We start from the raw sequence: 72,089 nt of genomic DNA on the forward strand, positions 1-72,089 counted from the left end.
CTTATCTCCCAAGGATTGAAACGCTCTCAGTTATGTCTCCATTGCTTTATTTTAGTTTTACATCCCCCCCAGCTTTATGGAGATACAATTGAAAAATAAAATTGTATATATTTAAGGGGTGCAATGTGATGATTTAATATGCATATACAGTGTGATTACCACTGGCCCTACACTTTAAATCTAGGCCTCCAGGTCTGTCTCAGTCTCAGAAAGAAGAAAAAACAAACAAAACAAAAACGAATATATATCCCCACCACCCCCACACAGAAGCAACCCTGAACTTAATGAAGACAATCTTTTATATTAGTATGTACATAAACATAGAAATTAGCTTTTCATTTTTCTCAACATCCCCGTTCCAAAAGCATACTGGTTCCAAAACCAGAGGACTCCAGCTTCCAATGGCAAATTCAAACTTACATCTCCAGCAGGAGAAAGAAACTACTGGCAACATCCAGCAATTTGTTACTTTCGCTCTTATAGGATTCTTTAATTAGTTCTGAAATTCACAAAATTCATCAGACAACTCATGAGTTAGAATCAGCTTTCATTTAATTTGATTTGCCTATACACTATCATAAAATTATTTCTCAAAGTTTCCTATAAATAATTCTTTTTCATCTGGGTTTCTGTCATTGATATTAGTTATTCATAAGTTTTATGATCTGTAGGTCCCTCATGGGAACTTTCAGGAGTGAAATTTAGACACATTGCTCATATATTCATCTTATTCAAAGGCTGAAGACTGTTTTATAAGAAATGGAAATAAGAACCTAATATTTTTTTAAAAATTATTAGACACAGCTAAAACTTTATTTAGAGGTAAATCCATACCTCTAAATATTTTCAGGGTTAAACAATAAATAAATAAATTATTAAGCCAAATAGTCTACTTAATTAATTAAGAAAAATGCAAAACAAACGAGTATAAAATAAATAAAAAACATATAACAAAAAATAAATGAATTCTAAAACAGAACTATAAATCATAGTTATAAAAATTTTGAAATTGAGAGTCAAACTGAAAAACCAACTTAAGAATCAGACCTCTGGAAAGCAAAAACAAAAGAAAGCAATAAAAAACAGGCAATTTCTCTCACAAATCTAATTTAAAAAAAAGAAAACAAACAGAAATTATAAGTGGCAAGGGCATATAAAATAGGTAAAAAGGTAATTAAAATTATAGAAATAGTTATATACAACTATGTATTAATTGAGTTGAAAATCTCAAAGACATGGTGTGGAGAAAAGAAAAAAAACCCACAATTTAAAAAAAAATTAATGAAAAGATGCTCAATATCACCCATCAACAGGAAAATACAAATCAAAACTACAATGAAATATCATTTCATGCCTTTTAGGATGGCTACTATCAAAAAAATAAACGATAACAAGTGTTGGTGAGGATGTGAAGAAATTGGAATGCTTAGACAATGCTCATTGGAATGTAAAATGGTACAGCCACTATGGAAAACAGTATAGAGGTTCCTTAAAAAATTAAAAATAAAACTGCCATATGATCCAGCAATTTCACCTCTGACTATATAATATATGAAATCAGGATCTTAAAGAGATATCTGCACTTCCCTATTCATTGTAGCATTATTCACAAGAGCCAAGATATGGAAACAACTCAAATGTGCATTGACAGATGAGTGGATAAAGAAAATGTCACACACACACACACACACACACACACACACACACACACACAATGGAGTACTATTCAGCCTTAAAAAAGAAGGAAATCCTTCCATTTGGGACAACATAGATGAAGCTGGGGACATGATGCTAGGTGAAATAAGCTAGTCTCAGAAAAACAAATATTGTATTATTACACTTACATAAAGAATCTAAAATAATTAAATAGAATGGTAGTAACCAGGGGTCGGACAGAAGGGAAAATGTTGTTAAACGGGTATAAAGCTTTGTTATGTAAGAGTAATAAGTTCTAGAAAACTACAAATTATTAAAATAGGTCTAAGATGTAGAAAAATTGATAGCAGCAAATCAAAGAAGAATTGATAAACAGATCACCTTAACACCAAACATGAAGAGTAAGGCCAGGTCAATTAAAAATCTAAATGTGAAATGTAAGTGTATCACATTAATAGAAGATAACAAGAAAGAATATTATTTCAGTATAGAGGCAGGGAAGTAGTTCTAAAATAAAATTCAGAAGAATAAGCTATTGTTCTCTTAAGCTATTAATTAAAAGTCATTAATTGGTTATATCAAAATTAAGGATTTCCGCTTGTAAAGATCATGTGCAAAATTAGACAGAGGTGACTCACTGGAAAGAATATAAGAAACAGAAAATACCAAAATAAGTTAGAAGTCATGGTGGGTAAGACCAAATGGTTTTACATATGATAATAAGAGTTGTAGAAGAAGAAAATGTAGGAGAGGCAATATTGACAGAGATATTGGCAAAGAGAGGTATAAGTCCTAATACTGAGGACATACAGTCATTACTAGGCCAGAATAATGGATAAAGGTGGTCAAGGTACAAACTTGCAGTTATAAGTCCTGGGAATGCAATGTACAGCATTAAGACAACACTTAACAATACTGTATTGTATATTTAAAAGATGCTAAGAGAGTAGATCATAAAAGTTCTCAGAATAAGAAAAAAAATCTAACTGCTTGTGATGCCAGATGTTAACTAAATTTATTGTGATGATCATTTCACAATATATCCATATATCAAATCACTATGTTGTACACCTAAAAATAATACAATGTTATATGTCAATCATATCTCAATTTAAAAATCTATTTTTAAAAAACCAACAGAAAACAAGACAACCCCCCACCCTCCAAATCTTCAGCTAGGCCCATTGTGGTGAAATTGCAGAATATCATATATAGAGAGAAAATCAGAAAAGACAAATTATCTTTCAAGGAGCAACAAGTAGACTAATAACAGACTTTTGGGGAGCAACAGTAGATCTCTGATGACAATGGAATAACATTTTCAAAGTGCAGAGAATACCTGTCAGATAAAGTATTCAAGAGCGAGGAAAGATGGATCTTTTTTCAAAAACTAAGAAACTTTGCCACTCATAAACATTAACTGCAGGAACTATATACAGATGTAATTTTAAGCCCGCCAAACGTTTGGGAGTAAAAGGAATAATAAACAGTTTATTCAGTAAATGTAGGAAATAAAAAATGTGGTAAATTGAAAATAAAATAGTGTGGTAGAAACAAGCACAGATGTATGTGTAAAATAAATGCACATGGAATAAACTAAAAGACAGCTCCTTAAGTTTAAGAAAAGCAAAACAAAATGTACGTATTTATTTTTAAGTGACACACTTAGATATTTGAATTCAATGTTGACTTTTTAAAAAAGTTGTAGAAAGAGCCACAGGTATAACATAGATAAATTTAAAATGCAAAGAAATATTATATATAGTTCACCTATCTATGCATATTTGCATATTTATATAGTAAATGAATAGATACATGGACTGAAGGCATATGCAACAAATTCATCATTGCTGTCTTTGAAGAGAGAGAATGGAGAATGGGCTTGGTTGAGGATCAAATGGAATTCAAATTTATTTTATTCAAATAGATTAATTAACTAAATAAAACACTGTTTTTATTTTATTTTTTAATGCAGTAAATAAAACAAATATTTTATGTTAATTCTGGGTGATGTGTATGTGTTTTGAAATATTACCCTTGATCTTTCATTAACATTTTACCAATTAAAAATAGAATATATGGATAATAAACAAAAACATTATTAGCAATGCTGTGGAGGGAGAATTTAGGGGATAATCTCTCAAGGTGACAAAAACTAAATATAATTTAAATATTTTGAATATTATTAAAGCTGAATATATTTATGTGCATATTATAGTATTCATGAAATATTTATTAAAATTGATAACAAAAGACGCAAATTGTGACTTAATTTATGTCCAAGGGGAAAAATTATACAGGTCACAGCCCCCTGACATCCATGGAATCAAATAGTAATTTAGTAAGAAGAGTTTAACCCAACATAACAAAAGAACATCAACAGAAAGAACTCTTTCACTTAAAAAATATTCAAATAATTTTGTATCACTGAGGAAATCCAAATTACATTAATAGATTTTTAAATATAAATGAAAACAGAAGAATCACCAGAGACTTGAGGAAAGCCTGCAGCCATGAGAGAAAAACTGAGAGAGTGAAATGGAAAAACTGTCTCTAGAGAAAACAGAAATAAATTAGGGAGAAGAAGAGAATTTCAAAAAAAGAAAACTCTAATTATTAATCTCAAGGAAATTTAAGACTAAATTGCATGCATAAAACTAGTATTGCCTTCTATGGGAAAGGCAAAGTCACACAAGATAAAACTCGCAAAAATTAAATATATGATTGCTATACTGAAAAAAACAACAATGTAAGATTTCAAAGTTAAAGAACTTACACAGAATGTGGAATAAAATGAACCATAAAAGATATATGGAAAAGAATAAGAGACATAAGGCTTCAGTTCTAGTAGTCCAATATCCAATTACTAAACCATCAAAAAAGATAGCCAGAGAAGAACTGGAAAGAATGTTATTAAATTATAAGTATAAAAAGTTACAATTATAAAACTATAATTTCCTAAAACCTAAGGGAAAATGTTCAAGTGTTGTACAAGATGGATGAATAAAAAATTTAAAATTGACATGTGAAGTATTAGAAAATCAAGCATAAAGAGAATTTCCTAAAACTTCGAAAGAAAACAAAAGATGATCAATAAAACAATGAGAATCCAATTGAAATCATATTTCTCAGAAGTGCTGGGTGCTATGAGACAATGGAGCAAATGCCTTAAAATACCAGAGGAAAAGCAATTTTCAAACTAAACTCCTTTTCCCAGTCATATTATCAACAAGTTAAAACATATTTTAAAAGATGCAAGGACTCAGGTAGTCTCTTTTTCAGGATTTATTTTTTAAGAGGATGTATTCTGTTGACATAAGAGCATGGACTAAAATGGGAGGTCAGGGAACAATGAGGGGAAATGCAGTTGTATCTATGGATTAGAGGTGGAAGGACAAAGGGCTCTGGGGAAAAACAAATCAAAACAAAACTTAGTATGCGATAAAACATATACTATGATGGAGAGCTAGGGAATACTTTGAATGATACAAGCACACAGACAAATGCAATCAGCTTCCATAAAAGCAAAACAAACAAAAGAAAGGTGCACAAGAAAGGCTTGATCCAGAGGAAGCTGTCTAAATTGTGGCATGAGTTGGGTCTTGCAGTAGAGTAAACAAAAGGAATAAATTTGAACTTGGTCCAAGAATATTCTCCTTTGATGGCATAGGTGACCTGACATTAAAACAGTTAAAAAAAAAAGCCGAAAATTTTACCTACTCGTTTCCAATGTAGTCACTACTATTGGTTTTCAACTTGTAGGATCTTACAGGCAAATCGTGGAGGAACTAACATAACAGAAGAAAATAAAAATTATAAAAATGACAATGGAAAACTAAGTAAAGCCAACACCAGTTGAAATTTGGAAGGTCAAGGAGAAATGGATAATGATAATGTTGTTACACAAAGGGAGTAGTTAAACCTGTGCATATTGTTATTGAGAAAAGAAGTGGTGGTTTAAGAATGCTGCTGTAAATAGGAACTGAAAACAGTCACATAATTCTGGTGAGAAAATAGGGAGAGGGAAAGGAGAGGGAAAAAATGTGTTAAATATCTATCAAAACAAGAAGTCAATAGATGATATTTAAATTACATGATTCTTGAACTAGGCATTTAGTGATCCTATTTAGAGAGAAATAGATTATTACTGGAGGTATTAAAATTGGTTAAAATGGCTATCACTAGTCAGTGGCACTTCAGTGAGATGGATAGGACATAGTCAGTTAATTTTCTTTATAGTCCTTCAGAACGCTAATATTTAACCCTGTCTGTGCTTATGTTACTCTGAAAAAAAATTTGCGACTCGTAATATTTTAAAACTTTGTATGGTGACAGATGGTAACTAGAGTTATTGTGGAGATCATTTTGTAATATATATAAATATCATATCACTATGATGTACACCTGAAACAAATAGTATATTGCATGTCAATTATGTATCAAAAAATTTAATATAGTAAAAAAAAAAATACCCTGTAATTAAAAATTTACCCTGTAAAATAAAATGACAATGGGGAAAATTATGTAAGGAATGTATAGAATGTGGTCAAAATGAATTCAGAGATAAGTTAATAGTCTCAAAGACTATTATTGAATAGCAAATTAAAATAAATGAAATAAGAATTCAATACAAGTTAGAAAAACATGACTAAAGAGACCAGAAAGAAGGGCACAATAAGGATATAATAAAAATATTATAAATTAGAAAGAAAAATTATAATAGATGTAATGTATCCGACACTATTTTAAATGCCTTACATGCTTTAACTTCTTTACGCCTCATAACAAACTACTATTATTTGTTTGAGAGTCACTATTATTATTCTAATTTTCTGATGAGGAAATTGAGGTAGAAATAGATAACTTGCCCAGAGTCATCTAGTAAACAACAGAGCAAGGATTCAAACTAGTAGTGAGCTGGTAAATGCTTGGCAATGATTGACAAAGAGCTCTCCTCCCACTCTCGCTGTCCCCTCCTTCCAAAAAATCCTGATTTCTAGTGTTTGCAAGTACTTCCACCATGATAAATTATAAGCGACCAACAAATCCATACTGTGAGTGGAACTGGAAGGAGATGCACGCAATTTTCTCTTACAAGCCTGCTGGAACTGGCTTCAGCACACCACTGATTCAAATCCAGGTAATCTGGACCCAGAAGATTAAAGCAGAAACCAAGTGAGGACATCCTCAGGACATTTCTATCAATATTAATTCTAAGAGAAATATTCTGTTATTGTTAGATTGCCAACATTACTATCACAACACACTACTAACTAATGCGATAAAACAAGTAAACAAGTAACTACATAGCTAACAAAGTGATAAAAGTGGCATTTAATTCCAGCCAAATAAAGGAGGGATTTAGTTAATAAATGGCATTGGACAACTGGCAAAAAGTAGTCAAGTTAGGGCCCTACCTTATACTATAGGTTGGTGCAAAAGTAATCGCGATTTTTGCAATTATTTTTAACCTTTTAAACTGCAATTACTTTTGCACCAACCTAATAGATAAAAATAAACTATAGAGGAATTGAATAGCCAAATACTATTTTGAACTTTGAAAGTATTAGAACAAAATATGAAGAGAATATTTTTGTAGCTTTGATATAGGGAAACTTTTCTCAGCAACCACAAAGCAAAAGATTGTTAACATGTGTATGAATGTTTGAGTGAGTATATAAGAAAATGTATACAATGAGTAATGAATTAGCAACAAATGTGATTATTTCTGGGAGCTGGGATTGAATAAGTATCTATATCATCTATATCTATATCGTCTATATCTATATCATCTGTATGGATCGTCAGTGATTTTCACTTTGTTGTGTCTTTGATATTTTTCAAAGAAAATATAGCTTGTGATAGAGGAATACAACCTACAAATTTGGACTAAATGGATGATTTTTCTGGATGGCAAACAAATACAAATTGAATACGAGAAATAAGAAAATATGAAGAGAGCAAAAACCAGAGAAAATTAGAGGAACTCATAAAATTCCTCCTCTAATTCTTCCTGCCCCATGAAAAGTTTCAAATCAGTGTGTGTTGGAAATTGGTTATTTTAATTTTCAAGTTATTTACTTAGTTGTAACTCACATAAAAAAAAAAAAGGAAAATTTTCCAAGTCAATTTCTTCATTCATTTAACAAATATTTATTGGGTACCTGCTTTATTAGATTCTAGGGCTACAGTATTGAATGGCAGTTTTTTTCTGAATTTAAAGTCTAGAAAAATATGATAAAATCAAGTTATAATATTTACATGCATAATATTAAAATCTGGCAAAGATAAATACAAAACAAAACAAAAAACCTGGAATAATCTGAAGATGCAAAATAGAGAGGTGCAAAATAACCTATTAAATAATAGGTAATTAAATTTTGCAGTGTATTAGGAAACAATTATATCAAAGTCAATTAGATTTTATTTTAGACATAAGGATGATGCAACATTAAAAAGTATATTAATATTATGAGTGGGTAGTTCAAAGAAAAAATATTCAATGGTCTGTCCAATATCTGTTTCCTCATTGAATATTAGTTTATTTAACAAATATTTATTGAACACTAATTCCAGGTGTTCTACCAGTATTGGACATAAAATAGTGAAAAAGATGGGTACTGTCCCTTGTTTCAGGTAGTTTACATTATAGTGGGGAAAATGGAGTAGTAACCAAGTAATTGTAATACAGAGTGAAGAGGGCCATGTTAAGGAATTACAGGTGCTAACAGTGCCATATATAACCGGTATCTCTCCCCGCCTGGTGTGTCTGGGAAGGCCTGCTGAAGGAAAAATAGGAGTCAGCCAGCATATAAGGAAAAAAGGTGTTTGGGGCAGAAGAAATAATATGGACAAAGACTGCCAGTTGAGAGAAAATACAATATGGCTGGAGTGCAGAGGTAGATTTGGCTGATAGCTAGAGGTAAAGCTGGGGAGATAAGTAGGGTAAGACTATTCAGTTCCCTGTCAGTCATATTAAGCAGTTTGTATTTTATTATAAGAGCAACAGAGAGCCACTGAAAGACTTTAAGCAGGGGAGTGACATAAATAGTTTCACATTTCAGAACGTTCATTTTGAGCAGCAGTATGAGAATGAATTGGAGGGACTTAGTGTTGGTGGTAGATAGTTAAAAGTTCATTTAATAATAGGAGAGAAGGGATGGCATCAGGGACTAAGGTAGTGACAATAGAAGAGGAAAGGCAGGACAGATTTAAGAGATATTTTGGAGGTAGATTTGTGAAGTCTTGGTGATGACTGGACTTGGGAAAGAGGCAGGTCAAGAGCTGGTTGGATAGTGCTAGGAGGATTTGTTAAAAGCTTTCATTAATTGTGTTATCATGTTCTTAAACTGATAAGTTATTTCTTTGAAACTGACAAATTTATTCTTAATAAAACACCAGAAACATTCCTATGAAACTCTATAACAAGATAACAATGTATATTATTACCTACCATTATTAATACGTAGTATATTTCAAATGGTACTAGTGTAATAATATAGGAAAATTAAAAGTAATTTTTGGGTGCCAGACTACCATTGTCATTATTTGTACATGATATGAGTGTGTACCTAGTAAACCTAAGTGACCTGAGGAAACCTGTTAGAAAAAATTAGCAACCTATAAATTCAAATTATGAAATGAGTTTTTTTTTAAAAAATCAATAATTTCTCATTGTATCAGCAAAAACACGTTCGAAAATATAATTTAAAAACTTTCTTTTCAAAATTAAATGCAAACATGAAATCCTAAGAATAGATTTAAGAATCAGTATTGATATGAAATAAAATATAAAACTTTACTGAATAAATGGACTCATATGAAGTTCTTGAATGCGGAGACATTAATAGAAACAAATAAATTTTCTCAAATTGATTTATAAATTTGATACAATTTGATTTTAAAGTTAATCTAAAATGTATGAGAACAGCCAAGGACAATTTTGAAATTAAAAAAAAATAAAAGAAAGAATTATGATTAGGGATTATACTGCCAGATATGAAAATTCATTTTAAAGTCATTATAATTAGAAGCCTGGCACTCTTACATAATTAGATAGCACAGAATAGATTAGAATGCCTCAAAATATTACCAATTATGTGTCAATTTTAGTGTATGAGGAAAGCAGCATTTAAACCAGGGAGAAAAGGATGGGAGTATGACTGAGGAGATGAGTTTATCTCTTCTCCCTATATCTTCTCTAAAATATCAGGAAAAAGATTTTTAAAAAAGCATAGAACTACAAGTACACATGGATCAGGAGAGAAGACAAAAGCAGATGAGAGATGATAAGTTTTGGGAAGACTGAGAGAAAATGGAGGAACAGTAACAGACTCAGCAAGGGAAGGAAGTTATAACCTCATTGCTGGCAGAGAGAGACAATGAAATGAAGTCCAGACACAGCAGATGGTAGATAAAGTTGAAAAGAGAAGGATTGAGTGAAGTCTGTAACCTGAATCATGGGTCTCCTCCAATACTTTTCCCATAACAACAGCCATTCCTTTATCTACCCCAGGCTAATGAAAAGAGGATTATTTTCTTGGGAAATTGAGAAGGAGCCCCAATGTCAGTTACATTTGGACTCCACTATTAAAAAGCTGTCTTCCTTCTGGATCACTCTAAAATGAAACTTATCCATTTAAAAGAATACCATCCCCTACCCCTAGAAAAGCTCCAACCACATTTTTGAAACCTTTCTCTTAAATATGCATGGTACACCAAGAGTTCCTAGAAAATTAAGCAAAACATCCAACTTGAAATAGAGGCCAAAGGAAAAAGAAATTAAACAAAATTCTCAGAGGGAACAAAGGCAAAAAATTGAAAAGCCCCCATACTTTGTATCCTCATGAAGATATTGCATTCATAAAGTAATAACAGGATAATATATAAAAAGAACAACCAGTCTAAGAAAGAACTTTTAGAAATTATAAAATGAGAACCAGAAAACAACAAAACAATAAAAGGGTTAGAAGATAAAGTTAAGGAAGAATTACAAAAAATACAACAGTACCACACACACACACACACACACACACACCCAGAGATGGAATGGATAAAAATATTTAAAACAAATTTTTTTGAGGATCAATCCAGGAAGAAAAAACACGTAATCAACAAGTTCCAGAAAAAGACAACAGATATGGTAGGAAGGAGTAAATTAGCAAATACTGTATGAACGAAAATGCCTTAGTACTGAAGATCTAAATTTCCAGATTCAAAGGGCTCACGGGTTACCAGCAGTCTTCATCTGCTCTGCTCATTAACTGGCTAATGGCAGCCACTTGCCTCTATTACTTTGGGGAACCATCATCATCATGGCTGTTACAGTGTCCAACACTGATTTTTATTATTTATTTATTTATTTATTTATTTATTTATTTATTTATTTATTAATTACTGTCAGCACTGCCCTGCAGAGGACATTTACCATTGAGTCCTTAGTGATGCTGGTGGCCCTCTCAGTGGCAGATTCCTAATGGGCTTGGTGAATGGTGGGTCCTCAGCACCCTTCTTTAGAACATAGTCTGTTGTCTGTCTTCTGATCTTTTATATATATTGCAACATGCCCACTTCCTTTAGCCTCTTTATTCCTTTTTCTGTCACTAGCCAGGACAACTTTGGCATTTTGGTGTCACTGGACACTGGCCATTGCTTTTTCCAGATGTCTAACGGCTACCCTTGCTGTGAGCTTGCTGTGTTTCCTGTGGTCCTTGCCAACATGATTCAGCCCACGTCCAAGGAAAGTTCCTCAAAGCCAGTGAATTGTTGCAACAGCATCCCTCTCCCAAGACATTTTACCAAGCTACCACTAGCAAAATATTTATCAATTGAGCTGTCATCTTCTGCTAGAGGTTATCCATGAGGATGCATGCATGCACTTACTGAATAGGATGTTGTTCTCGATGCCCATTAGTTACTGAGGGAACCAGTACCAAATCCCCATCTGTTTTCTTGGACCACTCTCGGTACAACTTCTGAGAAATAGGTGCTAAGACAAGTCAGACATGCAAGACATTTACTGGGGAAATGCCTATGAGGGATAATAGGGAGGGATTTGAGGAGGCTAAGAGAGTCATCAGACCATGAAGCAGATATGATTTCTTTAAAGGAGACAGGGAAGGAAGGAAGGAAATTCTCAGACTGGAGCACAATTCTAAGACAGTTTGGCAGGGCTGATGGGGAGTCCTTGAGCTGAAGTCACCTGTCAGAGACACATGTCTCCCAGCAATGGGCCTGCCATTGATTTGGAGCAGTCTATGGGAAGTGTGGCCTTGGTGTGGAAGCAGTACTGGATTCAGAGCAAAGAAGCCATGGCTATCAATCAATTTGGTTTCCACACTAGGAGATCTGAGAGGCACTTTCCTTGGCCACCGTACTAGGTTGATATGGTGTGTGTGTGTGTGTGTGTGTGTGTGTGTGTGTGTGTGTGTATGTGTCCCCATTTGTGTTGAGGAGGAATTCCATGAACAAGAAACAACATATGAGAAGACACAGAGGTAAAAGAGCTTGGCAATTTCCAGAAATCGAAAGAAGGGAAAAGTTAGGTTAGTAACAACTGGGATTGGGCATGGGATGAAAAGGGATTTAGTTAGAGGTAGAGTGTGTGTGCAAGGTCCAAAAGTGTTAATGTAGTACATTCACAAAACTGCAGGTGGTATAGGTGTTTGGACTATAAAGTACAAAGAGATTTGGAGAGGTTAAGTGGTCTGGGATGAGGCTGGAGAGATAAGCAGGGGCCAAGTTATGAACGGCCTTTCAAAACCCAGTAAGGAATAACAAATGAACCAGTAGGGAGTTCGAGCTTTATTCTAAAACAACGGTGAGTAACGAAGGGCTTTAAGCAAGGAGATGCTGATTGTTTTTGTGTTTTAGAAGGATCACTCTGGCTGTAGCCTGAAGAACAGACTAGAAAAAAGCAGTGTGATCTAGTCAGAACCTACTGTAGGAATTCAGGTAAGAGGTGACGTCACGGTAGAATAGTGGCAATTGAGTTAGAGAGCTGAGATTGATTCCACAGAAATTTTGAAGAGACTTAATAGAATAAAATAATCTAGGATTAACTGGATATGGGACATGCAGGAAAGAGATGGATTAATCACAGATGTTGCCCATGTTTCTTGCTTGGGATCTGGTAGCCGGTGTTGTCAGTCACCTTGATAGAGAATGTAGGACAGGACATTTTGGAGAAAGATCATGGGCTGTAAACACATTGATGACACTATCAGTGCAGAGGTGTCCAGTAGGCATTTAAATACGTGCGCCTGCACTTGGGAGCAAGGTCTAGTCTTGAGGAACAGGAATGGTCATCATAGCCATGAAAGTAGATGAACTGCATAGGGAAGGTAAGCCAAGCAAGATTAGAAGCAGGGCCCAGAATAGAACAATTCATTTAAGGTTTCGTGATATTCTGCTGTAGACTTATACCATAAATATATGTTTTCACTACGTTATTGTCAGAGCTTAAAGCTTTTTTGCCCAGTTTTTAACTCTTACAAATAGTCTTGCAGTGAACAGTTTTGCTCATAAATCCTTGTCTACATTTCAGATTATTTTCTTAGCACAGATACCGGAGTGGAATTACTGGGATACTGCCCCACTTTGAAGCGATGAGGGACTTAGGAAACCAGTTGAGTATTTAAAGAATTTTTTTATGAACAAAGTTAGGTGTGATATATTTTGAAAACAGATCCTGAATGATAAGTTCCTTCTAGGGAGAACGTAGCTGTGAAAACAATCTTTTCACAGTTTGCTAGGGGAAGGTTGGGTGTCTTTAGGGCGTCTCAGATGTTAGAAGTTATTGGAGGAGTTCAGGAGCCTTCAGATAGAAACAAACCCTCAAAAGGATATTCACAAGGGATTTGTGAACAGGAAACAGAGTTCTCCTCCCAGGTTTCCAGAGAAGAGAGGAGTAGTGTTGAGTTTGAGATCAGGAGCATGAAGGACAGTTACCCCATGAGAAATACTCCTTTGCTCTCCTCTTGATAACAGTCATCTTTCCTTTTCCCGTGCCCAGGTGTCAGTCACAGTCTGGCTAAAGCTGCTTTGTTATTCTTTCTTTGTTGTATCCCTTCAAAGCATCATTAGAGGATGCTTGAGCTTCAGAGTCACAGAGACCTGAAGATTGGACTCAGTTCTACCACTTATTTCATGGTGTTCCTGTTACTGAAGAATGGGGCTTCTTGTATTGTCACAGGAAGGCATTCCAGGACATACAAAGCCACAAGAACAAAGCCAAACAAGCAGAGGATTTATTAAAGTAAAGAAAAAATATACATTCCCCCCAGTAATGGGCATGGGCAGGCCAGGGAGAAGGCCAATTACACTGAAGAACAAAGGAATTTAGGATTATATTCGAATAAGGGCACGAAATATTTAGGGGTGGCATTACAGGCATTCTCAGGGTGAGTCTTTGCTGACCACTCCTTCCTGTGGGGTGGTGGGATTCCCTTGTTTTCCCTTGGCCTGAACTGTCATGGAGACACAGTTCCTGCCAGCAACGCTAATAGTATTATATCCTATTACAATTAGCTGTAGCTGCACCTTAAGAATGATCTCATCTCCTCTCTTTCCTTTGTCTCCCCTCACATCCTCCTTCCCTTCCTCCCCACTCTCTCCCCGTGTCCCTGTTCTTTCTGCCTATGGTAACATTCCCATTATTTATTTCTGCAAAACAAACCACCTCCTGGAAGTGTGCTTTGGGCAGGGTTTCGCAGGGACAGCTTGTCTCTGCTCCACTTGAAATCAGCTCAAAGACTGGAGGCTGGAGTCATCAGAAGCAGGGCTTCTCAACCTCAGCACTGTTAACATTTTAGATTGCATATTCTTTTGAGAGGGACAGTGAATTATAGGGTGTTTAGCAGTATTCTGGTTCTCTACCCACTAGATGCCAGTAGCATTCCCTCACTAGATGTAGCAACCAAAAAACATCTCCAAAAATTGTCTAATGTTGCCCACAGTTGAGAACCGAAGTGAAGGCTTGCTCGCTTGCACCTGTGGTGGGTGACGCTGGCTATGGACTGAGGTCTTGGCGGAGACTCACGTGTAAGCTGGAACACCCACACGTGGTCTCTTCAAATGATGTGCTTCCTCACAACATGGTGGCCGAGTTCCAAGGGTGAGCATCAAGGAGGGGACTTGGCTGGTGTAGGGTAAGCTATACTGCTTTTTGTGACATAGCTCTGGATGTCATGCAGCTTCACTTCTGTCGCATTTGTTCATCTAGGCAGCCACAAAGGCCATTCTCAATTTCAAGCAGAGGAGAATAGGGTTCCACCTTTTGATGAGGGACCGTGTAAATGACCTATATGTAACTGTTGTGTATTTATGGGTCTATACCCTTTCTAATTTCATTAGTTTTATATTGTGAGTGACTTAATTAAAGCACTTACTCTAAAACTTCCCTGGGGTTTTCTCCAGAGGGTTCAAGGAAAAACTGGACATTGTTCCTGGAAAGTGGCTGAGGGCCCAGAACAAAGAGAACTGACTCTGCGTGGTGAACACACAATGTGATATATAGATGATGTATTACAGAATTGTACACCTGAAATCTATGTAACTTTACTAACAATTGTCACCCCAATAAACTTTAATTAAAAGAAAGAGAGAGAGAGAGAGAGAGAGAGAGAGAGAGAGAGAGAGAGAGAGAGAGAGAAGGGATGGTTGCTAGGTAGCAGTAGGGAAATTCCTAAATGGGTCTGTGCGAAGAAAACTGCAGGATTAGGTATTCAGGAGAAAGTAACAATGATAACTACAAGGAGGGCAACAACAAGACAAGGTGAATGTGTTTGTCTTGGGCTGCATGAATGCAGGTGTTTTTCACCAAGACTGAGTTCATATAATTCAAGACACACCTGGTCCCCCAAACAAAGCCCAGCTTTCCTGCGGCTACTCAATCTTTATCAGGTTTTTCTTCCACAAACGTCTGCTCTTGCTGAGCAACTCCATTGCCTCCTGGGAAAAGATGTTCTCTAGCACTGTCCTGACCAGCCGGAAAACGCTTTCTGGAATAGCAAGTAGTTATTGACGTTTGAGTGTCCATGCTGCCACATTATGATAAAAAACAAGCCACCTTCCTGCCACCTTGCTTCATTTTACTGTGTGGGACCTGCACTCAGCCACAAAATGAGAGATTGCAGAAACCTGAAGTGCTTACAATTTAAGATCAAAGTCACTTAGTGAAAGATACAAAGGGGAAAATGATCAAATATGAACAGACCCCTTGCTATTCGTACAGGAGACTGTGGCAGTAAGATATCTGGGCAGGGGCGTCAAGAGCAATAGGATCTCCCTGTGGCAATCTTGTGGTTACTGAGAAAGTCAATTTGGGGAATGTAATCAATAATGTTGTAAAGATTTCGTAGGGTATCCAACAGACACTTGTCTTATTAGGGAGACCACCTCAGGGATGATGTAGATGCCTGATCACTGCACTGTACACCTGAAGCTGAAGCTGAACAATAATAAATGTCAACTAAAATTATATATATATATAATATATACATATATATACATACACACACACACACACACACAAGAAGCGGAGTACAGCATTAGGAATAGAGACAGTGGAAATGTAACGGCTGTATGCGATGTCAGAGGGGTAGTAGATTGGGGGAAAGGGTTATCACTTTGTGAAGGATATAAATGATAAATGTCTAACTATTACATTGTTTTATACACCTGAAACTAATTAAAAAAGAAGAGCAATAAGGTCTTGTTCTTAGTGTCAATAGGAGTCTTCAGTTCAATAGGATTCTCAGCCTTCCACCAAGTAATTCCATCCCGGGACTCTATAGAAATTTATTTGAAAATGAAGAAAATTAAAAATCCTATCATATATATATATATATACATATACACACATATATATATATATATATATGTATATATACACACACATATATGTATATATATGTGTGTATATGTATTTATATATATATATATATATATATATATATATAGAGAGAGAGAGAGAGAGACATTATCTATAATGAAAAGTTGATAACAGTGTAAAGATCCAGCAATAGGGCAATTACTATGTAAAGAGGCACATTTGCTGGATGGAATATTATGTTATTAAAATATTGGTTATTAAAAGCAGGGGAAATGCTTGGGCATACTGCTGAATGAAACTGATGATAATCTAAAATTTTATTATAATTCCTTTGTTCCAACATTCAAAAAATATACAACAAATACAGTAATATAATTGCATTATAAAAATTCAAATACATGTATATAATGTCATTGCCAAAATTAAAAAAAACAACAACTCAAAAAAGTAATAATTCCTCCATATGATTCTCCTTAATTTTACTTTTGTTTCCAAATGTAATTATTGTTAATACCATGGTACATTTCCCTTCTTTCTCACCTTCTATACATTTCCATGTGTCATTCTTTTCATAATGAGATTATGTTAAATCTATTTTCTACATCATGCTTTTATCACTTAATCATATGTGTGGAAACCTTTTCCATAACTGACATTACTATTATTAACATAACATCATATTTTTAAACATATATTGAATTTGCCAGTATGAACATGTTATAATTTATTTAACCATTTGTCTACTGATGCCAATTTAGATGCTTTCTGGTTTTTTTAATTTTACAAACAACGATTCAATGAGCATTGTTGCAAATATATCTTTGTGTAGTTATGTGAATATTTCTGTAGGATGATACCTCAAAATAGAATTTTAATAGATTTTGCCAAATTGTCCCCCCATAACCATTTTGCATTATTTATGCCAACACATGGAATATAGAAGTGCCCGTATCCAAACGTGAATATTTTCAATCTTTTGAATTTTTGCCAATAAATGTCTCATTGTTTTAATTTCTTTGTGTGTGTGTTTTATTAATTTCAAGTGTACAAAACAATATAATAGTTAGACATTTACACCCCTCACAAAATGATAAACCCCCCTCCCCCAATCTACTCAACTCAACACCAAAAAAACAAACAACCCAATTAAAAAATGGACAAAGAACATGAAGAGACATTTCTCTAAAGAGGACATACAGATGGCCAACAGACATGTGAAAAAATGCTCTACCTCACTAATCATTAGAGAAATGCAAATAAAAACCACAATGAAACACCACCTCACTCCTGTGAGAATGGCTATCATCAATAAATCAACAAACAACAAGTGCTGGTGAGGATGTGGAGAAAAGGGATCCCTTGTGCACTGTTGGTGGGATTGCAGACTGGTGCAGCCACTATGGAAATCAGTATGGAGGATCTCAAAAAACTGGAATTGGAAAAAAACCTTATGACCCAGCAATTCCACTTTTAGGTATCTATCCAGAGAAATCCAAAACACTAATTCAAAAACTATATGCACCCCTATGTTTACTGCAGCACTAGTCACAACAGCCAAGACATGGAAAGAAGAAAAATGCCCATTGGTTAACAACTGGATTGAGAAACTATAGTACATGTATACAACGGAGTATTACTATGCTATAAAGAAGAATGAAATCTTACCATTTGCAACGATATGATGGACCTACAAGACATTATGCTAAGTGAAATGAGTCAGACGGAGAAAGACAAATACCATATGATCTCACTTATATGTGGAATCTAAAGAACAGAATACATAAACAAACTAAACAGAAACAGTCTCAGAGATATAGAGGAAAAACTGATGGTTGCTAGATGGGAGGGGAATGGGGATGAGGGAGAAGGTGAGGGGATTAAAAAGCACAAATTGTTAGCCACAATATTGCCACGGGGATGTGAAAGACAGTTCGAGGAATATAATCATTGTTTTAATTTCAATTTTCCTGATTACCAGCGAAGCATGCTTATTGTCTATTTATATTTTTTCTATGAATTGCTCGCTTGCATCTTTATGGACATTATTATTTCAACCAGGAAAAAATAATGAAATGATGAAAAAAAACATACAAATATTCATAGTAGTTGTATTAGGGAGTAGAATTATAGGTGATTTTTTTCCTCTACTGTATTTAGAACATATTAATATGATTACATTAAGAAGTTTTTTATTGTTATTGTTGTTTGTTTTGTAATGGAAGCAAAAGTCACAATTACCTCTATGGCTATTCTTTAGGTACTGCTACTCTTTTAAAAGCTTCTTGGGACCGTTTACCAAAAATAAGCTTATGCCCTTAATTGGCCATGAAAAAGAGTCAGCATAGTTTGCTCACTGTTTGAGGCTGCATGTTTTTTTGTAAGTTTGAAAAAGCAATACTGATTGTTGGTTCTGAACCTTCTGCTATGGTGGGTCTCAGATTCTGCTGCGTCATTTCCACTGAAAATTTGGCATCAGCATGCTTTGCCTACCCATGCTCACTATTGGTAAATTAACCGCACAAGAAACTGCTGTAAACATCAAAGTGATAAAAATGAATGACCTCATAAAGAATACATTGTATGGGGGAAACGATTTATTATTTTATAAGATTGTCATTTGTCCCTCGTCTGTTCTATACAAAACATAGCTGAGAGCTGCAGAAGCTCTGGTTGGGGTTCCTGAACAAAGTCTAATACTGAAGAATGAAGCAATGGAGTACATGCTAACATCAAGTCCCTGTGTTGATTTTAATCCTTTCCTTATTGATCTGTGCTCAGACAGCAGGCTAGGAGGAGGCTACAAGCACTCCTGGGACCAATGGCACAGCTTGGAGTGGGGAGAGGACCGAACTAAGCAAGGACCTCCGTTATCAGGCTGCTTGCAGGTATCTGGACATGAGGTGAGGAGAGAACAAACTCAAAAGTGGAACTAAGTGACAAAGATTCAATACCTGGAGTTGGGTTTTGGAGTTTGGTAAACTTGGGCTCAAATTCTGACTTGACCTCTTTCTAGTTGTGAGACTTCAGGCAAGTAATATATATTTTAGTCTTAGTTTTTTTCCAACTTCAAATGGGGATAAGAATACAATTGGCCATGAGAGTTATTGTCAGAATTAAATGAGATAATGTATGTAAAGTGCTTTGTACCACATGTAGCACAAAAATACTGCTCAATAAGCAGTGATGTGACATTTATTATCATTATTTTTGGATTTTAATAAAGCAAGAATCAGGTGGTAGGAGCCCAGTCATGGAGACTGGAATGGGAGTTTGGATTCCATGACCTGGAGGGCTTGAGTGAGGAAGTCCTGTCCTATATTATTTTCCTTTGTTCTGTGATTGTTCCTTGATTCCATTTTGTTCCTCCAATTCCTCAAGGATTTAGAACCAGTGCAGGCTCAACTGAGAATGAAACATCAGACTATTTGGCTCCTGCCTGTATAAACCCCCCAGTCTCATGGCAGGATTGGCTTCAGATCTCACAATGAGAATAAAGTGGACTCATGGGGGTCTGTGAAGGGGATGGCAGGGAGCCATGTGGTAAAATAGTGGCAACAGATGGTCTGAGGAGAAGTTTGAAGGGGAAAAAAAGGGCTTACTAATATCTCAGAGGTATCAGTAAAAGACGGGGGAGAATCAAAGATGTGTGAACATTTTCTGGCCCGAAAGGGATGGAGTAGTATGTACCAGGATTCTCACCATAGCATTCCTCATACCTTTTGCTGCTCATAGCAGTCAGAGCAAGCCTTCACCTAGTGCATCTTGTTTGCCGTACTATAATTCTTAATACTTCTGTTTTCTGTGGACCACGTCTATCTTTTTCTTCTGGAAAGACCTCTCTCTGTTCCTTCTCATCACTTATTTACAATGTATTTACATAAAATGACTCCCATAGCATCCAAGATTGCTATTAGCAGTATCCAGTGATTTTTTTGCAAATTGTCTCTGATACAAACTGCTTTCAGACAGAGGTTGTATCTTTTACAGAAACTGATTTTGCAGAAAGGCTCCCTGTGAATAATGTTTTGATTGGACAAGATTTCTCCAAATGAATCAAATTTCTTATATAAGTCATGTGCTGTATATATTGATAAAAATAACTCATAGCAGTTGACATTCTAAAATTATTTGTTATGATATATATATGAAGATATTTTATTAAAATATATCCAACATACAATATTATATCAGTTTCAGGTGTACAGAATAGTTATGTAACATTCAAATAGTTAAAAAAGTGATCAGCATGATCAGTCCAGCGACCATCTGACACCGTACCACGCTATCACAATATTACTGACTGTATTCCCCATGCTGTACATCACATCCCCATGACTTATCTGTTTTATATCTGGAAATTTGGACCTCTTAGTCCCCTTCACCTTTTCTCCCCACTTTTTAATTTTTCAATTACAATTGACATTCAATATTGTTTTATATTAATTTCAGGCATACAGCATAGTAGTTAGACATTTATATAAGAAGTGATCCCCCTGACTAGTCTAGTACCCACCTGGCACTATACATAGTTATTACCATATTATTGACTATATTCCCTCTGCTTTACATCCTCATGACTATTTTGTAACTACCAATTTGTACTTCTTAATCTCTTCATCTTTGTCACCCTGCCCCCAACTCTCTTCCATCTATCACTCCAATAAATCTAGTACCCATCTGACACCACACATAATTATTAAAATATTATTGACTATATTCCTTATGCTATACCCTACATCCCCATGACTACTTTGTAACAACTAGTTTGTACTTCTTAATCCTTTCCCCATTTTTACCCACCTCCTCATTCAATTTGGTTCCCCTCTCAAAATTTTGCATATTGAGAGATATTATAGTGACAAGGAAACTGTATTAAGCATCTGTGACCACTGATTCCCAGAAGAAATGTGCTGACTCATATGAGGTGTCCCATCTAAGGATAGCTTTGCGTTCTGAGTGCAGTTGTTCCCTGCCTCAGAAAGGGGACAAAGTTTTACTTTATTTAATATCTGTCTCCCTACTTCATGCTCTAGTAACCTTTTCAGTATGATAGACAGTGAGCACATCCTTTTTTCCGAGGAAAAATCCCACACCTAAACTCAATTAGGGTTTCCTAAATTTTGAGTTAATCTATTTTATCCATGGTTATCTGACTATAAATGGATGTATTATGGATTTTAAAGCAAAATTCGTATTATTTGTATAGATAAAACATGAAATGGCAGGTATTTAAGCTTGAGGTGAGCAGTTATGTGTTGAACTCCCAGACTCATGACATTTAGAGGTACTTTGGAGGAAAAATCAAGAACTACCCTAGGGTCCCAAGTGTAAAGACATTGTTCGGCTAAGGATCTTCTAGTGGACCTTAAGAAACAGTATTAGGTCCAAAGTTTTAAATTTTCATGTTACATAATATATATTAATAAAATTATACACTATTACTTCTCTGTAAGCATGGTTAATGTAACCTGCATTCTTATAAATGTACAAGACTATCAGACTTGACAAAGAAATTAAACTGAAACAAATTGAACCAGTCAGAATTCAGTAATGGTCCTATCACAATACACCCACATACAAAGAGTTTTTTTTTACATATGGTAGCCAAACTATAATGATGGTTGACATGATACTGCATAAGCCTAATAGAGCAAATTTTAAAGGTAACTACCTATGTTGAATGACTAATTAACAAATAAAAAGATTTTTCTCTGAACAAAAATGATGATGAGTATGAAAATGCAACAAGATAGAAAAAACTTACTCAAGGAAAAATATCAGAGAATATTAAGACATGTTTTCAATTTTCCAACATGACAAAAGGGGAAGATTTGAAGAACACAACTTGCCTCTTCTCCCATATTCTTTAGTTGTATAGAGTCAGTGTGTGAGCTGACTCACACATTGATGGCCTATGGGCCAAATCCTAATGATTGACATATTTTCTTTAGCTAGCACAGTATTGTAAACATTTTGAATAAATTGCTAACATTTAAAAAATTGTGAAATTAAAATAAATTCCTGAGTTTCTTGACAAAGAGAATTGGCAACAGTCATGTGTGGCATACGCGTACAAGTCCCCGTCAGGACCACCACTCTGCATGACTCGAGGAGATGCCATCCACATGGATTCTAAGGAAAGGATGGTCACCAGAGTTGCACAGCACTTTGGTCCTTGACTCCTCATCCACCTCCAATCATTCTTTATGTCACTTAGGCAACCCATTTTTAAGGACTCTATACACTATAAACCATGTACAAACTATCACTATTACTTTTATACTCCCCATGGAAAGCATCAATGTCTAAATGGAGCCATTGCAGGAGAATGAAAGAGGGGTCGGAACCAGTGAATCATCACAGAGATGCTTCAGGTTTAGTTAAAGAAACAAGCATGGAGGAAATCCATTTGGCAAGCAAAGGAGAGTCATTAGAAAGCCTCAAATAAGAATGGGTCCAAAAAGTAAGCAGGCAGGATCTACAGGGTATTTTTCACGGTAGGCAGGTGAAGAGCAACCACAGTTATCTAGTGCAGACATTATTCCAGATCCAGGAAAACAGCTGAATTCCAGAAAGTCTGTCTGAACACAAAGGGAACTAGCAACAGGCCGGAGGTGAGGGGGAACTCTAATTCTGAGAAACAGGGCAGGGTTCTGTCATCCTTGTGGAGATGAGGAATCAAGCAGGCAACCAAAGCTGAGGTTTAGTTGCTGGTATTGCTGTGTGTTCTGGAAAAGCTGTTATATACCAGAGGCAAATCTGATGCTGAGTTCGCCATCTGGACCTCTTGAGTTCATTGAATGATATGCCTGATTAGAAATGGGAACGGTCAAATCCAGGAGGGGAGGTCACACACTGGCACACAGAGCCTCAGATGATGACGTGACTCAGCCTTGGGGGAGACTGATCAGAGACAAAGGCTGTAAAAGACTAGCAGAGTCGGACTAAAAGTAAGGTGCTGATGATTCAAATGCCCTGAAATAAGTTGTTAGAGAATCACTGACATTCTCTACTTCAATTCAGAGAGTCGAGTGGTTTCTTATCACTTTAATACATTTCCTCATGTCCACATTGAGTCAGTCCTGCTGAATTAAATATAGAAGTATGGGTCAAGAGTTTTCAAAAGTTTTTTGAATCTTTCCAATGCAAAGTAAATTACCCTTTCTTATTAGACAAACAAAAATGTGTTCCAGATGCTATCCTGTCTATACCCAAACTTTGCTAGGAATTAAGGAGCTAGATCCAGAGCCATACAAATGTGGTGAGAAGATGGAGCAGCATGGCAGCACTTTGCTGGCCAACTGAAAACACAGTTGTCTCTGGGCAAGTGTACAGCACAATCACAGCCTAACTCCTCCATCTGGTACTGGTTTTACAGTTGCATTTCCTAAAGACACAGCAAAATGACAAAACGAATGAGGCAATGATTCTTGGTGTGCTAATCTAATTACTTAAGAAAAGTCACCAGCTACTTATATACTCATCCATGTGATATTCCAGAACATGGCATGACTAACTAAAATAAACTGGGCAGCCTAAGAGGGACCAGCACTAAAATTAGACTTATTTATGAAAGTGAGGCAGAGAAAGAAGAAATAGCTCTAAATTATATTTTAATTGATTATTCATGTATAATAAAAACTAATAGTGGCAACTACTATTACTCTCACTTATTATTATCCACAAACTAAATATGCACTAATACTCCATATTTCATTTAAACAGTGATGGCTCAAGATGAGCTATTTTAAGAACTTTCTGGATAACAATCTGGTTATAGATTAACCATCTGTTGGATTTAGGGAGTTGTGGATTTGTCCTGAAGATTCATTTGCATAACAAGGACACCGCTTTTCCTATTTTTGTTCAAAAGTATTATCCAAAAATTGGAAATCAGGCAAAAAATTGGTATATTTTTATATATATATATTCTCCCTATTGTCTGAGGAGTCTATTTAACAGATTCATCCAAGGATAGTTAGTAATGTACTTTTTCCAGACTTAGCAAAAATACAAGTTACATGTTCATTTGTAGATTTTTGTCTGGTATCAATGCAAATGATTTCTATCCAGTTGCAAATATAACACTAAGGGTTATAGTTTATTGCCTTGTAGGCATTTTGTAACTATTAGCAAATCCATTTCATCATCCTTTTGTTGACCGACTATATAGCTCTCTATATCTCTCCATTTTCAAATTCTCTCTTTTGCACCAGCCTTATCATCTTGCTGGTTCACTTAGGAATTACTAAATTGAATAAACTATTTGACATTGTTCATTCTATATTTGCTTGAGGGTCATGTGCTTAACTTTTGGGAAATGGTAACAAATACACTGGAGGCGTGGCCATTGCTGCTGTTTTTGGGACCACGCACCATCTGCTGAGCTTGCAGTCCTGCCGAACACTCCTGAAGCAGCCACAGAGATTCCTGCAACCCAGAGGTGACAGCTGCTGCTGTGGATGCACCATCAGAAGTAGAAAAATAATTGCTTCTCTCTTCCTCCCAGCTTCTCAGCCCTTCACTGAACCAGCAGAGCCTCCTTTTGCACATCGTAACTAAAAGATGGTTGGCAAGAAAGTCTAGAAAGTTTGTAGACTTCTTGCTAACTATGATATTAGGAAGAGTACAGAAATAGGAAGACTATGCTGAGAGCAAATCATTGGCATGAGGAAAAAAAAATGCAGATGAAAGGCAGCACTAAAAATAAGACAAAAAATCTTACATCATATATAAATCACATGGGATTATAAATCCCACTTTACAGGAAATACAAGTACAGAGAAGTGAAGTAATGCACCCAAGATCACACAGCTGTCATGTAGCAGAACTGGAATTTGGATGTAGGCTTCATTCTAACATTGACTGTTTAACCATTTTGCTCTAGGGCCTTCCTCATAAGGTAGGAGGCAAACAGGAGTAGTTGGCAGGGCAAAATAGCAGTAAGAATGAGAAGATTAAATAAGAACTGATACAGCCAGGGTGATGGGGATCCAGGAACCAACAATATTTGGAAGTCGAAGTAAGTGGGTAAAAATTTGTGGCCTGTAAAATGTCCCCACCATTCAGTCTGAAACTCAGTTCCAATTCCAAACCTTAGAGGACTTAAGAAGGGCAAAAAAATATAAACTACTAGATAGAGATTCAGTCACAAAATAAGCCAAGAGCTCTGTATTAGCTGGAGCACAGAATCAAGGGTAGAAAGCCCCAGGGTCCAGGTTGAAAGCTCTAGTTACCTAACTGAAGTCCGTAATAGGAATTCCAGGTGATATCATAATGGCATCTTAGCTGTTCTTTTTTCTCCTTCCTGTCATTCTGCAGTGATTAAGGACAGGATGAACTCAGATGAGTATTTGCTCTCCCAAAAGACTTGGGACGAAAAGTCTGCTCATCACTTGCCTGGTTTCTGCTAATATAAGAACTCAGAGAGAATGAAGTTAAAAATACAGGAGAATGTCTGCACATTTTTAAATTCAACCTAACAGAATACTTATCAGTGAGATCTCTTATCACTTATCAATCATTCACTCATTCATTAATTCACTTAAAAACATAAATTAACCACTGAACTATATCCTGGGAAGACAAAAGTGAATCAGACTCATTCTTTGCCTTCAAAGTGCTTACCGCCCAGAGAAGTGTCTAACATGTGTAGACAGCTATCTGCAATGAAAAGCAAGATGAAATAAATAAATAAGTAAAGTACTGCAGAAGAAGAGAAAATATCTCAAATTATCAGTGAGAGGTGCCAGGGCTTATGGAAGAGGCTGCTTTGTGACAATTCTTAATTAAAGCAGGATCACACTATTTATATGAAATGCGTTTATTTTTAAAATTCCGTATTTTGAGGACACTAGTAAATGTGGAAGTACCTCCTCTGTTTAATTGCTCTTTTGTGCTTTTAAATGTATACTCCTTGCCCACCGCCCAACACACACACACACACACAAACACACACACACACACACACTCGCACATACACATATTTGTATTTGAACTTAAAAATGTCTGGATATACCCACAGGGTAAGTTGTGATTAGGGATGAAGTGAAGTGGGGCGGGAGGTGAACGGATGTCTTGTACTTTTTGCTCATACACTATTATTTTGATTGATATTTTTAGGACAAGCATGAAACATGTTTATAATAAATTATTTTTCACAAAAAATACTTTCCCTTTTCCCAGATCAATATGATTCTGACAGGGAGAGCATGGTAGGACTGGGAGCTGAGAAAAGGTAACAGCAGAGTATATAGTTTTAAAACCAAGGGTTACAGAACTTGAAGCTAATTGTGCTGGGTCCCAAATGCTTGAGTATTCAGAAATCTTTTGGCTGAAAGCAAGAGACATTGAACATGCAATCTGGCTTAAGCATGCTGGGAATTTATTATCCAAAGAAATTGGAAAGTCCAAGGGAGATGTCTTTTTCAGGCACAGCTGAATCTGGGTGCTTACACACTAACTTAGCTGGGCTTATTTTCAGGCATGAAAATGGCACTGGCAACCCCAAGCTAGTATCCTTTTGGGTTAGGAACTCCAGGAGAAAGAAAGCTTTTCATTCCCCTACATTCCAGCAGAAGTCCCAGAGCCAGTTCTCTTTGGCCTATTTCAGCCATGTCCCCCAGTGAGGAATTGCTGGTTTCAGGAGATGTGAGTGCTGTGACAGACGTTTGTCTCATTTTCCCATAGCGCGTCTTCCTGAGAATGAATGGGAGAGGAGCAAAAAATTTAAGGGACCTGCTCAAGGCTGTTATCAGAAAAAGGGGAAATGAATTATGGAGGAAAACACACAGAAGAGTCAGGCTAAGGGATCTGTGCATGTGAGGAATGGAAGCATGAAGTCTTTTCTACAGCTCTGAGCATGAATGAGAAATGAAAGCATCTAGCTAAAGACACACAACTCAGGGATGGGGAACGGCTGGTTCCCTGCACGCGTAACTAAAAATGACGCCAGAGACCACAGTAGATGACGAGTTATTCATAAGAAAACACTGCTCCGGTTGTTTTTAAGAGAATGCAAAAATAATCCATATTGCAAGATATGGATGCATATTCCCAAAGTATTTCATTTGCTCATAAGAAGATCTTTCAGTATTGGGAGAAGAAGAAATGTTCCCAATTGTGTATACAGGAGACCCAAAGATCCACTGTCATTAAAACATGTAACGTTTTTTTTCTTTAAATTAATCAGAATGTGCTCTGTTTGCCCAAGAGAAGCAGTTTATCTTTCCCATAATTTTGTTTCTTTCTAGTTCTCTTTCCTGCTTACTCATTCTCCTCTCCCACCCCTGTTATTGATTCACTAAGATGACATTATTTTTGCTATATAATGCAGAGGCTTATTGAGTATATGCTTCTATTTATCATAGGCCTTATTTGGCTGTTAAAAAAACTTTTTAAATTTATTTTTTAATTTAAGTATAGTCGGTATACAATCTTATATTGGTTATATTAGTTTCAGGTGTATAATATTGATTCGACATTTTTACACCTTACAATGTGATCACCCCACTAATTCTAGTAATCATCTGGTACCATGTAGATGTATCACAATATCATTGATTATATTCCCCTTCCACTTTTCACCTATTCCTCCACTCCCTCCCTTCTGATAACCATCCCTTTGGTGTCTGTTTCTATGAGTCTGTGTTTGTTTTGTTTGTTTGTTGTGTTTTGTTTTTAGATTCCACATATAAGTGAAACCATATGGTATTTGTCTTTCTCGGCTTGGCTTATTTCACTTATTATAATACCCTCTAGATCCATCCATGTTGTCGCAAATGGCAAGATTTAATTCCTTTTTATTGCTGCATAATATTCTATAGTGTGTGTATGTATATATATATATATATACCACATCTTCTTTATCCATTCATCCATCGATGGACACCTAGGTTGCTCCCATATCTTGGCTATTGTAAATAATGTGCAATGAGCTTAGGCATGCGTATATCTTTTCTAATTAGTGTTCTCATTTTCTTTGGGTAAATACCCAGAAATGGAATTGCTGGGTCATAAGGTAGTTCTATTTTTAATTTTTTTGAGGAATCACCATACTGTTTTCCATAGGGGTTGCCCCAGTTTGCAATCCCACCAACAGTGCAGAAGGGTTCTCTTTTCTCCACATCCTCGCCAGCACAGTATTTGTTGACTTTTTGATAATAGCCATTCTGACTGGTGTGATGTGGTATCTCATTGTGGTTGGGATTTGCACTTCCCTTATGATAAATGAGGTTGAGCATATTTTCATATGTCTGTTGGCCATCTGTGTGTCTTCTTTGGAGAAATGTCTTTTCATTTCCTCTGCCCATTTTTCAGTCAGATTGTTTATTTTTTTGTTATTGAGTTGTTATGGGTTATTTATATTTTTTAGATATCAACTCTTCATTGGATATATTACTTGTGAATATCTTCTCCCATTGAGTAGGTTGTCTTTTTGTTTTGTTGAAGGTTTCTTTTGCTGTGCAGCTTTAGTTTGATGTAGTCCCATTTGTTTGTTTTTTCCCTTTTGTTTCCCAAATATTCCATTCTATAAATTCACATTAAAATCTAGCTTCACTTTATTCTTCAGTAAAAACCTACAATAACCTCTTGATACTCTTAAGGTGTTACTGTTTTTCCCCCTCTTCAATATAATGTTTTACAAATTAAATTTAATGGGACGACAGTTAGTACAATTATATAGTTTTCCAATGTATAATTCTATACTATACTATCTATATATCACATTGTGTGCTCACCACCCAGAGTCAGTTCTCCTTCCATCACCATATATTTGACCCCCTTTAACGTCTTCTACCACCCCCCTTCCACCCTTACTCTCTGGTAACCACTAAACTGTTGTCTGTGTCTGTTTTTGTTTCTTTGTTTGTCTTGTTCATTTGTTGCTTTCAGTTTTGTATCCCACAGATGAGTGAAATCATATGGTTCTTGACTTATTCTCTCCGGTTTATTTCTCTCCGCATGATAATCTCAAGATCCATCTGTTTTGTTGATAATGGCAGTATTTCATTTTTTCTAATGGCTGAGTAATATTCCATTGTATATATGTACCACATCTTCTTTAGCTAATTGTCTATCAAAGAATACTTTGGTTGTTTCCATGACTTGGTCACCATGAATAATGCTGTAATGAACATATATCTTTATAGATAAATGTTTTCAGATTTTTGGGGTAGATACCCAGAAGAGGGATTGCTGGGTCATATGGTAATTCTATTCTTATTTTTGAGGAACCTCCATACTGTTTTCCATAGTGTCTGTACCAATTTCAATTCTCACCAGCAGTGTATGAGGGTTCCTTTTCCCCCACAATCTCTCCAACAACTATTATTACTTGTCTTGCTGATAACAGCAATTCTAACAGGAGTGAGGTGGTATCTCAGAGTGGTATTGATTTGCATTTCCCTAATAGTTAGTGAAATTGAGCACTTTTTGCATTTGTCTCTTGGCTGTTTGTATGTTTTCTTGGGAAAATTGTCTGTTCAGGTCCTCTGCCCATTTTTCAATTGGATTGTTTTTGTTGTTGTTGAGTTGTATGAGTTCCTTATATATTTTGGATAATAGCCCCTTATCGGAGGTGTTGTTTGCAAATATCTTCTCCCATTTATTTGGGTGCCTCTGTTTCTTTGATGGTCTCTTTTACTCTGCAGAAGCTTTTTAGTTTGATATAGTCCCAATCATTTATTTTTGCTTTCACTTCCCTTGGCTTTGAGGTCAAATTCATAAAATCCTCTTTAAATCCAAGGTCCATGAGTTTAGTGCCTATGCTTTATTCTACCGTGTTTCCTCAAAAATAAGATCTAGCTGGACAACCAGCTCTAATGCGTCTTTTGGAGCAAAAAGTAATACAAGACCCAATCTTATTTTACTATAATATATAAGACCAGGTATAATATAATATAATGTAATGTAATATAATATAATATAATATAATATAATATAATATAATATAATATAATACTGGGTCTTATATAAATTTTTGCTCCAAAAGACGCATTAGAGCTGATAGCCCAGCTAGGTCTTATTTTCGGGAAAACAAGGTATGCAATTTATTGTTTCAGGTCTTATATTTAGGGCTTTGATCCATTTTGAGTTAATTTGGGTACATAGTGACAGCAGTCTAGTTTCATTCTTTTGCATGTGGCTTTCCAATTTTCCCAGCACCATTTATTGAAGAGGCTTTCTGGTTTCCATTGCATGTTTTTAGCTCCTTTGTTGAAAATTATCAGCCTACATATATGTGGGGTTATTTCTGGGTTCTCAATTCTATTCCATTAGTCTGTATATCTGTTTTTCTGCCAATTCCAATTCTGTTTTGATTATTGTCACTTTGTAGTAGCAGTTGAAGTCAGGGAGTGGGAGACCTCCTGCCTGTTCAGTTTTCTCAGGATTGCTTTGGCTATTCGGGATCTTTTGTGTTTCCATACAAATCTGATGATATTTTTGTTCTTTTTCTTGAAATAATGCCATTGGGATTTTGATGGGGATTACATTAAATCTATATATTGCTTTGGCTAATATAGCCATTAAAAATATATATACCACAGAATATTTGCTGGAATATAATGAATATTTAACAATAAATTCATCCAAATAAAAAAATTGTTTTGTGAGCTAGTGTTCTTCACTTTTTAATCATATTTCTATATAATAAGTTGTTAAGTGTACAAGTATGCAGTAATGCTATTTGTCATTAATTATAAATGGCAAATGGATGCCATCCAGCATTTTATATGCTATTATGTTTTGACCTCAGTTCTGATTCCAACTTTGCTTTTACCAGATGGGCAGCTTTGGACAAGTACCAACCTCTCTAAGACTCAGTTTCCCCATACAAAAAAATGTAGCTACTAATACTTAGCATACATGGCAAGATATTCTGAAGAGTGATCACAAAAATGTAGATTAAAAGATTTTGCTAAATTATAAACTACATATAATTTTAAATTATAAAATATATACAGCTATAGGATATGGTTTGAATGCAGACCATAAGCTCCTTAAGAGTAAAGACTTAGTCTATTTTGTTCATAATGCCTGACATAATAGACACTCGATAAATATTTACAAATGAATGAATGAATGAATGAATATTCATTTAAGACTACTTAACACTAGGCTGGTGTTATGGGTTGAACTATGTCCCCTAAAAAGATATGCTGAAGTCCTAGCCAGGGACCTCAAAATATGACCTTATTTGGAAATAAGGTCTTTGTAGTTATAATCAAGTTAAGATCATACTGGATTAGGTTGGGCCCTAACCTAATGACTGTTGGTTTTACAGGAAGGGGGAAATTTGGATTTAGAAACAGAGAGGAGAAGACCATGTGAAGACAGAGGCAGAGATTGGAGTGATGCACTGACAAGCCTACAATTGCCAGCAACCTCCAGAAGCTAGAAAAGTCAAAGAAGGATCCTCTCCCTTAGAGCCTTCAGAGAAATGATGGCTCTGCTGACACCTTGATTTCAGACTTCTAGCTTGTGAGAGAATGCATTTCTGTTGTTTTTATGCCACCCAGTTTGTGGTACTTTGTCACGGCAGCGCTGGGATACTGACACAGCCAGAATCCTGAACGATGTGGCACAGGTCTGTGAAGACACAGAAGATGACTATTTGATCTCAGTCTTCGTACTTGGACATTTTATTTTGGAGAGAATTTTATTTACTTTGACATATGAATGAGTTAACTGTTATAACAAAGGTTTCTTTATTATTGGAAAGGAAAACAGCAATATCTATTAAGCATTATTAACAATTATTCTGTCTTAGGCAATATAGTCTTAAACCCACACAAGTGTCTACATCTTGTTCTGTTGTTTGCCAAACAATCACTTTCATCTAAACCATTTCTGAACATATGCTACTTAGATATTAGCAGACCTATAATGTTATATAATTCCCAAAAGATATGTGGTTGATCATTGCTCAAGTTACCTTCCCTTTCTGAAAGTAAATATTCTTACTTGCCATATGCAACTTTTTGGCTACAGTGACATTTGCATAAGTTGGATAGTTAACTACTGCTTGCCTGTAGAGTTTAACCTTCATATGCCTGTCAGGAGGCTATGGTGCAACTCCACCATCTCAAAACACTTGGTGAGCACATCAAGATTTGAACACTGGGTTAGCCTTCCAAGAGACATTACTTTTTGTCCACAGATTTTGTGGGGCGATATGACTGGTGCACTTATGCTGTGGAAATCTTTGAATCATAAATGATGGCATTTGTTGTTAAGGCAGCTTTAAACCCCATATCAACAATTTTTACAATTGTTGAGACATAACCTTTCCCCTTTTTCTCAATTATAAAAAATGTACCTGTGATTCGCAAGTCATTCTTATGAGGCACTCCCAACTTTTTCAACTCAGCCTTTCAATAGGAGCATATACTTTATATTACTAATAGAAAGCCCCACCAACAGCTTTCTCTTTGCAAAGGCACTTATGAATTATTATACAAATATAAAAAGTTCTCCATAGGTTCATCACAGGACAGAATTTATACAGACTTGTTCTATCTGGGTATCTAATTAATATTCAAGGACATTTTAAATATCCAAGATTTATCATGAATTATGCATTGCTTTAGATGTCTATAATCTCCTTACTTTCTTTGAAATATGTGCTATAAATCTTGCTCTGATTCCTCTAGTTTTTGATATAACATTTTTATTTGAAAAATTTTCTGTTCTAACTTTTTCCAGAGAATAAACAAGTATGATGGTTTGCTAAAATTAGAATAGAGCTTTTTTAAAATCTCAAAATGCCTTAAGCCACACAAAGTTGTTTTTCTTTATGTGTGTAAGTGCCAGTACTGTGTAATGACATTTTATTTTTAAATTTTTGTGCACAGCATTGTCATGGCTCTGCTCAAATATATTAGGTTTCATTTTATTGGAGTCTTTTGGTCAGAAAAACAACAATCCCCATGCCAATATCCAGGCTGACCCAAGTAAATTCCTCCATTAAAAACATGGCATATTATTACATTTTTTTTATCCCAAGAAATACCAAGTAATGGTAAAGCTTTTTCTTTTTCATGCCAGTTTGGAATCATCTGTTTACCTATGCCTGGAACTCCGCTAATGAATTTGTACAAAAATGTTCCAATAAAAAAGGGGGCAAGGACAATTTCAGATACAGTGAGAAGAGTATTTTATAGTTTACTAATATGAGTGTTGGTTTCTCATATTAAATAAAACGAATAATGCCTTAAGAATATTTGTTGCAGTGCTATCATTAAAAGAAACACTTGCAGTGCCCATATTTTAGCAAGGGAATTATGAAAAAAATGACTGGGAAACTATTCTAACAGTATCTCCAATGTAATCATTTTTTTTACACTTTGTTCTATCTAAACAATGCTAAAAAGATGAAATTCTGTTTTATTTCCTCCGTTTTGGAATCATATCAATAGATCAAAGAAATTAGAGATGTTTTAATTAAACCAATACCCTGCCTGAAAAAAGATGTTATTCCTAGTAAATTTTTAAAAAGTCACTAAAATTTAGCAATCTGGATTTTTAAAAACATTATAGATTTTGATATAGGAAAAAAATCTCAACTCATTTGACTACAAGAGTAATTGTGAGAGATACATTATGCAGATGTATTTTTGGAAGACATTTTTTGTTTTGCTTATAAGAAGTTTTCCATTAAATTGATTGTCTATTCTTAAGTCACCTCTGTCTCACCATTTATGTTGCTTTCCTATCATATATGACTATTTATCCAAACTTCTTAAAAGCAAAAAACGCACAGTAAAACTAAAGTAAAAATGTATTTCATCTCGTTCCTAAATATCAACTAAATTTTACAAGTGTATATTTCCAGTGACAGGTGAAGAAGTATTCTTCAAAATCTGTTCTCCACCTCTTCATTCTAGCAGAACCCTATATCAGAATCTAGTTTTCCTTCCTGTCATCTTTTTGCCTTGCTGGTCCTCTTGGCTTCCACTCTGCCCGATTTTAACCTTTTCTCGTCTTTATAGGTAAAGACTCTCAACTTATAGAGGTTTACATAACTTGCCCAAAGTCACAAAACTAGTAAGTATTGACAACAGTCTGTCAGTCTGTCTGACACCTAAACTCTTACTCTTTCTAACATTTCAAAAATGACTCCAGCGAGAATGATTCCATGTATACTTGTGCGTTGGCTATTAAAAGTAAATATGTTAGAACAGTGCTTCTCAAACTTCATGTGTGTGGAAATAAGCTATGAATCTTATTAAATTTCAGATTCTGATTCAAGAGGCTCATGAGAACCCAGGGATATGGAGGCTGCCATACTTTTAGTAGGAAGGTTTGTAATACCTACCGATAGCAGAGATTGGATGTTGTTGGTTGACCTACTACCGATTTTGTTCACTATTTTTCCTGCAAACGCTCCACAGTTTTGAATGTGTATTATCTTATTCATTCTTAATTTTTTAAAATGATCACAATGAATCAAAAATTTTTGATTTATTGTTATAATAAAATGAATGAGACTCAAACAAATTAATATTCAGAATTATTAGCCAATCTGTCAGTTCCTTGTGTCTTTTCCTTCCTTCCTCCCACCCTCCATCCGTCCCTCCCTCTCTGCCTCCCCCCTTCTTTCTTTCTTTGCAGTAAAACTGGTAGAGCCATCATTAATAAAATCAATGAATTGAATATGATCTACTCCAAGAGGCCATTTTTCTCAAGAGAGACAATGGAGGCCACGTGGATAATTCTGAACATTTTCTGTCTCCTGCATTTTTATTCAGGTGAAAACAGGTATAAGAAATACAATGAACATCCTTGAAAGAGATGCAGGTTATCAAGGGGCAGACAGAAGAACAGGTACGAAAGTAGGGAAAGGGTTATTCTCGCAGAAGCACAGGATGGGGGCAAATAAGTGTGGGGGGAAGAGATTCAAGAACCTGACAAACCTAAGTTAAAATCATGGCTTGCCACTTACTGGGCATATGGCTTTGGGCAAGTCACTTATCCTTTCTAATCAGCAAGCACCTATCCAGCAGTGTTGTTCTTAAGATTAATAGAATGATAAATGTAAAACAGCCTAACACCTAGTAGGTAAGCCAGCAATTGAGATCAGGTGAGCTGCACGGTGCTGATTTTACAAACACAGCCTTGAGGGATTTTCCGTTTTTCCTTTCTTGGCCCCTCCCTGGCGTTTCTGTCCAGTTGCCTTAGCACCAAATAGTATCAAAAAAATGGTGTCTAGAGGAATTAATCCAATCCCAGACAAAACACTCTCAGTAGTATCTGGGTCACCCAACATTCCACTTACATTTGTACATACATTATGATACTATGGGTCATAAATATTTTACCAATTAGTGCAATTGTGACTGAGCCCATCCCTATAGTCATTAAATCAAGAAGTCTGTTTGGTTTGGTCAGAAAGCATTACTTGACATACTTGCGCAAAATAAATTGTGCATGTGTTAATAATGTAGAGAGAAGTCAGAAAATTTAAATAATGAGTCATTAAAATTCTGAAAATAATGAATTCCACCATTTTTTAAAACGCAGATCCTTTGGTGAATTTCTGTTAGCATTTGACATTTAGATCCGTAGTCCTATTTATCATGAACAAGATTCCTCAGCACCAACCTCCTTTTCCCCAAGTCTGTGATAATGAAAGGTAGTCTTTCAGAACTATTTTGGATGCTAGTTTAACTGATAAGCAACAGGACATGAAGAGGAGGCTGGAGATAGGAAGTCAGGTCCAGGAGTCACCAGCATGTTCACCAACATGTTCACCAAAAATGCAACAAAAAGGTTTGCATTTTTCTCTAGCTACTATTTGGGGAAATGATGGGGATGTTTGCAGCCTCTGGATTAAGGGATTTGGAGTGGAATAGTTTTATAAGAGGGGTATGTCCAGCTCTACAACAGTGATGGCACCAGGGTCTGTTAGAGCTTATTGTCTTTGAATAAAGCAGGTGTTTCTGGGTGTCTAATTGCCTAGGAAATACAGTATCACTAGATTCCCTACCCCTAATTCAAAGTCTTCTCTAGTTCATGTATATCCATCATTCCTGACCTTTCTTCACCTCCACAATTATCTAGCTTGGATTTCACAGCCCACTATCACAATTGGTCCCTTGACCCTCTCCAATCACATCACCTAAACAAAATCCTAACCTGAATGAACCCATCACCCATCTTTGCTGAGTCTTCACCAACAGTTAAGTAGATGACAGAGAAAAAAATATATAGCCTCCGGCAGACTTGTGTTGTTTACTGGCCTCAGCTGAGTTCTTGACACTGTCCAGAAATCTGTTCTTCCCAGAGGCCTGACCTTCCATCCCTAGTAAATATTGGTTCACACCATCTTCATTCTTCTCTGACTCCCCTCCTCTCCTCCCACCATTGCCCTTTTCTGCCAATGGCATTGCCTGGGACATCCTGCAGAAGACAGACGTTATCAGCTAGGAGTTTCCTTATACTTTGTCACCAAGTCTACAATGTAATTTCTTATTACACTCCCACCCCCTATTTTCCTGGATAGGCCCTGTTAGGGGCTGAATTGTGTCCTCCCAAAACTCATATATTGAAGTCCTAACTGCCACTACCTAGAATGAGACTGTATTTGGAGATAGAGCCTTTAAAGAGGTTGTTAGGTAAAATGAGATCATATGGGTAGGCCCTAATCCAATAAGAATGATGTCCTTTTAAGAAGAGGATATTAGGACACAGACTAAGGGGCAGACTAAGAGCACAGAGAGATAATGCAGCCAACTGCAAGCCAAGGAGACAAGCTTCAGGAGAAACCAAACCTACTGACACCTTGATTTGGACTTCTAGGCTCCAGAGCTGTGAGGAAATAAATTTCTGTTCTTTAAGCCATCCAGTCTGTGGTATTTTGCAGCAAATTAATATAGCTTCATTCAAGACCCAACTTAAGTGTCTCTTTCTCAAAAAGAAAACAACAACCCAATCTAAATTAAGCTTCATTGTTATATTTTGAATGTATTGTATTTTCTTCATAGCATTTACCACAATTGGCAGTGATATATTTATTCGTTTATTGTCTGTTTTCCTTACTAGGTTTGAAGATCTGGTGTGGAGGGCGGAACCAATGGCAACATCAAGAGGTGGGAAGGCGGTTATCCCTCCTGTGATATCCCCCTGCATTTATTTGATATGGACAACTGGCATTTTAGTAGAGCTATGTCAAGTTTATGAAAACCATGATTCAAGACAAGTTTCCAGCCCTCCTTTCAACCAGTTTTCACTTTTAAGACTCTTTTGTATAGAAATTATAAAACTGGTTCTCACTGGGACAATGTCTGTGATTCACTGCTGTATTCCTAGTACCTAGCACTATGCCTGGTATGTAACATTTGATCAATACATTTTTCTGGAAGGAAGAAAAGGAGGAATTAAAAAAGGAAGAAAAGAAGCAAAGAAGGAAGAAAGGGAGGGATGGCACCAGGGAGGGGAAGTAGATGCGACTGTAAGGAAAACCAATTACCTACCATAAAGACATCTAAGATGTAGCTGATGTGAGGTGGTGAGTAGGCAACTTTCCATTCTTGGGTTTTTAACTTGGAGTCTGTGGATATGAGTACCAGCAAGTCTATTAACTGCCTTGTGATCATGAATTAATTGAAGGGCCTGGAGTTTCATTAGGTAATTGGTTTGCCTGGTTCTTCCTGGTTTTTTCACCTCAGGATGTACTATAATTTATTAAGTACTGTGATGGTTAATTTTATGTGTAAACTTGACTGGACCATTGGATGCCCTGATATTTGATTGAAACGTTGTCCTGGGTGTGTCTGTGAGGCTGTTTCTGGGTGAGATTAACATTTGAATTAGTAGACTGAGTAAAGCAGTTTGCCCTCCCCAATGTGGTGGGCACCAGCCAATCCACTGAGAGGTATATAGAACAAAAAGTGGAGTAAGAGAGAATTTGCTCTCTCTAATTGTTTGCGCTGGGACATCAGTCTTCTGCCTTCAGGCTTGGACTTGGACTGCAGCCAGCTTGCTGACTATAGATCACAGGACTCCTCAGCCTCCATAATTGCATAAGCCAATTCCTTAAAATAAATCTTTTGTATCTATCTATCTATCTATCTATCTATCTATCTATCTATCTATCTATCTATCATCTATCTATCTATCTATCTATCTATCTATCTATCTATCTATCTATCTATCTATCTATCTATCTATCTATCTATCTATCTATCTACTATCTATCTATCATCTATCTATCTATCTATCTATCTACTATCTATCTATCTATCTATCTATCTATCTATCTACTATCTATCTATCTATCTATCTATCTATCTATCTATCTATCTATTATTATATAGCACACAAATATTTAATAAACAAAATATTCGTTCTGTTTCTCTGACCTAGCAGATATTCATGGACTCTTAGAGATGAAAGGGAACTTAGAATCTATTTCACTCCTCAAACCAATTCTTACAATCTGATACCCATCTGAGTGAGTGAGCCATCTTACAGTGTGAGACAGACTGTATAAAGGCAGTATTTGCCACTGCAACAACAGTTCTTGGGAATTTTATGAGGAATGCACCAAATATCCATTTTACATACATGCATCTGTACATTTCTCCATAGTGAAGTACAAGGTTTTCATCACTTCTTTTTTCCTTAATTTTTTTTATTATGGAAAATTTTAAATATACAATGCAGAGAAAACAGTATTATAACACTGCATGTACCCATCACTCAGTTGCAACAATTACCAACTCATGACCTATCTTATTTCATCCTTAACCCCCACATTATTTTGAGACAAATCCCAGACTTCATATCATTTCGTGAATAAATGCCAAACAGTTAGTTCACAAACATATTTTTAGAAGATTGCCTGTATTTCTACCTTGAGTTGAGTAATGCATTTGTTAATTGTCTTCTGTTTTTCTTGTGAACATTCTCCTGTGTATAGAAAGAAATCACTCTGCCAACTACTTAGCCACATACTTCTATTTATGTAGACTATTTGAGTACAGAGTCAAATTTTGGTTGTGCTACTAAATATTTGACTTTGGGCAAGATTTTAGCCCCTGTGGCTCTTTCCTCGTCTATAAAATGAGAAAATGCTTGAGGATTGTGCCTGTAATATGGCACTCAATAAAGTTGATAATAATAATACAGTAATAATAATAATTATTCAATGTGAAAATGAGAGCTAGAAAATGCAGGTGAAAGTAATGACTCATCTGTAATTCTTGTCGTAACTCCAACAGCCACATATATAACAGGTGCTCAGGAAATGCAAAGAAGTCATCTTTTCCTGTTTCCATCTTAGAGAATGCCAGATGTCCTCCTGTGCCCTTATAATAGCTTTCTCCTTTGTCAGGGGATAACAGGGCAGATTGATCCCCTCTCTAATGGTGCAGTTAGAGTCTCAGCTTACGTCTGGTGATAAATAATGAAGCAAGCTAACGTATCCTGCCTACAGTCAATTATCCCAGATCCCTGTTTCTTAGTCTTCCAGGGGGTCCTCAATAGGGATTGATATAGCTGAAGAAACAAGAGAAAATGGAGAAATAAAGAAAGAAACAATTCCATCTGTCAAACTCATGATGGATGCTGTCCAAACCTGCGAACAAAACCTGAAGTGCTAATTCTATGCACTGTTGATGCCTTTAATTATGCAATTTTGACAGATGGAAAGATCATTATACAGTTTTTATTTAAGAAGCTCATGCAACTGTAGCTTTTGTGCCAAGGGTAATCAGTCACATTAAAGAATTTGCCAGAAAGTAAACTCTACCTTATTTATAGCTTATTAGGTCCTAATTACGCTTCATAAATGGACAGTCATATAACAAGGCAAATACAAAATACACATGACTGCAAATTACTACACAGCAGTCACATGTCAGAACAGGCAGCCATTTCAAACCACATAATACTTTCCTGCCAATATGCAGCAAACACACTCCAGATAATACCTCGCTGAGGCAGACCTCCAAAGATCGGAAATGTTTCTCCTTAGTCTTGGTTTCACCAAGTTCTTCAGAAAGTTCCAGAACGATCATCGTTTGCCGTATATATATTCCTCTTTGTGTAGTAAATACCTATATGGGTTTGTCTGACCGCAAGGATGCTCACCAGCCGCCCCTACTACTTCCCTGAAACACCGCCTTTAATGTTACCTGCTTTGGTGTCTCACTTTGCCCCAAAATACATCGTCGTACGATCTTTTTAGTTTCTTTCCTCTAGTGTCCCTGCCTTGGTGAGGTTCTGTTCTGTTCATCTCCTCCCCAATCTCCTTATCATGGCCTTTTCCTATAAAGGAGAACTAGCAACCCTGAACCAGGAAGCGATCCTGGATGTGTAATCTCTGGGTGGTAACTGAGCACAAAGATGTGTCCTATCTTTTTGGTTGCATGGCTGCCACTCGGTCTAAGCCCTTGTCATCATCAAGCTATTATAATCCCAAGGCTGCAGACTCCTCATTCCTCTCCCTTCCTGACTTTACCTGCATGTTCTTCTAGATGGATCTTCTTAAATCACAATTCTTACACATTTCTCCTGCTCAAGGACCTTCAGTGGATCCCTCGCCTCTAGAATAAGGCCTAAAGCCTGGCATTCAAGCTCTACATGACCTGGCCCCGGGAACCCGGTCCTGGGCTTCCTTCTCCTAATCCATTCCTTTGCATATTCCCATTTATCTGCCTTAAATACCTTAAACACATCATCTTTACTTCTGCAAACCCTAGACTTCCTTTCCAGTCGAGGCAAGAGAGCTCCTCCAATGTGTTCACCCTCAATGCAGTTTTGAACACTGGCCAGGTATATGAATACTACATTTATCTGGCATTTGGAACATTCCAAATTGTTATTCTTCATTTTTATATTTCAACTTTTTACCTTTCCAAATAGATTTAGTTTTTTGAGGGTAGAAATCACATGTACATATCTTGGTAAATTATAAGCTACTGGAGATTTGGACTCTTGAGAGATAAAATAGTATAATGTAAAGAATATGAGGATTAGTCTCTAACAGATTAAAACTCTGATCCTGGCACCTGCTAGCTGTGTACCACTGGATAATTTACCTAAACTCTATGAAGCCCTCTTCCTCCATTTATAAAATAAGGATAACAATCTTCTATCTGGGAGGATTATTGTAAGAAGTAAATGGTATAACAAATTAAATATGTAAACTATAGCTATAAAGATATTAAATGTATCTTGTATCCTCCATGCAGAGCACAGTGATAGGCAAATAGCTGGCATTTAATAAACATTAATTGAATTAAACTTCATTTATGTTCACAGCATTTATCTCAGGCTAACACCATTCTTGATGTTTGATAATAAATCTTCCCAACTACGTTGATTTCCTAAAATCAAGGATAAGGGCTGTTTTGAACTTGTGAATAAAAATAATATTATAAACTTTTATATTATTTATTAATTAAAAAACATCTTTAGTTATGAATATGTAGATTTCAGTTGACTGTAGATCTTCACGTGATTTAAGTGATAGAAAATCCTGACAACCCAGTTAAGATGTACCTGCCAACATTGTGAATTGGATACAGTAGAAACAAGTGTCACCTAAATTCCAGTAAAAGAAACAACTGCCCACTAGAAGAGAAAGCAGTAGAAAAGAATGGGAAGCAGGAAATGAGCTTCAGAACTCGGGGAACAAGGTTGGTATATTGAGACAACAAAGACAGAAGATAGAGGTCTAGTTCAACCTTTTGCCCATAACTAGCCCTTCACTTTAGACTCTCATTTATAAATTGAGAGGTTGGAATAGACCACCATTTCACAAACTCCAACCATTTGAGAACTTCTTAATGATTTTTGCCATATCTGAGTACCGTAAGAGCTATAATTTGCTTAATATTTTTTTTAAATTGACTCACTTTTATTCAAATAAATGTGTTATAAAAGGAAATTACATGTCACTGCCATGTGTAGAAAACCAGAATCAGTTTCCATAGATAGAAGATAACTGTGAAAATAAGAAGAGCTACCTTATAAAAAAAGTATTAGCTAGATAAATTTTCCTGATGAAAGATTTACATATGAGTTTGATCTTTCTTTGGTAAAAAGGGAGACTATCAAATATTAGGAAGATGTTTAAGAAACACAGCATGAAAATAAGAGCTCTTCTTTCATGTAGTCCAAATATATTAAATATATTTTTAATTATAATATTTTTAAGACTAAAATATATTTTCTCCCATTCTGTAGGTTGCCTTTTCAAATGATTGATTGTTTCTTTTTTTAAAATTATTTTTATTTGTTTCTTTTGCTGTGCAGAAGTTTGATGTAGTCCCACTTATTTATTTTTCCTTTTGTTTGTGCTTTCAGTGTTTTATCCAGTAAATCACTGCTACTACCAATGTCAATTATTTTTTTCCCTATATTTTCAACTAGGAATTTTATAGTTTCAGGACTTACACTTAAGCTGTTGATCCATTTTAAGTTATATTTGTGATCATGCAAGACAGGAGTCCCGTTTATTTCTTTTGCATATAGATATCCAGTTTTCCCATCACCATTTATTGAAGAAACTGTTCTTTCCCCATCATGTGTTCTTGGCACCCTTGTCAAAAATTAGTTGACCGTATACGCATGGATTTATATCTAGGCTGTCTATTCTGTTCCACTAGTCTATGTGTCTGTTTTTGTGTCAGTATCATACTGTTTAAATTGCTACTGCTTTGTAATACATGTTGAAATCAGGAAGTGTGATGCCTCCAGCCTTGCTGTTCTTTCTCAGGATTGCTTTGGTTATTTAAGGTCTTTGTGGTTCCATATAAATTTTATGATAGATTTTTTCCCATATCTGTGAAAAATGCCATTGGGATTTTGATAAGGACATGTTGAATCTTTTATTAAAAAACAAAAACTTTTTCATCTGTGTCCTCTTTGCACCTCCACTTACATTATATGCGTGTTTTGGAATGGGTTTCTTTTGCATGTTTGTATCACTTTCCTGCCTGTGAACTCCTTAAGAAGGGGAGCATGTGCATGTCACGTTTTTAATCACTGTCCAGCATGTTGTCCAGGAATAAACTGTATGTGCTCCAGGCTGCAAATTCAATTGAATTTGCTCATCTGAGAGAAGCTGAATAGTGAATGAAATACAACTTACCTATATATAAAATGATTAGAGATACCAACAAAAGTGTTTAGCCTAGCATCAATTATTGTGGAGTTGTTATGTTGCTGCTGTATCTTTGTTTGCAAATGATATAATAATATGTATATAAATTCATACATCTATTAAAACATAAATTATATAATTGCAATAGCAAAGCAGAGAACATAGATGCTGCTGCTTAGATTTCCTTAGCATGCTGGAATTTGCTAAGAAAATAAGAGCTATATAAAGAGTGTTAAGTCGCAATTGCCAGAGTGTCCAGTTTTGGGGGGAATGTGGTAAAATGTAGAGTTATACAAATGAATCCAAGAAGCTGATGAAACTTAAAGAATGAACAAAATAGAATCAACCCAAACTTGCTGCACCAAAATGCCGTCAAGGTCCTTGCTTTGCTCCCCTGGGGAATTTTTTTGTCCCTGCAAGATACCCTGGGAGCAAGTAAGAAATAATTCATTTCAAAATGAGATGGCCTATTTTTGGAGGACTGCCCTGAATTTTTTCTTTTGCCTATAATAATCTATTGTCCTGAATACCAAAAATAGTGTGGGGCAGGGATTATTTAAAGCTCTTCAGCAGAAGGCAGTAATGCAGTCTGTTGAACTTCTTAGAACAAAAGAAGTAAGTTTCAGCTAAAGGAACCCTTGGAACTGTCTACAGCAGTAAAGCCATGTACTGGTGCTATCTGTATTTTTGTTTTCTTTTATTTTCATTTTCTCAGAATTGGAGAAGGCCCCAAAGACCAGGCAGGGTAGAAATTTGACTTGATAAAAATGAACTGGTAGGCCTTAAAAAAAAACACACACAAAAAAAAGTCATAATGAATCAGTTTATAACAATGATGTTTACTTAAGTTGGATGACACCGAGTCACCAAGAAGGGTCACTGCTTTTTGCTTAAATATCTTAAACAGGAGCCCCAATCTTTCTGGGCAATGTGACTTCTTCACGGAGGTTCTCAAGAAGCTATAATGTTTTTCAAATATTTGAAGGATGTATTAGTTTCCTATTGCTGTTGTAAAAACTTACCACAAACTTAGTGGTTTAAAACAGCACAAATTTATTCTCTTAGAATTCTGGAGATCAGAAATATGAGATCAGATTCACTGAGCTAAAGGTATAAAATGTTGGCATGGTAGGTTCCTTCAGAATGCTCTAGAAGGAGATTCTATTACTTTGCCATTTCCAGTTTCTCGTGGTACCTGCATTATTTGAATGGTGTCCCTTTGCCCCATCTTCTAAGAACTCCAATCTCTGTGGTCCTCATCACATCACCACTTCTATAGGCAAATCTCTTGTCTCTCTCATGAATATGTGTGATTGTATTTATCGCTGATCTGAATAATCTAGGGTAATCTCACCATCCGAAGGTTCTAAACTTAATCAGATCTGCACGGTCTCCTTTGCCATATAAAGTAACAGTCACAACTTCTTAGGATTAGGATGTAGATACCTCTTTTGGGGTGTAGTGTGTGTGGGGACATTATTCAGCCTATCACAAAGGGCTACCAAGTAGAAGAGGAATTAACCTTGTTTCATGTGACCCTGAACCTCCTAGCCACATCAAGGAGAATTTTTGTAATTTGAAAAGAAGTACTTTGGATTATTAGCACTTTCCAATATTGGAGAGGATTCCCTTGGGTGTGTGAGAAGATGTTGAACTGGAATTACAACTATAGAACCACAATTTAGCACTTAGACCATTCTAAAGAGAAGTACTAGGCAGAAACACAGATTTTCAAAGAAAATGACTCTACAAGGATACTATAGAGGAGTCAAGAGATTAGAGATGGGGGCAGATTATGAAGAGATTTCTTTAAAGGGAGCTTCTATCCTCTCTCAAAGGGAATGTGGTGAGCCTAACCGACCTGGGAGAAGGGAAATACTCAACTCCAGCCCCCTCTAAACATACTGTCCCATCTAAGGGGGGGGGGACTGAGCATCATTTGTGAAATTCAGTGTAGAAGCATAGGCCCACTAAAAGACTGAAACCTAATTATAGGACAAAAGAACAGTTCTCCCCTACACCTGACAACCACATTACTAAGGGCCTAGCTACAGTAGCTCCTTTCACCCATTACGCCATGTCTGGATATCAAGACAAAATTACGAGGCATACTAACAGACAGAAAACATAGTTTGAAGAGACAGAGTAAGCATCAGAATCAGACACTGATATGGAGGGCATGTTGGAATTATCACACTGAAAATTTAAAACAACTAGGATTAATATGCTAAGAACTCTAATGAATAAAGTGGACAGCATGCAAGAATAAATGGGCAATGTAAGTAGAGAGATAGACATTCTCAGAAGGAATAAAAAAGAAACTCTAGAGATCAAAAAACACTGTAATAGAAATAAAGAATGCTTTTGATGGGCTTATTAGGAGACTGGACACCACTGAGGAGAGAATCTTTGAGCTTGATGATATTTCAATAGAAACCTGCAAAACTGAAAGGCAAAGAGAAAAAAAAAAAGTAACATATACATAATGAGAATATCAGAAGGAGCAGAAGAGAGAAAGGCATTGCAGCAATATGTTAAGTATTAATGACTGAGAATTTCCTTAAATTAATACCAGACACCAACCCACAGATCCAGGAAGATCAGAGAGCACCAGGCAGGATAAATGCCAAAAGCAAAACAAACAAAAAGCTTCCACACTTAGGCATATCATATTTAAAATGCCGAAAACCGGGGCGGCCCGGTGGCTCAGGGGGTTAGAGCTCCGTGCTCCTAACTCCAAAGGCTGCCAGTTGGATTCCCACATGGGCCAGTGGGCTCTCAACCACAAGGTTGCCGGGGTTTGACTCCCGCAAGGTATGGTGGGCTGCGCCCCCTGCAACTAGCAACAGGCAACTGGACCTGGAGCTGAGCTGCACCCTCCACAACTAAGACTGAAAGAACAACAACTTGAAGTTGAACAGCACCCTCCACAACTAAGACTGAAAGAACAACTTGAAGCTGAACGGCATCCTCCACAACTAAGATCGAAAGGACAACAACTTGACCTGGGGGAAAAAATAAATAAATAAATAAATAAATAAATAAATAAATAAATAAATAAATAAAATTAAAAAAAAAAAATGCCAAAAACCAAAGATAAAGAAAGCATCCTGAAATAAGCTGGGCGGGGTGGGGGGAGGGAGTAGACACCTTATCTATAGAGGAGCGAAAAGATATATTACATGTGATTTGTCCTCAGAAACCATGCAAGGAAGTAGAGCGTGAAGTCGAATATTTAAAGTACTGAAATTAAAATAAAAAAGCCAACAACCTAGAATTCTGTATCCTTTTAAATTATCCTTCAAAAGTGAAGGAGAAAGACTTTCTCAAACAAACAGAACCCAAGGGAATTTGTTGCCAGTAGAGCTGCCTTACAAGTAATATTTTAAAGTTATTTAGAAAGAAGGAAAATAATATAGGTTAGAAACTTTGATCCATATAAAGAAAGGAAGAGCACTGAATAAGGAATAAATGAAGGTAAAATAAAAACTTTTATTTTTCTTATTCTTAATTGATGTAATAGATAACTGTTCAAATAATAACAGCAACAATGTACTTGATTATTTATGCTTATGTATGTATATCTACTTATGCATAAGTGAAACGAATGACTGAAATGACAAGGGACAGGAAGGAGGAATTAGGATTATATTGTTATTATAAGGTGTTTGCACTACCAATGAATTGGCATAGTGTTATTTGAAAGTGGACTTGAATTAGTTATAAATGTACAGTTGACCCTTGAACAACACAGGTTTGAATTATGCTTGTCCACTTTTACACAGATTTTTTTCAACAAGTATACTGAAAAATTTTTTTAGAGACTTGTGACAAATTGAGAAACCTCACAGATGAACTGAGTAGCCTAGAAATATCAAAAAAAATTTAAGAAAAAGTTAGGTATGTCATGAATGCATACAATACATGTAGATACTAGTCTATTTCATAATTTACTACCATAAAATATGGACAAATCTATTGTTAAAAAGTTAAAATTTATCAGAACTTACGCAGAGCTAATAGATACTAGACCAGAGGAATTACAAAAGATGACTTGATGGAGATGAGTGCCTCTGAACTGTGCCAGATGATGAGGAAAAAGACATAGAAGAAGCAGTGCCAGAAAGCACATTGACATTAGACTATCTGGCAGAAGAGTTCTGATTATTCAGGATTGCTTTAGACTTCTTTTACTACCTGGACCCTTCTATAATACTGGCACCCAAATGAAAACAAACAGTGGAAGAAGGCTTTGTACCATACAGAAACATTTTTAGAGAAATGAAAAAGCAAAAAGATCAGACAGAAATTATAATGTATTTCCACAAATTGTGTGTGCCTACTACTCCTGCCTCCCCTTCCACTTCACTACAGTACAGGCTAGGCTACCGTGAAGTAATCATATCAATCACACTAGTCGACCATAAACCAATCGTATTTTTGTTTATTATCTATGCATGAAATATTATATCTATAAATAAATATGAATTTCTTTTTCACATTATCTTTTCATTTTTGATGTCTAGTGTTAGTAATACAGATAGCATCTACCGTGTTTTGTATCATGTAAGACAATGTTAATGTAGGAACTGACAGCAGATCCATCTTGTAAACAGACAATGTAAACCTGTTGTATTGATAAATACAGTACAATACTGTAAAAGTATTTTCTCTTCTTTATGATTATCTTAAAATTTTCTTTTCTCCAGCTTACTTTATTATAAGAATATAGCATATAGTACATATAACATGCAAAATATATGTTAATCACCTGTTTATATTATTGGTAAGACTTCCAGTCAACAGTAGGCTACTAGTAGCTAAGTTTTGGGGAGTCAAAGTTATATCTTGATTTTTGACTGCCCAGGGGGTGGTCAGGGCCCCTCACCCCCCTGCATTGTTCTAGGGTCAACTGTATATGGCAAACCCAAGGTCAACTACTAAAAAAGAAGTAAACTAAGAAGTATAACTGACATAATAAGAAAGAAGAGAAAAATGGAATCATATAAAATATTCAATTACAACCCCAAATAGCAGAAAAAGAGAGGGAGATAAAAATAGGAACAAAGAACAAGGGCAGAAAATAGAAAGCAGTAATAAATATAGTAGATATTAATCTAACTAAATGAATAATCACTTTGAACATCAATGATCTAAAGACACCAAATAAAAGACAGAGATTGTCAGAGTACATCCCCCAAAACAACACTCAAGTATATGTTGGTTATAAGAAACCCACATTAATATAAAGACACATACAGATTAAACATAAATGAACAGAGGAAGATATACCATGCTAACATTAATCAAAAGAAATAGCTACATTAATTTCGGACAGAACAGACTTAAGACCAAGGAGAGGCATCAGTGATAAAGACAGCCATTTCATAATGATAAAAAGGTCAATTCTTCAAGAAGACATAAGCCTTCAAGTATATATGCCTAATAACAGAACATCAAAATACATGTTGCAAAAATGGACAGAATTGCAAGAATAAATAGATAAATCACCATTACAGATGGAGACTTTAACACCCTCTATCAGAAATGAACAGAAATAGCAAGTAGAAAATCAGTAAGGACATAGTTGATTGAACTCAACAACATCATCAATCAACTGAATATTATTGATATCTATGGACTATTTTATCAAACAACAGCAGAATACATATTCTTCTGAAGCTCACATGGAACATTCACCAAGATATACTGCATTTTGGATCATAAAACACCTTAACGAATTTAAAAGACTAGGAATCATACAATGTCTGCTCTTAGACCACAGAATTAAAATAAAAATCAATTACAGAAAGACTGCTGAAAACACTAAAAATAATTGAGCTTAAACAATATACCTCTAAATAACACAGGGACAAAGAAGAAATCTCAACAAAAAATTTAAAGTATTTTGAACAAAATGAAAATGAAAACAACTTATTAAAATTTGTGAAAACTACAGACCAATATGTCTCATGAGAGTAAATGTAAAAATTCTCAACAAAATATTAGCAAATTAAGTCCAATAAGATATAAAAAAGAATACCTACAACCAAGTAGGATTTACCACCTGGTATGCAAGGCTCGTTCAACATTCTAAAATTGATTTATGTAATCAATCGCATCAACGGGCAAAAAAGTCACATAATCATATCAATAGATGCAGGAAAAGCATTTGACAAAATCCCACATGCATTCATAATAAAAGTTCTCAGTGAATTAGGAACAGAGGAGAATTTCCTCAATTGCATAAAAAAATCTATAAAAAAAAAACTATAGCTAGAAATTTGAAGCTTTTCCATTAAGATCAGGAACAAGGTTATGATAATCCACTCACCACTTCTTTTCAATGTTGTGCTGGATGTCATAGCTCATACAGCAAGACAAGAAAAGGAAATAAAAGGTATCCAGATTGGGAAGAAATAAATAAAACTATATTTGTTCACAAAGGACATGATCATCTATGCACAAAATCTAAAAGAACTGAAACAACAACAACAACAAATAAGCAAACAAACAAACAAAAAAACCCTCCTGGAACTAAATAGTCATTCAGCAAGGTTGAAAGACATAAGGTTAATATACAAAAGTCAGTCACTTTCCTATATACCAGCAATAAACAAGTGGAATTTTAAATTAAATGCAATATCATTTACATTAGCACCCCCAAAATTAAATACTCAGGTATAAATCTAACAAAATATGTACAAGATATGTATGAAGAAAACCATAAAACTCTGATGAGGAAAGAAATAAAAAAGAACTAAATAATGGAGAGATATTTTGTTCATTATTGTTCATTATTGTAACAATATTCAATATTGTTAGGATGTCAGTTCTTCCCAATTTGATCTATAGATTCAACACAAACTTAACCAAAATCCCAGCAAATTGTTTTATGGATGCTGACAAACTGATTCTAAAGTTTATATGGAGAGGCAAAAGATCCAAAATAGTCAACAGAATATTGAAGAAGAACAAAGTTGGAGTACTGATGCTACCTGACTTTAAGACTTACTATAAAGGTACAATAATCGAGACTGTGTGATATTGACAAAAAAACAGAAAAACAGATCAATGGAACAGACTAGAGAACACATAAATATACCCAACTGCTCTTTGACAAAGGAGCAAATGCAATACAATGGACCAAAGACCGTCTTTTCAACAAATGATGCTGAAACAACTGGACATCTACATGTACAAAAATGAATCTAGACACAGACCTTACTTACACCCTTCACAAAAATTTACTCAAAATGGATCACAGAACTAAATTTAAAACAACAAAAAACAAAATTCCTGGAAGATAATGTACAAGAAAATCTAGACAATCTGGGGATTGTCAATGACTTTTTAGATACACCAAAGTCACAATATATGAAAGAGAATTAATAAGCTGGACTTAATTAAAATTGAACAAACAAACAAACAAACAAAAACTTCTTCTCTACAAAAGACACTATCAAGAGAATGAAAAGTCAAGCCACAGACCAGGAGAAAATATTTGCAAAAGACACATCTGATAACATATACAAAGAATACTTAAAACTCAACAAAAAAACAAAAACCTGATTAAAAAGTGGGCTAAAGACTTTAACAAACACCTTACCAAAAAGAAATACAGAGGGCAAATACGAATATAAAATGTTGCTCCACATCACATGCCATCAGGGAAATGCAAATTAAAACAAAAATGAGATATCTACTGGAATGGCCACAATCCAGAACACTGATGACACCAAATGCTGTCAGGGATGTGGAACAACAGCAACTCTCATTCATTGCTGGTGGGAATGCAAAATGGTACTGCCACTTCGGAGGGCAGTTTGGCAGCTTCTTACAAAAGTAAATATACTTTAATCATATGATTCAACAATTGTGTTCCTTGTTATTTACCCAAAGTAGGTGAAAACATGTCCACACAGAAACCTGTACATGGATGTTTATAGCAGCTTTCTTCAGAATTGCCCAAACTTGGAAGCAACCAGGATGTCCTTCAGTAGGTGAATGGATAACTTGTGGTCCATCCAGAGAGTGGAATACTCAGTGCTAAGAATAAATGAGCTATCAAGCATGAAAAGACCCAGAAGAGTCTTAAATGCATATTGTTAAGTGAAAGAAGCCAGTATATAAAGGCTACATACCATATGATTCCATGTATATGACATTCTAGAAAAGATTGTCAACTGGAAAAACAAAATCAGTTAGGTAGGTATTATGTCACCCAAAAGGAAAAAAAAAGATTGCAGTCCTGTGAACGCAGACATGGCAATCCACATGCACACACTCTGAATTGGACCAAGGCTTAGGAGGAACTTACAGAGGGAAGAGGAAGTTAAGGGGAGGGGCTGTTCCAACCATCCAGCTGTGTTGCAAACAGATTTCTTCCTGTAGGGTTCTCAACATGACATAGAGTGCAAGAACTCCTCCCATAAGCCCTACCTCCCCCCACAAACCTGTCATTTGATTATATCCATGTTAAAGTCTCTTGTCCGAATTTTATCAAGGCGAAATTATGGAGATGGTAACAAGATGCCAGAGGTTGGGTCAGGGGAGGAATGCACAGGCCGAGTACAGAATATGTTTAGAGCAATGAAACTACTCTGTTGATAGTATAAGGTGGTTACATGTCATTACAAATTTGTCCAGATCCATGCAATGAACAATACCAAAGTGAGCGCTGATGTAAACCACGGACTTTGGGTGCTCATGATGTGTCAATGTCAGTTCACCGCTTATAATAAATGTACCGCTGTGATGGGGGATGTTAACAACTGGAGAGGTTATGTATGTGTTTGGGAAGGGGTTATAGGAGAAAGCTCTGTGCCTTCTGTTTAATTTTGCTGCACAATTAAAACTGCTTTAGAAAATAAAGTCTATTAAAAAATACTACTGCCCACACTCAAACATTTGCATGCCTTTGTGGGGCCCCTGTTCAAAATATATGCTAATGTGAACGAATAAATTTACAGTCAAAACTCATTTTTAAAGCTGGTTTATCTCCAAACGTATGATGCTGCATTACTGTTATTATAAATGCCCTTTAATGCAGGCCTTCTCATTCATCAGCTTGGAGAGTTCCAAAGTGAAATGAAAACAACAGTTTCTTGACAAGCTTACAGACTTTAAAGCATTAGTGTGGGTGGGAGAAATGAGTGTTGCAAAGCTTTACAGATATCAATAGGATTACTTTATTCTGCAATGATGACATAAATAAGCCTCTTTAAAGGCTTCACTGAATCTCTGTCATGGAAATTGCCATATCAATTTTGAGACTAGATAAACTTTGGAACTTGGGCATAAATAATCCATTGTCCAGCCAAAGTGAGCCAATACTTTTATTGGTATGTTCACGAATTTCTAAGGTTTCATGGTGGCAATTTCCAAAAAGACAACACTTAACCTAACACTTTTCTGTGTGTTTTAAACTGAGGAAATAAATTTTCTCTGAAGAAAGCAAGAAGGAAACAGATGTCTAATGTTTACTATGTGCCAGGTACTTAACTTAAACTATCTCATTTAATCCTGACAACAAATCGGTGAGGTCGGTATTGTTACCTCTCTTTTAGACACAAGGAAATTAAGAGGCACTGAGTATAACAGGAGCTAAGCCTTACATAACAGTATTTGTCAGGCAATCCTTCAAATACTTTTTGCATATATTGATAGATTTTGTTCCTCATAACAACCGTGAAAAGGTAGGAACCATCATTATCTTCATTTTGCAGATAAGAAAACTGAAGTATAAAGAGATCAGTGACTTGTTCAAGGTAAGTGGCAGAAGCCAGGATGGGGATGCAGGTAATCTGGCTTGAGTCTGATGCTTTATCCACTGAGAATACAGCCTAAAGAGTAGCAAAAGGCCTTCTGCTACGGCAGTGGTAATCATTTGTTCTCAAGTCTCTAACCCTTGAAATCTTTCTCATACTTCAATGTTCAAGGTTCCACTAAAATGAGAGTCATTATTACACCCCAACTCTCAGAGTGCTGTTAGGATAAACTGTTTCCCTGAGCTGCCATGGCCATATTATTTGTAGTTCTACTTAGCAAGCATTTAATTCTGATGTAGCTGTTTACATGTAAGCTCTTTGAAGACAGAGGCTAATGTCTTGCTATCTCTAAGCAACCAACCTTCCTACAGTAGTAGGTGCTCAAAAAATTTTGAAATGAACAACGGGGATGTCTATTTCAGTTTTTAAGCGACAGTATTTTCTTTTTGTTCTCTGCTAAAAGAGCAAATACAGCATGAATGAAAAGGTCTATAGCTGATGTTATTAGCATAGAAGACTGAGTAAGGAGTTTAAGCCTTAAACTGTATTATTATACTCATTATACAAATGAACTGAAGCCCAGAAACTCGCTGGAGCACACAACTAGGGAGTGTCAGGGCTGGGCTTTCAACCCAGAACGTATGACTCTATGTTCAATGTTGCTCTCACTGCAACACATGCCTACACCGATCCATCAGTTGGAGCAGAAAGCAGATGTCTCTTTCTCTGGGAACGATGCTTTGCCTCTCAGCTTTGGAGAACCTATCTTCTGGATGACAAAGACCACATACTCTCAGTGACCAGTAAGTAGCGGTCTCAGGGTTCCTCGTGGGAGTTCATGTCAAAGAACATAGTCTCTGTCACCCATTGGCCAGTGGGATTTAAAAGAAAAGTTACATTCATATAGAGAAAACAGTAATTTTATTATATTGAATGTACTCTAAATTTCTATCAGTTTACATTGCATTATTTCTGTTAATGTAAATTTACCATTCAGTTGACATTCTTTCCTTCTGAATGTTATCAGTATCTGGCAACATGAGTGCCATTCATTCCTGCAGGGATAATTCCAGTGGATCTTGGCTGTCTCCAACCTGTATTGCTGCATTGCCTGCTGCTCCCTGGCCTCTCACCACTGTGGCTTCCTGAGGTCGTTAGTCCTCTCAGTGCTGACTTCAACCCCAGAGGCCACGACAGGAGCCTCGTACTTCCCTGAGCTCTGGCCAGAGCTCTCCTCAGCGTTGCTGCTGCCACTGACTCCCTCCCAGGCCTCAACCAACATGCACTTCACTGCAGATTTCATTTTTCCGTGGGGCTTCCTTGAGGCTTCCACCAGCTGTTGTCATCAGTTCTGTGGAGACCTCCTGGCTTTACCTGCCTCTGGCCAGCTGACATCTTACTTCCCAGAATCCCTGTTCAGCATCCATGTAGTCCACAAACATTTACTGAGGGCCTACTCAGTACCAGGTCAGACATTAGAGTCACTGACCATTGCCTTCAAGGAACTCAGAATTCAGAAGGGACAATAGACAGGCAAACCAACGTAACACTCCAGTGTATGACGTGCAAGAAAGAGCGAAGCAGAGCGCAGAGACGAGGCAGGGCTCCCTTGTAGACCTGGCCCTCTAGTAATCCAGCTTCGCAACTCAGAGAGAGCCTGTGACTAAGGCTTTGGAAGCAGAAGAAAGTCACCACAGATCCCAAAGGTTGACAATGAAAAGGCCTTGCTGGGCTGTTGTTATAACTTTCCTGTGCTGTGTCCTGGGGATGGGTGCTGGGTACTCATGTTCTCTGATGCTAGCAACCCACTGTGCTTTCTAACCCCCACACTGGCGGCAACTACCTATGTGATTTTACACATGGTGGCCTCTCTCCCTCTAATGCTGACAGGACTTCCATGCCTCTTAGGCCCTACCGTGGCACAGGCTCTGGGCCAACTTCATTTATTCATCGAGAAAACACTGACTCTGTGCCTTAAAAGCTGTGCAGAGTGCCTCCTGGTTAGATAAAATGATTCCTCTGACTATACAACCCGAACTTTGGTTTGTTTTTCCACAAGTAGGTACATTTGGGCTAATAGTCTCAACTCTTTCACTTGCTTCCCATGCAACCGGGGGAAGACACAAACATCATTCACAAAAGATCAGGTTGTGAGGTCTTCACATGACCTGTGAAGGTAACTGGCCTACAAGGGGATTGAACTCAAAACCCTGCTTTCATTAGAGGGCGCTTCTGAGTCCCTGGCCTAAAATGAAGTCATCAACCCAGAGGAGAGGTCCAAGATACGGATGCAACACCACAGCTGCTTTCATGGTAAGGAGCTTATGAGCCAGTTCTAAGAAATATACTGTAAAGAAGAGTCTGTGCATATCTTATCATAGTTTCTGTCAATTAACAGATTACCAGAATAAAATAACTGTAAACTAGGTCAAACAAACTATATGAACAAAGGAAGCCATGATTAAGAGAAAGAAATTCTTGTATAAAAATATTTTAGAAGTTGGCCTTCAAATCATGGGTTCTTGAGGGTGGGAAAAGTCAATTTTCCTCTGTATTCTGAGAACCTAGGAGACAGTTTTTCTGACATTGCCTAAGAATTATTAGTTAAAGAAATCCAAACTGATTTGCCAAAAATCTGGAATAATGAAGCTAAGACAAACTACTTAGTTGGAATAACGTGCTTAATATTGTAAGTCAAATGCAGAAAAAATATAAATCCATCTTATAAATGTATTAGACTACATATTAATATAAGTACAAATTAAGAAAGAAAGGATGTGAACCAAAAGTTGGCAAGGAAGAAACATCTACAAATGCTTTCAAAGTTGGTGAAAAGGTTTACTAGCTGAATTCTTATGTAATCTGTGACAATAAAGGCAATACAAATATTTAAAATAAAGTGTGGGGAAAGAGAGCTTAAAATTTGGTGAAAATATTTACTCCCATCTGTCTGTCATGAGTTTATCACTCCTAGAGAGATTTTCATGTTTTTAATTTTTCCCATGTAATCAAGAGAAAATACATATAAACTGGGCTTTCAGAGTAACAACATCCTTAAAAACTATTCACTGTTGTCCTCTAAACCATCTATTTCAGGATTCTTAAAATACCTTGAGCTACTAAACAGGACCATTCACAGATATGTTATTTGGTTCACTGAAACGAATTTCTTTCTTGACCAAGAATGAAATAGTCATTTAAAAACAACACATTGTTTCTTTATAAAGTACCAAGAAGATTAAAAAGCAAAATAAAAACTAGCCAAATAAATGCTTTAGTAAGAGGCTATCTGCTGCTTCAACAGGATACTGGCCCTTTCTCTCCTACATTCTGCAGTGACACTGGGGCCCCCAGAGCTTGGGCATAAATAACCCCATCTTAGCCCCTCAATGCAGCATGCCAGCCTCTACCCAGTGGGCCCTGCTCCTGGCGCTGCAGCTGCTGGAAGGAGATTGGCATGCCGTCTGGCTACCTTCTAACCCTTCCAACCACAGCCTATGCATTCATGAAGTTTAATGTTTCCAACCCCATTCACTCTCTGGAACTAGCTGAAGGGAAGCTGCTACCAATCAATGAGTAGATCTACCTTCCTGCCTTAGTGCTCAGGCCCAGGAAGAGCAACTTAGAAATGTTAGGGTGGACTTTGGGCAATATTATGGGAAGGGAGTCCCTTTCCTAGGCTGGATACATACTCCAAGAGCTTCTGGGGATGAAACGAGGAGGCAGAAAGTGGTCTCTGAAATGTTTATGTCAGAGCTCAAAAGTAAATTCATTACTTGGTCACTTTGCTGTTGTTGTTTTTCTTCAAGCTAAAATATTAACCCAAACCATGGTTAAACCAAACACAATTTGTCTAGGAATGGCTTTGAAATAACATAATACCTAACCTGATTTCACATCGATCTTAATAGCTTTTTTAAAAACAATGCAGGTATTGGTTTTCTTAAATAAGAAACAGTTTGAAGAATTGAAAATAATCTCTGAGTACATATATGTTGATTTGCTCGTTTTCATTCATCCAATGTCCCTGTATTGAACACTTATGACAGCTCTACATCACTGGCTGAGAATAGCAGTGAATAGACCCTTGCTATTCAAAGTGCAGCCCTAGACCAAAACGTGGACATTAGCAGGGGGCTTGTTAGAAATGCAGACTCTTAGCCACATCAGACGCCCTGACCTTGATCTTGCATTTAACAAAATTCCCAGGTGATGTATTTGCACACTAATGTTCTGGAAGCACCAGTGTAGAGCAGTATCTCCCAACTTTTTAAAATTATGCATCCCTGTCCATTAAAAAAAGCAGTATCTCCAATATGTGTGTATATATTTATAAATTATATATGTACTACTGTAACACGATACATTATAAATTTTATGAAGAATGTATAAAAATAAAAATTAAAATAATTTAAAAATAGACATAGTAATTTCTTGCCATTGTCTCCTTTAATAGATCATCTTGAGCACACAACCACTTTGCAGATCTCTGGCCATGAGGCTAGTGCACTGGGATTAAGATAATGAAAACTCAGGTTGATTCCTGGCTTTTCTTTTCGTTCGCAGGAGGGCTGGGCATAACCCACAGCACAGCTCCAGCTTCACAGCATTTTGTTTGCAGAGGGAGAGGTGATGGAGAAGGGGAACAAGCCAACGAGGAGTCATCGCCAGGGAGAGGCTGATGATCATAAATCCAGCCCGAGTAAGAGAAAGGAGACCCCCGTTCAGTTACAGGTAGATTCACAATCTAAAGGGAGTCTACTTCTCCAGACTGGTGAGAAGTGAAAGCAGGTGCCTCACCGGAAGAATGAAAAAGGCGAAAAGTTTAGAGATAGGCAGAAATGGGTTCAACTCCTGGCTCTACCCTTTGTAATCTTGGTAAATTACTTAAACTGTCAGAGTCTCCATTTCCCGTCAAGGTTAATAAGAGGTCACCGTGGACTATGGAGAGCTTTCAACAACCTAAAGCCACTGCAAGAAACCCACTTTGGCTTAAGGTCATTCATGAGGAAAGAGACAGAAGAGGCAAACAATCCCAAATGAAAACAATCTGTTTTCTCAAATCATTCCAAATGTGATGGTTAATTGTATACGTCAACTGGACTGGGCTGTGGGGTGTCCAGATAGTTGGTCAAACATTAATCTGCGTGTGTCTGTGAGGGTGTTTTCAGATTAGATGACATTTACCTTGGTAGACTGAGCTAAGTAGGTTGCCTTCCCCAGTGTGGAGAGGCCCAATCCAATCAATTGAAGGTCTGAACAGAAGAAAAAGGCTGACACTCCCTCAAATAAGAGAACTCTTCCTGCCTAATTGCCTGGGATATTCACTTTTTTCTGACTTTGGAATCAACCTGAAACATCGGCTCTTCCTGAGTCTCAAGCCTGTTGGCCTTTGGTGGAACTATACCGTCAGCTCTCCTGACTCTCCAGCTCCTGACTCACCTAGAGACTATCAGCCTCCGTAATCACATGAGCCAATTCTTTATAATAAATGTATACATATACACCAAAACTCTAGATTATAAATTTTCGCCACATACGAGTGTCAGGAACTGTGAAGAGTCTGAGGCTTTCACTTTTTTGTAAGCTAACCATCAGTTAGCTGCCACTGTGGCAGTTTCGTATGCTGCCACCGTTTCATGGGTGCTAGAATCATTCAATAGTCCTTTGTCTCTGACTGAAATTCCTTCATCAGAGACAAAGGAGTATTACTTACAGCAGTAGCAGTAGCCAGAGCATCTACATTTGCCAGCACTAATTCCCTGAGCCCCAGCTTCCACAGGGAAGAGAGCCAGGTGACACCTGCACAGACAATGTATTGCATTACAGAAGAGGAACTCGGAACTCAGAGAACCCAAATCTCTTACGATAGGCTATAGACATGCCTGTACTTTGCTCTGGAAAACCTTATCTCTATCGTTCTATAGCTATTTGCTATAAAAAACACCCTTACAGAGATAATCCAGAACAAATAGTAGTTAGTGCCTCACTCACAAGACAAGCAGAAACATGAGAAAGCCATGGAATTGTCTCTCAGCAATGAGCAGTACCTTTTACTTTGTTCCTCAGAGCTTCCTGGCTACCAAAACCAAGAGATACATATTCCTCCTAATAAATACATAGCTGTCATTTAAAATGGAGCGTGACTGCTAATTGAAACTTTTTTTCTAGCCCTAAACTGTAAGGAAAAATAGGCACTTGGAATCTTACCTGGAACATAAAGTAAACAGCATAATAGATAATGTATTCAGTGTTTTACACAATAGGAGCATTTTTTTTTTTTTCTTATAGCCACTTCTTATAAGGTATGGAAAATCAAGGAAAAAATTAAATCAAATCTCTGTGAAGATATTTTTATGAAGACATTCTATGTAGTTTAATAGTAATAAACTTTTAAATGTCTGATTTTCAATGTGTTAATATTTACAGGGTATGTACAAATAGCCAAAATTTAGTCTACTGCAAATCGTGGGACAGAGAACACAGTCAATTGTTTATCTGTTTGTTTGTTTGTTTGTTTTAATATTTATAGAACTCAGATATCTGGATTTCTCTACCATTTTGATAAACAAAAGGACCTTGTACAATATATTAGAAAAGAAACATGGACCACCTATTCTGTTCTATACACTGTGCTATTTACCTACCACACATACAGGTGAATAATACATGGTCCTCACATTGAAGAAACAATCCTAAACATCTCAAATAGTGTGTGTGTCTCCCACCCATTTTCTTCCCTGTCACCAATACATGTGGATGGCTTAATTCTACAGAAGGGAAGAGAAACTCAGTTTGTTCATATGCAAGCAGCTGGTGAGCAAATGGAGGCTTCCTTATCTGGATTGCATTTCATCGTCATTTCATGAGCTTCTTTACTTCAGAGCTGCACTGAGCTATGTGGTAACAAATAGACAAATCTAGCTAAATTAATGAAAACGAAATAAAGTAAATTAAATTAGTTCTCAGTCACACTAACTGCATTTCAAGTGCTTGGTAGCCACATGTGGCCAGCGGCCACTATAGTGGACAGTGCAGATATAGAACATTCCCATCATTGTGGAATATTTTATTAAACACAACTGTTTCATAGTATGCTTTGCTTATTAAGATGTGGTCTTTGGTTATAAACTGGATATGCCCCAGAATTGTTACTCCCAATTTTCCATAGTAGCAGATTATTCAATATGTCAGACTAAAGCCCAAATGAGATAGATATACAGATAAACAGATATATATATATATCCAGATATATATATATATATATATATATATGGATGAAGATGTATACAGATATAGATAAAGATATTTATTCTACAAAGGTACCCACTCTTTACATTCATTCTTATGGAGGAAAGGATCAGTCAGTCAGTATTAGCAGAATCAACACTCTGAATGTTATATCTGAGTACGGGACAGTTTCAGTAATTCTTTGTGGCTTTTCCCTTATTATTGAAATGTTCCTAGTTGCTGTATTCTCGGAGGTGATTTTGTTGGAAAGTATAAAATCTGTAATTACCACGTTAGCTCACAGAAGAGTTAGACAGGGTATATGCTTTGTAAATGTCATTTGCTATTTACATGTGGCATTTCAATTCCTCTAGTGTTAATGCACCACAGAGAGCTGTGCATTGTTTCTGAGTTGTTTCTTTTGTTCATTTTGATTCTGCTTGCAGCAGGCATTTTAGGAGTTAGTGGAAAAGTTACACTTTTGTGTTTTATAATACCATTGACACTGAGCTTAACAAAAAAATGAGAATCCAAGAACTATGTGAGATTTTAATCTCTGATCTACTGTTTCCTTGAATTAATTATTGGAGAAGTAGAATGAGCTCCCAAAATATGATCCTAAGAGTTCAAGGATGGGGAAGAAATAAGACAAGTCCAGATGGACATACAAGTTGATTAAATGTCATAATGAATACATATTCCCATACAATCCTTTTTTGAATCTTACATTTAGTTTTTATGGTTTCTATTAGTGGTGTAACTAGGATGGCTAATTTCTCCCGACTCAGAAGTGGAAGCATTTATATTTCACCTGTTTTGGCTATTGGTACCATTTCTTACTAGTATCTTTGATGGGCAATTGTTCTTGAATTTTTATCATTGTCACAGGTGTTTATTTCCACGAATGTAGTTGTGCATCTTGCAAATATTATTTGAACTTTAAATATTTTTAAATTATGTGGACGCTCTCGGTTTGTTTGTTTTTGTCATATAAGCTGGATCTTGGATATAGTGATCCTTTGGCCAACTTTGGTACTTTTCTCCTTTGCATAATTCTCACTAGAGCTTTCAGTAATGTAGTCATTTGCACACGTTCACCCCTATATTCCCTTATTATTAATAATCCAACATGATCTGACAAATGCATTAGAATTTTATAACTTCTAACTGCACTTCCTTTAAAAAGTTTTTAATAGTTTTAAAATTGTAATTCAAACCAAATTTAAAGAACATAGATATGTAAAAACATTTTATTTCCTTAAAATGAATGTTCATAGCCTCTCCTCACTCCACCTCACCCCCCATACTCCTGCAGATACATATATAACTCTGTTAACATCAGAATTAGATCAGCTTTCTATGCATATATGTGTATGTATGCATATATTTTTCACAAATCTAGGATCATATATGTTATTGTACAATATGAATTTTTTACTTCACAATTTATCCTGAACATCTTTCCTATACTATAACATCTTAAGAAATTATATACCATTCTAGAATATTAATGGTTCAATAGAAGTTCAATGTTGGCAAATACCATAATTTATTGAACTATCCCCTTGTTGGATAATTTGATTGTCTCTGACATAGTGGCTTTATCATCAATAATCTTTGACTTATTCACTCTAGTGAATATTATGTGTTTTTGTTAGTACAGAAATTTCTGAAAATTATTAGAAGTAGCCAAATTTTAGTAGTCTTCTATCCTTATGTAATAACCCACCTTAATTTTGCTCATCCAAAGCAATAATTCTTAACTTACTTGACTAAGCCCTGTGGAATCACTCATTTTCTCATCATTCTATTCTTCAACTTTTTGCTCACTTGTCAATGCCTCTTTTTCATACTCCCTCTTGTTCTCATCCTGTCTTCCTAAAAACTTATTCCTATGTATTTCATTAACAGGAAGGCATATTTAATTAACAACAACTTAATGTTTTTCTTTATTATTTGCATTTTGCATTTTAACAGGGATCAAACCCTATGTTAATAAGATGAGACTCTAACAGAGGAATTGTAGGCAGCTGCCAGAAAGTTGGAGAAGACCCGTATAAATGAATCATATGTATTGCTTATTCTTCTTATTTTAAGGTTTTGGAGGATAAATGCTACTTGTTCTCTGTTTACTCATCAGTTAAGTTGCAAATATGCTTGACGCACCTCAAGGTTTTCATATGGGTCAAGGTGGCAAACTATAGAGTTAGCAACTTCAAGCAGAGATCGCATGTTATGGTAATGCTGGGATGCCTAGTGCAGTGCCAAGCATACAACAGACACACAATAAATATGTGGTTTTTAACTGAGCAACTAACAGTGATTCAGGCTGTGATCATCAATCTCTAGATTGCTGACTTTGTTTGCTTTTGCTGCCAACGCTCGCAATTCTGTTACAGATAATTTGCAGGAGATGCTCATAATCTATGTTCATGGTTCCTTCATGTATAGAAGAAAGAATAGTCCTACAAAATGTTTACTGAGTCAAAGGAGGGGAAATGAGAAATGGTAGACTGGAAAGCCTCCATCCCCATTATGCAAAAAATATGAACAAGACATGGCTCTGCCAACATTCCAATAAGGGAGACAATTGTTTAATGAGTCATTATTATAAATGCAATAATAGAATAATACATATGGCAAAATGTAACAAGAAGAATGAGCCTTTGAACTCTGCCTAGAGAAGTCAGGAAATCTTCATCCAAGAGACACTGTTTAAGAAGGGTCTTGAAGGAAGAATAAGGTTTTTTTGTGGGATGAGAGAAGAAACACAATGTGCAAAATGGTGCAAGAATACATCAAGTTTAATAAACTGCCAATATTATGATCCTGGAGAACAAAGTGTCGGGCACAGAGTATTGGAGGATTAGATTAGAGAGGTGGGCCTGGAATTATCACAGATGCTTTGTGTTCTGTGCTAAGGAGCTGGGGTTCTGTTCTCTAGTCCAGTGGTTCACCATCCTAGCTGTGCATTAGTAATGCCTGGGGGCATTTTTTATAAAGCCCAGCCCCCCCCATATGTGTTTGAGGGGGTAGCAGAGATGTTAGTTCACCTTTGGATGGGACAAGTTGGGGATCCCTGTGGGGCATCAAAGGTGGAGATAGAGATATCCCAGGAGTCATGAAATACATGAGTCCGGAGCTTTGCAGAAATCTGTGAGCCCTGAATCTCTATGGGTACAAAGCGTACATGATGCATTCGTCTAAGTATATGTAAAGTTGTGCTTGAGTCCCGACCTAACAATATACCATCTCTGTAACCTTGGATAAGGTACTTCGTTTTGAGACTCAGTTTCCTAATTTGGAAATGAAGGTGCTATAAGAGCCAAATGAGATCATGAGTGCAGTTTTATTATTATCATTAATCACTTATATGTATGCAAGAGAAATATTTTCTTTGTGTGTATAGGGTGCAGAAACAAAATATCAGACCAGGATCAAGTGATGTGTCTTTAAGTCTCAGTTTTGTCATTATTTACTGGGTGATCTGAAGCATTTGACAACACTCCTCATACTTCAACATTCGTTAAGTAAAAGTTGGACAAGTTTAGTGGTTTTGAAATTTTGCTCAATGAAGCATTAGCATTTTTCAGTGAGATAGCTTGAGCTCCCAAGTGATGAAAGAGTGGGGCACGGGGAGACTATAACACTCCTACTTTTAGCTGGCTTATATATTGGACTTTTTTGTAGGGTTTTTCAAAAGAAAATGTTCTGAAGCTAGGAACAGGAAAGTCTGGCAACTTCTGAGTCAGATGATCTCAAAGGAGCCTTCCACCTGGAACACCCTATGGTTCTACAGTGTTGTAAATGATATGCCCTCTCCAATCCCTGCCCTCTCCACTAGGTTGTGCAGAGAAATGTTATGAAAAAGTTCCCAAAGCTATAGGATGGTTCTCTAAAGTTGCTTACTGACCCTATCCAGATAACAAGTGATGTTATGCCTACAGCTGTATTCTGTCACACAACTGAATATTGTGCTCTTTATGTTTTATGTAGTAATATTGCAGGTCAGGGATGGAAATATCCACATATATGCCAACTTTAGTGGGTGCCTAGACACTCTGAAGATCCAGTTTCTGTGCCTGCATTTGGGTTTGCTGGGAAAGGATGTTGTGATCGACTAATATTTTCTAATATAAGCATAGAAAGAAGAACACAGGTACATATATTAGTAGTTTTTCATTCCTCTTAGAAGAAAAAATGTGCTTTTAGTGTGGCTAGTACAGCTTAATTCCAATATATGCATCCACTTTTACTTTTGCATACAGGGGTTCTATGCCTGTGAGAAAAGTAAATGCCACAGCTCTCTCCTACGGCAGCAAGGGAATTCTGTCCTAGTTAAAAAGCAAACAAACAAACAAAAACTCTTGTGCAATAAATGTAAGAGAACTTCCTCGACCTGATAAAGAGCATCATCTTAGTGGTGAAAGACTTACTTCTAACGTGAGGAACAAGGTAAGGATGTCAGATCTCACCATTCTATTCAACAGTGTCCTGGAGGTTGTCACCAGTGTGATGAAGCAAGAAAAATTTTCTGGCAAAGGACTTTTATCCAGCATACATAAAGAGTTCTTACAACTCAGCAATAACAAGAAAAATAATCTAATTTTTTAAATGGGTAAAAGGTTTTAACAGACATTTCATCAAAGTAGATATATAGATGGTATATAAGCACATGAAAATATGCTCACTATCATTAGCCATTAGTGAAACGCAAATAAAAACTGCATAACATGCTCTACACATCCACTAGAATGGCTAAAATAAAAAAAAAGATTGGCTCTGCAAAACGTTGGTGAAGACATAGAACAACTAGAACCCTCACACACTGCTAGTGGAAATGTACAATCGTATAACTACTTTGGAAGACAGTTTGGCAGTTTGTTAAAAAGTTAAACACATACTTACTATACAACTCAAACATTTCACCCTCTTCTAGGTATTTACCCAAGAAAAACAAAAACTAGTGTCAACTCAAAGTTTTTTACACTATGCTCATAGACACTTTATTTTTAATACCCCAAACTGAAAACAACCTAAATGTCTACCATCACCACCTATCTACTCAGCAAATGAATAAACAAATGGTAGTATAGCCATAGAATGAAACAGTTCTCAGCAATAAAAGGATACAACTATAGATACATGCAAAAATAGAGATACATCTAAATATAATTTTTTGAAGTGAAAGAAGCCAAACAAAATATAGATGTCATGTAATTTTATTCATCAAAATTCTAGAAAATGCAAATTAAACTATAATAATTGAAAAAAGATCAGTGGCTGCCTTGGGACAACAGGGCTAGAAGTGGCAGGAAACAAGGGAAAGCAGCAGGAAAGGATCATAGAGATGATATGGGAGAGCCCTGTGGGGGTGGAGCCCCAGAGAGAAGTTTCCAGGCTCTCGGCCTCACATAAACAGGTGCCTGGCTCAGGTAGTAAATGGCCAACTGTGATTGCATGGCCATCAGCTGTGGCTAGTTGGCCGTCAGCTGTAACCAGTGAGCCATTGGCCACTAATATAACTGCTGTGGCTACGGAGAGGAGAAGGAAGAGAAAGAGAAGAAGGATGGGGCTAGCAAGGAGATGGCGGCTGGGCTGGCAAGCGTGGATGGCGGTTTGCGGACAGTGTGTATCCAGCCTCCAGTGAGAGTATAGTGCCGCCAGAGAGAATAAAGTGGTATGACTCCCCTACCTATGGCTCCGTGGGTGTTCCTTTTTGGCCTCACCATATCCTGCGTTCTTGTATGGGGAGCGGGAGCAGAGACCCCGCAGGCCTCCCTGCATGACAAATGGCGCAGCGAGCAGGGTCCCCAGCACGACACATGGCGTAGTCGGCAGGATATGGTGCCGGCCAAAGCTCTCCAAAGGACGGTGGAGCAGTTTGTGTGTATGAACACTCAGTCTCTGGAAGACCAGGAGGAGCAGCTGCCGGAGAACTGGACCCTCGTGGAGGGGTGGGAGGATGTGGACGGTTCTCCCACCAGCACAGGAAAAGCCATGCAGCTGCTGGAGAGATGGAGCCCCGTGGAGAGGTGGAAAGATGTGGACGGTTCTCCCACCAGCACAGGAAAAGCCATGCAGCTGCTGGAGAGATGGAGCCCCGCGGAGAGGTGGAAAGATGTGGACGGTTCCCCAACCAGCACAGGCCGGAGAAAGCGAAGGTCGTTGCGGCCCTGTGGGCCGGGAAGTTCCTGCTCAGGCAGCCCGGATGCAGGACTTATAGTCCCAGGAGGTAACGCTTGCTGAGTCCTCCATGGGAGATGAGGGTGAGGTCAAGGTCGTCCCTCACCCCCAGGACAGCCCTGGTGAATGACTATGGACTATGGGGAATTGCCTTCCATCCCTAATTTAATGGACCGCTTGACTGTTTGTTTGGGAACTGTTGTTAGTGGAACTGGGGGATATTTGCTTTTGTCTCTTGACTGGCCGCCATTGAGAATATGTAAGCACCTTGATTGTGAGTCGCTGTTGTTCCAGCAGGGTACCCTGAGAGGCACAGAGAGAGTGGCAGTGCCCTGAGAGCCCTGGCTGTGTCCAGGAAGTGTGGCTGTGCCCACAGAGAGTGGCAGTGCCCTGAGAGCCCTGGCTGAGTCCAGGAAGTCTGGCTGAGCCCTGAAGTTACCCTGGCTGTGCCCAGGAAGTCGGGCTGTTCCCAGAGAGAGTGGCAGTGCCCTGAGAGCCCTGGCTGAGTCCAGGAAGTGTGGCTGAGCCCTGAAGTTACCCTGGCTGTGCCCAGGAAGTCGGGCTGTTCCCAGAGAGAGTGGCAGTGCCCTGAGAGCCCTGGCTGTGTCCAGGAAGTGTGGCTGTTCCTAGAGAGAGTGGCAGTGCCCTGAGAAATCCTAGCTGTGCCCGGGGAAACTAGTGGTACCCTAAGAAGTCCAGGAAGTCTGGCTGTGCCCAGGAGTACTGGTGGTGCCCTGAGAAACCCTGGCTGTGTCCGGGAAGACAGGTGGTACCCTAAGAAGTCCAGGAAGTCTGGCAGTGCCCAGGAGTACTGGTGGTGCCCTGAGAAACCCTGGCTGTGTCCGGGAAGACAGGTGGTACCCTAAGAAGTCCAGGAAGTCTGGCTGTGCCCAGGAGTACTGGTGGTGCCCTGAGAAACCCTGGCTGTGTCCGGGAAGACAGGTGGTACCCTAAGAAGTCCAGGAAGTCTGGCCGTGCCCAGAAGCACTGGTGGTGCCCTGAGAAACCCTGGCTGTGCCCAGAGAGCCTGGCTGTGTCCAGGATATTGCATTCACCCCCAGGCTCCTCGCACAGGTCCCCTCGCGGAAGACGCTTGTCGCGTAGATTGTGAGGCGAGAGCCTGTAGGGGTGGAGTGTGGGGGCGGAGCCCCAGAGAGAAGTTTCCAGGCTCTCGGCCTCACATAGACAGGTGCCTGGCTCAGGTAGTAAATGGCCAACTGTGATTGCATGGCCATCAGCTGTGGCTAGTTGGCCGTCAGCTGTAACCAGTGAGCCATTGGCCACTAATATAACTGCTGTGGCTACGGAGAGGAGAAGGAAGAGAAAGAGAAGAAGGATGGGGCTAGCAAGAAGATGGCGGCTGGGCTGGCAAGCGTGGATGGCGGTTTGCGGACAGTGTGTATCCAGCCTCCAGTGAGAGTATAGTGCCGCCAGAGAGAATAAAGTGGTATGACTCCCCTACCTATGGCTCCGTGGGTGTTCCTTTTTGGCCTCACCATATCCTGCGTTCTAGTATGGGGAGCGGGAGCAGAGACCCCGCAGGCCTCCCTGCATGACAAATGGCGCAGCGAGCAGGGTCCCCCGCATGACAGCCCCCTACTATAGACATTTTAAGTCTCCTTTTCCTTAGTTTCTTAGCTCTTAGCCAGGGCTTTGATTACTCTTCTGATCAGTTTCTGAGTCCTACACTAAAGATGCTCCTAGCCTGAATCACAGGCTGTTTCTCACCCCGGCCTCAGATAACTACTTAAAAGCCTGTGATTTCCCAACACCCTCTAAGCCATTCAGGACCTCAATCTTGGATAATTCCATCCCAGAGACCAAATAGATTTTAACATTCCCCCAGGCCAGTATACTTGTTGACTGTAATCACTGAAGCCTAATGTTCTTTCCAATCCATTCTGGGCCTAACTCCTGGACAATTGATGCCTCTTGAATGACTGGTTGAATGGACACAGGCTCTATAGAGCTAACGGATTTATTAATTAAAATCTATTTTTCCTTATTTAGGGGCCTTGGGGATACAGAGGATACCCCAGCAAGATTGCCAGTCCAACATGTGTTCCAGGCGGATCTCGAGACCCCTTCCTCTCATCTGAGATCAGATAGGGCAAGAGTTCCGTGAATCCCCAATAGGTAGCGACAGCTCTACGCCCCTGCCCAGCAGGAAGCAGATACAGAACAACAGACCTCCTGTCCCTCAAATTCCCATAGAGATTTTATGGGGATCACGTCTCTCAAGGGGAAAACAAGGCAGGCAGTTAGAGATAGGCATCGGGTTTCTGCATTACCACCCAAAAGACCTCCCTTCTCCGCCCAAAACTTCCCTTTCTCACTGTAATTATCTATCCCTAGGAGGAAACAAATGGGTGCAAAATACCCAACTGAATTAAACTGGTCACTCACACCTGTGCAGTACAGGCCACAACTGCCTTCATTTCACCTGGGTCTCATTATACCATTATTATAATATCATACATATGCCTGGAAGTTCATTAATATCATTATAACATACTGAATTCTGGGAAGGAACATGCGCAGTCTAAGACTATGAGGTAATAGCCTCTTGTCAATCACAGGTGTCAATCAAGTGGCCCCACACCAGCAAAGGAACAGCCCATTCTGGAGAAAAAAGGGGATAAAAGCTCCAAGTCTGCCAGTCAGGGCCTTTTGAACCTCTTATTTTGTTTGGCCCGCTCCAAACTCTTTGGAGTGTACTTTTTCTCCTAAAAATGCCACTTGGGGCCCTTGAGCCATTCTCTACTGCTAGAGTCTGCTCCTATTTCCTTGGAGTGTACTATCTCTTCTAATAAACTGCTTTTTCACTACTTTACTTTGGTATTTCATTCAATTCTTTGCTTGAGATGCCAAGGGCCTGGACACCATGCCGAGGAGGGCCCACTCTCCGGTAACAGAGAGACATGAAAAAACATTCTGGGCTGAGACATGTTCATTATTTTGATTGCGGTGATAATTTCATGAGTCTATACATATGTAAAAACTTAACAAAAATATAATCTTTAAATACATCCATTTTATTATATGTCAATTAGAACTCAGTAAAGGTATAACAAAAATTAATTACCTATCATTCTTGGTGATGATATTAGTCTTCTCCTTTTACTTCATTAGAAAGAAACCCATGCAAGTTACAACTGGGTACCAGCTTTTGTATAATGTTCAGAGTATCTTACCACCAGAAAAAGTTCTTTATGTTGCAAACAATAATATAAACAGAACCACTTTAAAATGGAGCCAAAACTGCCATGCCAGGGGAACTGCCTTGCAATTCTTATGCCTCAAATCTTTGAAATGTTAAATGAGGACAAAATAACCTTTGGACTGGGCCTTAGCAACCTTGTGCCTTGCAAAAGAACTGTTTGCAAAAATAAGAAAGCAGTCACTAGACTAAAAATTAAAAACATTGTTTAGGATTAACATCACTATGTTATCTGCACCAATAGAAATACCTTCCTTCTATTGATGTAATTGTTCCCCTTCCCCTTCTCATAAACACCTATTTCTTTGTCTCCTAATCAGAATGCTGTTTGAGCTTCTCTCTGAATCAGTGTGGCCCTAAATACCTATTCTTACTGGGCTTAATAAATACCTGCCTGCTACCTCTCAAAAAAAGAAAAATTAAAAAGAAAGCATCTGTGGAACTTAAGCAAGTTACTAACATCCCTGGGACTCAATTTTCTCAATTTTATGAAAGAGTTGCTTCTACCATGATAAAAGGTTCCTTTCATAATCTCTAATCTTTGAAGTATAAACTACATTCAAGAAGATGGACGAAGTCCAAAACTCTGATCCTTAAATCTTGATGATAAAAGAAAATGTTCTAAGAAAAGGTAGTGCAGCAGCATTATAATTTGACATGCAGACTCTGACTTTGGCACTTGTACCATCAGCTTCTATGGATTCTTTCACTGATTTCTCTATTTGTGAGACATCTTTGAAAGATTAAGCCTGAGCCCAAGCTGACTGGGTCCACCCAGAATAACAATCAACTGGTGGAAGATTCGAAGGATCTGAAGTCCCTGTGTCACTTGAAATGTCCTTTTAGACCTTATTCAATTAGTATAAATTTGTAGTCTCCATGAAGTTGAAATTGATGTGAGCTAAAAAACCAGAATGCTTTAAAATTCTGTTCCAAAAATCCTTCTTGAATGTTTACAGACAATGCTTTCTGGAATTGAAAGAAATGTGAATAATTTTACTAATATTAATCTTATTCTCCAAATAAAATTTTAAAAAACAAACAAATAATACTAGCATTCATTGAATGCTTACTTGGTTCCAGCCACTGTGCTTAATGCTTTGTGTACATTAGATCATTTAATTCTCAAAACTATTCAATATTATTTATTATTTTACAAACAAACAAAAAACCCCCAAGGCATGACTACCAAGAGACTTGCCGAGTGTCACACAGCTAGTGAAGTGCCAGTATTAACTATTCTCACCAAAGTATTCATAGATCATGAATTGAACCTGAGTCATGGGTTTTGATTCTGCTCCATTTCACTTCTAATTTACCGACTGGCCTTCAGGAATTCACTAACCCTGTTCATGTCTTAGTGTCTGCATTTTGAAAATGAAGATAATGATAGTCTTCTAACCCACACACGGAGGACATAAGAAATAAGACACAGTCGGATGGCAAAGAAAACATATTTGCATTGATAGCACCATCTTCTATAAAAAGTTCAAAAACAATTTTATAGATTTGGTATTTATCATTTATAGGTGTATCCCAAATGTCAGCCAAATTAACAATGTTTTTTTAAGATCACCATAATATGGGCTCAACACTTCTATCCCTTTAGGAAGTGGAAAACCCATTCCCTTTTCCACTACCCCACCTTTGCAGAGATATCAATCAATTGGTGTTTTCATGGACACCAGTAGTTCTCATTTCCTATTCTTGCTGAATTCTGAATCTTGCCGTTATCTCATCCCGTGATTATTCTCTTTGCTCTGTCTTACATAAAACAAGGAGGAGCAAAGACTTTTCCTTGATGTCTCCAAAATGATGTGAATTATTTGTGTAGATGACTTCTCTGCAGTTTTAAGGCAACGGGAGAGGGGAGTTACAGTACAAAATCACACAGAAAGCATTTTAAAACTGATTTATTATATAATCCTTTTCTTAAAACTCCTTCAATAGCCCTGCTAGCAAGAATTATTCATCAACCAGCTCTCTTCAGGCTCCAGTCTTCTGTCACATAACTTGAGCACTTCTCCTCTCTAACTAATCCTCTCTTATTTTTCTCTTCCTCACTGAAACCCCCAAATC

This window comes from Rhinolophus sinicus, linkage group LG01 (assembly GCF_036562045.2).
Source record: "Rhinolophus sinicus isolate RSC01 linkage group LG01, ASM3656204v1, whole genome shotgun sequence".
Classification (NCBI taxonomy): Eukaryota; Metazoa; Chordata; class Mammalia; order Chiroptera; family Rhinolophidae; genus Rhinolophus; species Rhinolophus sinicus.